We start from the raw sequence: 71564 nt of genomic DNA on the forward strand, positions 1-71564 counted from the left end.
GGAGATTTTGCAATATCTTTCCCTTGGAGTGGGGTGGGAATGGAGATTTTGCAGTATCCTTCCTCTGGAGTGGGGTGGGAATGGAGATTTGGCAATATCCTTCCCCTGGAGTGGGGCGGGAATGGAGATTTTGTGATATCCTTCCCCTGGAGTGGGGTGGGAATGGAGATTTTGCAGTATTGTTCCTCTGGAGTGGGGTGGGAATGGAGATTTTGCAGTATCCTTCCTCTGGAGTGGGGTGGGAATGGAGATTTGGCAATATCCTTCCCCTGGAGTGGGGCGGGAATGGAAATTTTGCAATATCCTTCCCCCTGGGGTGGGGTGGGAATGGAGATTTTGCAGTATTGTTCCTCTGGAGTGGGGTGGGAATGGAGATTTTGCAATATCCTTCCCCTGGAGTGGGGTGGGAATGGAGATTTTGCAGTATCCTTCCTCTGGAGTGGGGTGGGAATGGAGATTTTGCAGTATCCTTCCTCTGGAGTGGGGTGGGAATGGAGATTTTGCAGTATCCTTCTCCTGCCACACCCACCAAGCCATGCCACATCCACCACGCCACGCCCACAGAACCGGTAGTAAAAAAAAATTTGGATTTCACCACTGGTGGGTTGCCCCTGGTTCGGACCAGTTCGCAAGAACTGGTAGTAAAACCGGCGGGAGGCTCCGCCCACCAACCCGAATGTCATCAGGAAGTTTCTGCGCACAAGCAAAGCAAGCGTGCGTGCACGGTCCCATTGCAAACCTGTAGTAAAGGTAAGTAGAACCCACCAGTCGTAGGATTCAGCCGGTTTGCACCACTTTGGGAGAACCGGTTGTTAACTTTCTGAGCAATTTTGGTGAACTGGTTGTTGGAAGAAATCATTAAGGCAGAGAACCGGTCGTTAAATTATTTGAATCCCACTCTTGGATCATACCACTAAAATTTTAGAGCAAATGTCTCCACAACTTGGGTGTCCTCCTGGACACACGGCTGTCTTTAGAAGAGTATATGACGGGCGTGGCCAGGGGGGCTTTCTATCAGGTCCGCCTGATACGCCAGTTGCATCCCTTTCTGGATCGGGACTCCTTGTGCACGGTCACTCATGCCCTCGTCACGTCACACCTGGACTACTGCAACGCTCTCTACATGGGGCTCCCCTTGAGGAGCACCCGGAGGCTCCAGCTGGTGAAGAATGCGGCCGCGTGGGTGATTATGGGAGCAACGTGGCGCTCCCACGTAATACCTCTCCTGCGCGAGTTGCACTGGCTCCCGGTGGTCTTCCGGGTGCGCTTTAAGGTATTGGTTCTCATCTTTAAAGCGCTCCTTGGCTTAGGGCCCGGTTATTTACGAGACCGCCTTCTGCTACCGATAACCTCCCACCGGCCAATACTCTCTCACAGAGAGGGCCTCCTCAGGGTGCCGTCGGTCAGGCAATGTTGGCTGGCGGCCCCCAGGGGGAGAGCCTTCTCTGTGGGGGCACACGCCTTCTGGAACGAGCTACCTCCCGGAATACAACTGATCCCGGACCTCCGTACCTTCCGTAAGGCCCTGAAGACTTATTTATTCCACCAAGGCGGCCTAGCCTAATGGTTCTTAATTGGGATTTAAAATTTTATATACTTGGGGGTTTTAAATTGGGAGGCCGATTGATTTAATCTCTTTTAATTATCTTAACTTTTGTTAAAAAGTTAACAAAACTTTGTTGTATGTATTTTTAATTTTGGCTGATCACCGCCCTGAGTCCCTTCTGGGAGAAGGGCGGTATACAAATTAAATTAATAAATAAATAAACAAACAATACTAGTGCAAATTGCTCACCAGTTTGTGGTAGGATGTAGAAAAATTGAAGTGGTTTTATTGGGTTCCCGAGTTGAACTACTTTCTAATGATGCGCAAGACATTTTCTCTTGGATTGGACCAACCCTTAAGCTGCTAAACTCTGGGGTTGAGTTTTAAAAACTGGCGTTGGGCAGCCAGTACATTTAAATGAATAAATCGATCAATCATAAACATATTCAACCGGGCTTAAAAGCAGCAGAGCCTAATCGGTGGGGTCTTGGCGCTCTTCGAACTTGGTTCTTTTCTTGCAGCTGTTTCGTTTCGGGACCCAGCTTGGTAACACCATCAGGACTACGGTAGAAGGGAGTGGGGGTTAGCTCTCTGTTTATATGGAGCAGCTTGCTTTGACAGTGTTGGTGGAGTTGTGATTTTTCTCCTTCGCAATTCCTTGGTTAGAGTGTTGTTTTCTGCTTGTTTGTCTGGTGTTAATCCCTGCTTATCTGGCGGTTGGCTGCTGTTTGTTTGTTTCTTTAGTTTTATTTTATTTTATTTTATTTTGATTTATATGCCGCCCTTCTCCGGAGACTCTGGGCGGCTTACAACGCGTTAAGCAATAGCCTTCATACTTTTGTATATACCTGCTTAGTAGGGCTTTTGGGCCCCTCCCAAGCGGTGTTCTTTTTTATACAAAGTCAGCTTATTGCCCCCACAAATTGGGTCCTCAATTTACCTACCTTAAAAGGATGGAAGGCTGAGTCAACCTTGAGCCTGGCAGGATTCGAACTTACTTTAATTGCAGACAGCTGGTGTTAAATTACAGTGCTTTAGTCTGTAGAGCTATCCAGGCTATTTGGATTTATATACCGCCCGTCTCCCGAAGGACTCAGGGCGGTGAACAGCCAAAGATAAAACACGTACAATATAAAATTTAAAAAAACAATTTAAAAAATATTAAACAAATTTGGCCCATACCAATTAAAACACCCCCTTTTTTAAAATAGCAAATTAAAATTAAGCAGTTAAAAAGAGTTAGGCCAGCCCAGCCTGTTGGAATAAAAATGTCTTGAGGGCACGGCGGAAAGTGCGTAAATCCAGGATCCTCCGTATCTCCGGGGGGAGCTCGTTCCAAAGGGCAGGTGCCCCCACAGAGAAGGCTCTCCCCCGGGGCCCACCAGTCGACACTGTTTGACCGACGGCACCCTGAGGAGCCCCTCTCTGTGGGAGCGTACTGGCCGGTGGGAGGCTACCGGTGGCAGAAGGCGGTCTCGTAAGTACCCAGGTCCTGAGCTATGGAGCGCTCTAAAGGTGGTAACCAGGACCTTGAAGCGCACGCGGAAGACCACCGGGAGCCAGTGCAGCTCGCGCAGGAGAGATGTTACATGGGAACGCCACGTCGCTCCCATAACCACCCGCACGGCCACATTCTGGACCAGTTGGAGCCTCCGGGTGCTCCTCAAGGGAAGCCCCATGTAGAGAGCGTTGCAGTAGTCCAGGCGGGAGGTGACGAGGGCATGAGTGACCATGCGTAGGGACGCAACTGGCGAATTAGGCGAACCTGATAGAAAGTCCTCCCGGCCACAGCCGTCAGATGCTCTTCTAAAGACAGCTGTGCATCCAGGAGGACACCCAAGTTGCGAGCCCTTTCCGTGGGGGCCAATGACTCGCCCCCAATAGTCAGTGATGGCACCAACTGGCTATATCGGGACGCCGGAAACTACAGCCACTCGGTCTTGGATGGGTTGAGCCTGAGTCTGTTTCTCCCCATCCAGCTCCGCAAGGCCTCCAGGCACCGGGACATCACTTCAAGGGCATCATTGGGGTGGCCCGGAGTGGAGATGTACAGCTGAGTGTCATCAGCGTACATCTGGAGAGGATGTCTTCTGGTCCAGCCTAATCAGGGAACTACCAGGGTGAAAACTGCGTCCTGATCAACATTGTCAAGGCAACTATTATATATAAAGAGGGAGCAAACCTCGCTCCCTTCCAGCACTGATGATGTTCCCTAGTTGGGTCGTGAAACATCTGTAAGAAGACAACCAAGCTTAGAGAGCACCATTCTCCTCCTCCCCCTCTCCTCCTCCCCCTCCTCCTCTCCACAAACTCCCCCTCCCTTATAGCATTGATGATGTTGGGTCGTGAAACATCTGCAAGAAAATGACCAAGTTTAGAGAGCACTAAGGACCCCACAATCATTGCCTTCCTCCTCCTCCTCCTCCTCCTCCTCCTCCGCCTGCTCCTCCTCCTCCTCCTCCTCCTCTTCCGCCTCCTCCTCCTCCTCCTCCCCCGCCTCCTCCTTCTCCTCCTCTTCCGCCTCCTCCTCCTCTTCCTCTGCCTCCTCCTCCTCCGCCTCCTCCGCCTCCTCCTCCTCCTCCTCCGCCTGCTCCTCCTCCTCCTCCTCCTCCTCCTCTTCCGCCTCCTCCTCCTCCTCCTCCCCCCGCCTCCTCCTTCTCCTCCTCTTCCTCCTCCTCCTCCTCCTCCTCCTCCTCCTCCTCCTCCTCCGCCTCTTCCGCCTCCTCCTCCTCCTCCTCCCCCGCCTCCTCCTTCTCCTCCTCTTCCGCCTCCTCCTCCTCCTCCGCCTCCTCCTCCTCCTCCTCCTCCTCCTCCTCCGCCTCCTCCTCCTCCTCCTCCTCCTCCTCCTCCACTATCAGAACTTGGCACGTGGGAGAAACAGCTATCTGCAGAAGAGGTAAAGAAAGTTAAGATGGTGTCTACCCTATACCACAACCACGTTTCTATGATACGGTTATATCTAGGACCCCCTTTTGACTTTTCTTGAGATGCCCATGTCTGCCTTGAAAAATCCAAGCGATGGATCTCTTGCCCCCAAACTCTGGTTCTTAAAGCTGGACAAGAAATGCCAACGCTCTTCTCCAGCTTTGGCCCACCTGTTAATCCTAATCCAGAAGCCAAATTGAAACTAAGCAAGCTTGATCCCATCCAATCCAATCCATATTTGGTCACAGATCATGAAAAAAAAAACCAAATCGACCACTAAATTCTTTAAACTTCCTTGGAAAAAACCACGTGTCCTGTTCGGAGCTTCCCAGATACCCGTATTTCAGAGGTAGGCTTCAAAAAGTTTAGCAAGGGGTTCTCTGCCAGGTTGCTGGGTGGGCGTGGCCATGGTGGGCGTGGCTTAGTCGGCCTCCTGCACCACAATGGGGGAGGGGGCGAGGCGTTTTTGCCCTCCCCGGGCTCCGGAGGCTTTTTTTGAGTCTCCGGGAGGACGAAAACGGCCTCCCCAGGCTCCGGAGGCCCTCTGGAGGCCCTCATTTTTTTGCCCTTCCTGAGCCTCCGCGCACGTCCTGCACTTACCTGCATCCAAAACGGGCCGTGTGGGGGACTCCTGGGAGGGGAGGGGCTGGGTGGGCGGAGCCATCCAGAAGTGGGATTTGCATAGAATCTTAGCTAGAGGTTCTGCCGAACCCCTGCGAACCCCCACCAGCCCACCCCTGCCTTATTTACTCCCTTCCTCTCTCCCCCACCCCTACCCCCACCAAGAATTCAAATACAACCAACTTTCGGAGGGTGGGGGGGGGAACAGATCCCAACCTAGTTTCCTTCTCTGTGGTCTGTTGCTGCTGTCAATTCTTCGGCAGCTATTTTAAATTATATTCTCCCCCCCCTCAGAGTTGATACATCAGGAGATGAGATATATATAATATATATGGAGGAGGGGGAAAATGCCACCAGCATCCTTTCTGGTCTCCCTTGCCATGGAAATGTTTGGACCAATAGGATGAGCAGGAGGGAAAGTGATGCAACAAAGGGATAAAGAGCCAGGGTGGCCTAATGGCGAAGATGCTGGCCTAGGAACCAGGAGCCTGTGAGTTCTAGTCCCGCCTTCGGAGGAAAGCTGGCTGGATGATTTTGAGCCAATGACCAGGAGATGGTGAGTTCTAGTCCTGCATTAGGTATGACAGCTGGTTGAGTGACTTCTGATCAGTCACAGGAGAGTGGAGAGTTCTGGTCCTGCATTCGACATGAAAGACAGCTGAGCGACTTCTGGCCAATCACCGGGTGATTGTTCTGTCCCCGTCTCACACACGCACACAAACAGACAGCCGGGGGTTAAAGAAACTGGCAGACAACCAATTCTTCCGATAAGAAGCTTGGCAGCAACCCAATAGCTGCTTGCCAAGAACTTTTACTCAATAAACAAAATACACACAGTCAAGAATCGTCCATTTCGTAAAATAAATCCAAGGCCGATAATGTTGTTTCCAAAGATGCAATGTGACTCGATAGTAGTTAGTTCTGTCCATCACAGAGTCTGAATGGCCACCTCACCCCCTTTTATACCCTGTGGGGTGTGGTTCAGTGACTCAGCTTAATCTCTGGCACGCCTTTTTGTCTGTTGCGCGTGCTTATCTCTGCGACGCTGCCGAGGATCCAGCCAAGACTCATCTCCCTCATTACTGTCCACCTGTGGCTGCGTGGACGTGCTTGGCCCCGGCCCTATCTCTTGCCCTTCGGCGGACACCAAAGGCATTGCCAGAGAGGAGGGTCCTGGAGAGGGAGGCCTTGCCAACTCCTCTCCTTCACTCTCGGAGTCCTCTCTGTTACCTGAGCCACAACAGTGATTGGGAGTTCTAGTCCTGCCATATGTCTTCAAGTTGCCAAGGTTGAGAAACCCTGGACTGGAGCAATAATAACTAGTATTATCCTCACGCCCTTGAGACTTTCTATTAAAAGAGACCAAAGCAATCTATTCTTGATTTCTTTTTCCTGCAGATAATGGAATTTTTATGTATGGTAAAGGACTCCCTGGGGAGTTTAATCCGTGGGTTGTAGCCAGAGGTGGGTTTCAACAGGTTCTGACCAGTTCTGGAGAACCGGTAGCGGAAATTTTGAGTAGTTCGGAGAACCGATAAATACCACCTCTGACTGGCTCTGCCCCCATCTATCTGCCTCCCGAGTCCCAGATGATCGGGAGAAAATGGGGATTTCGCAGTAACCTTCCCTTGGAGTGGGGAGGGAATGGAGATTTTACAGTAACCTTCCCCTGGAGTGAGGTGGGAATGGAGATTTTACAGTATCCTTCCCCTGTCATGCCCACCAAGCCATGCCACGCCCACCAAGCCACACCCACAGAACCAGTAGTAAAAAAATTTGAAACCCATTTGACTGTAGTGTGCAGTATTGATCTCCAATTCAAGCCCATTGAGCCATTTCTGAAAATATTTCTGCGGTCCGATGGCGGCCATGTCTTCGCAGGACGCTGTTACCTTCCCACCAAAGTGGTACCTATTAACCTACTCACATTTTGCGTGCTTTCGAACAGCTAGGTTGCCAAGAGCTGGAGCGAGGATGGGAACTCGCCCGTCGCGTGGCGCTGGGGTCTCGAATCTGGGCTGCTGGTTTTCCAAATCTGGCAGGCGTGAGAAATTAATGTGATGGTTGGTTTCTCAACTATAAAGCTGAGCGGTCCAAAACGGACTTAGAAGCGGATGCAGCTAGATCTCTTGAGGGTTGATATCCCACCACCTTTCCTTGCCATCTTTATGGCACTCCCCAGATGAACAGAATGAATGAGCTGGAAGGGACTTTGGAGGGCTTCTAGTCCAGCCCCCTGCTCAAGCAGGAGAACCAATAGAATAGAATAGAATGGAATAGGATAGGATAGAATAGAATAGAATAGAATAGAAAATATGGAATGGAATGGAATGGAATGGAATGGAATGGAATGGAATGGAATGGAATGGAATAGAATAGAATAGAATAGAATAGAATAGAATAGAATAGAATAGAATAGAAAATATGGAATGGAATAGAGTGGAATAGCATAGAGTGGAGAGGAGTGGAATGGAATGGAATGGAATGGAATGGAATAGAATAGAATAGAATAGAATAGAATAGAATAGAATAGAATAGAATAGAATAGAATAGAATAGAATAGAATAGAATAGAATAGAAAATATGGAATGGAATAGAGTGGAATAGAATAGAGTGGAGTGGAATGGAATAGAATAGAATAGAATAGAATAGAATAGAATAGAATAGAATAGAATAGAATAGAATAGAATAGAATAATAGAATAGAATAGAATAGAAAATATGGAATGGAATAGAGTGGAATAGAATAGAGTGGAGTGGAGTGGAGTGGAGTGGAATGGAATGGAATGGAATGGAATGGAATGGAATGGAATAGAATAGAATAGAATAGAATAGAATAGAATAGAATAGAATAGAAAATATGGAATGGAATAGAAAAAAATGGAATGGAATAGAATAGAATAGAATAGAATAGAATAGAATAGAATAGAATAGAATAGAATAGAAAATATGGAATGGAATAGAATGGAATAGAACGGAATGGAATGGAAGAGAAGAGAAGAGAAGAGAAGAGAAGAGAAGAGAAGAGAAGAGAAGAGAAGAGAAGAGAAGAGAAGAGAAGAGAAGAGAAGAGAAGAGAAGAGAAGAGAAGAGAATTTTATTGGCTAAGTGTGATTGGACACACGAGGAATTTGTCTTTGGTGCATATGCTATTATTTCAGATAAGTGACTATCTAGTCTCTTCTTAAAAACCTCCAGTGATGGAGAGCCCACAACTTCTAGTGGCAAGCAGTTCCACTGGTTAATTGTCCTCCCTGTTAGGAAGTTTCTCCTTAATTCCAAGTTGCTTCTCTCCTTGATTAGTTTCCAACCATTGCTTCTCGTCCTGCCTTCAGGTGCTTTGGAGAATAATTTGACCCCCAACTCTTCTTTGGGGCAGCCCCTCAAATATTGAAATGCTACTATCATGTCACCCCTAATTCTTATTTTTTTTAGACTAGCCACACCCAAATCCTGCAGCCGTTTTTCCTATGTTTTAGTCTCCAGGCCTTTGATCCTCTTAGTTGCTCCTCTCTGCACTTCTTCCAAAGTCCCAACATCTTTTTTGTAATATGGCCACCAAAATTGGTTGCAATATTCCAGGTGTGGCCTTACTAAGGTTTTATCAAGCGGTACTAAGACTTTACGTGATCTTGATTCTATGCCTCTGTTTATATGCAACCTAGGATTGTATTAGCGTTTTTGGCTGCTGCCGCACACGGCTGGCTCAGATTCAATGGGACCGAAAGGAACTTGACGTCTGCATCTCAAACTTTCCTCCAAGAATGATGACCAAGACCACCAAACATCTCAGCAACCATTTATTGATTTTTAAAAAATCAAAAATCAAATATGCTTTCGCCAACAGGCCAGAGAGAAGGTTGTTTCAGTCCCTGCTTCAGGTCTGAGCCTCCATGGGACATTCTTGTTGTAAAGTATTTGGATTCCTCAGCTGTATCATCGATGGTTTTATCGGGGACCCTGAAAGTAAGAGATCGTTTTTTTTTAAATGAAGCGTGAAAAGAAAAAGAAAAATAGAAAAGTGGAATAGAGGTTGTCTTCCCCATGAAGTTAGTAAAAAAAAACCTGCAGAATTTCTCAGTCATCCAAGTCACGGTTGTCCCTAAGGTGCTTTTTCAGGAGGCAACTGGACTTTCTGTTTTCTTTTTTTTTTGAAGACGTTTCGCTTCTCCTCCAAGAAGCTTCTTCAACTCTGTTCTGTCCCCGTACCACACACGCACCCCCACAGATGGCCCAGAGTTAATAAGCCACACGACAAAACTCTTTGAAGATAAAGCTGGCAGCAATGCAGTGGCTAGCTGCCAAATCAGACTTTACTCACACAAAACAAAGATTAGACTGCCAGATAAAACAGGCAGAGTCTCAACAATACAAGGATTAATCCAAATGCAGTCCAATAAAGCAGGCAAAGTCCAGTAACGCAGAGATCATGGATTATTTCCAGTTTTTGCTTGTCACAAACTGAACCGGCCACCACACCCACATTTATACCCTGTGGGGTGTGGTCCAGTGACTCAGCTAATCTCTGGCACGCCTTCCCCTCTGCTGCGCACGCTTCTCCCTGCGCCTCTGCCGAGGGTCCAGCCAACACTTATCTCCTTCATCGCTGTCCACCTGTGGCTGCGGGGACGTGCTTGGCTCTGAGCCTATCTCTTGGCCTTCGGTGTCCTCTGGAGGCATTGCCAGAGAGGAGGGTCCTGGAGAGGGAGGCCTTGCCAACTCCTCTCCCTCACTCTCAGAGTCTGCATCTGTCGATAGCCCAGGCTCAGGCAACGGAGCCACAACAAACTCTGACTAGAATGGGAATGGAAGGATTGATGCTCCTTGCAGACAGCTGGTCATTTGCATCCTTTTTAGAGGGTCGTTGAGGCCACTTGGAGATTTACCTGTGTCCTCAGGGTCACCTGAGTGGTACAAATAGGTGTGGAGCCAACAGTGAAGGGACATAGGGCAGAAAACATCCTACAGCCAAGAAGGCTCCACGCCCATTTGCACTATTTGGGTGACCCACAGATAAGCCTCCAAGTGGCCTCAACGGCCCTCTCAAAGGATGCAAATGACCAGCTGTCTGCAAGGAGTATCAATCCTTCCCTTCCCCACCATCCAGTCAGAGCCGAAGAAGCTTCTTGGATGAGAAGCGAAACATCTTCAAAAGAAAAAAAATAAAAAAGTCAGTTGCCTCCTGAAAAAGCACTTTTGGGATTAATAAAAATTTAAAAAAAAAAACCTTGTTATTTGACAATCAGCCCCGTGCAATTTCAGGACATTTTTGCTCTAATGTGGAATTCAATTTTTTTAAAAAAATAATTTAACTATTATCTTGACTTGTGCAAATTCAGCTGTGCAAGTTGTGGGCGCTTGCTTAGATTCTTGGAACAAGAGCAAATATCTATTTCGATTGGTACTGGGCTCTTTGATTTCCTGAATGAGGCTATTGTTGTGGTTTTTTTTAAAGTTTGCACAAAACCAACCCAATGAGCTGGGATCGTCCTTATAGGAAAAGCATCAACCTGGATTAAATTTAGCAGGTCGGATGAATGCAGCTGCCAAAAAAGAACAGGATTTACATTCTGAAGCTGAGAATTCCTACTAAGCATTGCTACAAATGCGTTTGGTTAATTAGGATCATACAGGTTTTTTTAAAAAATAAGAGCTTGACGTTAACTATATATACTTCTGTATGGGTTGGGTTCTTTGCTATTAGATGTCAGGTTTCGAGGTCGTCTCAAATAAATTGCATTTCAAAAAAAGTCTTTGATGAAAAAAACTCCCATTTATTAAGCACGACATTCTACTCCGACTCCATCACAGCCAACACTGACTCCAAGACCCAAAACCCTCCCTTTCCATTCCCCACTCCCCTGCACTCATTGGCCATCTTCCAAGTCACTCTACCCCTAATCTACTGCTCCAGCTCAAAGGAATTTCCCCCCTCCCCTCCCATCTCCTAGGGGATATTATCTCCAGGGAAAATAAGTAGGTGAAAAGTCAAACGTCCCCTTTCCAGACGCCTCCGCTTCTCCTTCTTATGTCAGCACTAGAGTAAAATGCAGCTTGAAGTGCTGACATTAGAGTTGGAATATAGTGGAACTTCAGATAGTCCTCGACTTACAACAGTTCGTTTAGTGATTGTTCAAAGTTACAACGGCCCTGAAAACAGTGACTCGGTCATAATCCTTTTTTCACACTTATGACCGTTGCGTCATCCCCACAGTCAGGTGATCCAAAAATTCAAGAGGCTTGGCAACTGGCATGTACTTATGACGGTTGCAGTCTTCCGCGGGTCGCGCGATGACCTTTTTTGCGACCTTCGGACAAGCCAAGTCAATGGGGAAGCCAGATTCACTTAACAACCGTGTGTGACCCCTATAAGAACGGCGACGATTCACTTAACAAATGTAGCAAGAAAAGTCGTAAAATGGGGCAAAACTTAACAAATTTCTCACTTAACGACATGAACGTTGGGCTCAGTTGCAGCTGTAAGTCAAGGACCAGCTATTGCTGGATTCCGAAATTGCAACCTCAGGTTTCACTGATATGAATGGAGGCAAAAAAAATAATAATAATCAAATTTGCATATCGTGATGCACCTTTTTAAAGCAATTCTGATGGTGACACAGCTGGACTTCAGTTACTAATAAGGAGTTTCTCAATCATAGCAACTTTAAGATGTGTGGACTTCAACTCCCAGAATTCCCCAGTCAGCAAGGTCCACACATCTTAAACCAGAGGTCTTCAAACTTGGTAGCTTTAAGACTTGTGGACTTCAACTCCCAGAATTCTCCAGCCAGCATAGCATAGAATTCTGGGAGTTGAAGTCCACAAGTCTTAAAGCTATACTGGCTGCAGCATTCTGGGAGTTGGAAGTCCACAAGTCTTAAAGCTACCAAGATTGAAGACCTCTGTCTTAAACATTGCTATGGTAGAGAAATCCTGTACAGGTAGTCCTCAACTTACAACAATTCTACGACTTATGACCGTTTTTCATACTTACGACTGTTGTAGCATCCTTGTGGTCACAGGATCAAAATTCAGCCGGCTTGTTGCAGTATCCTGGGGGGTGGGGTGGGGATCACGTGATCCCCTTTTGTGACTCAATGGGAAAGCCAGATTCGCTTAACAACCGTGTTACTAACTTTACAACGGCAGGCCAGTTACTCACTTAACAACTGTGGCCAGAAAGGTTGTAAAATGAGGCCAAAAAACAAAAAAAATCACCTGACAAACCATCTTGATTTGCAAGTGGACATTTTGGGCTCAGTTGTGGTCCTAAGTCCTGAGCCCTTAGCCATTTGAAGATGTCTGGACTTCAACTCCCAGAATTCCCCAGCCAGCCACACAACTGGTTTAACCTGGGAATGGAGTTAACCCTTTCCTTGGTTTTGCTCGAGTTGTTGAATCATCTGAACAGGCTGGGTTGATGCTACTTGCTAACTAAAAAAGCCAACCATAACCTAATCTTAAAGGTAAAGGTTCCCCTCACACATATGTGCTAGTCGTTCCTGACTCTAGGGGGCGGTGCTCATCTCCGTTTCAAAGCCGAAGAGCCAGCGCTGTCCGAAGACGTCTCCGTGGTCATGTGGCCGGCATGACTCAACGCCAAAGGCGCACGGAACGCTGTTCCCTTCCCACCAAAGGTGGTTTCTATTTCTCTACTTGCATTTTTTACGTGCTTTCGAACTGCTAGGTTGGCAGAAGCTGGGACAGGTAACGGGAGCTCATCCCGTTATGCGGCACCAGGGATTCGAACCGCTGAATTGCTGACCTTTCGATCGACAAGCTCAGCGTCTTAGCCACCGAGCCACCGCATCCCACAAGCTAATCTTAGGGACCGTCTTTTCCCAGTTGCTCCTACTGATTTAGTTCAGTCAAATATGCTGGATATAGTGTGTCAATCAAGGGATTGAAAGCTTAGTGGCAACCAGGTCTTTTCTGCTGTGGCCCCTGCCTTCTGGAATATTCTCCCTTCAGATATGACGACCTGTGGGCCTTTAGATTATGAAGACTTGTGTGCCTGGGTCTGGGGTCCCAGCTATGTTAAGGCCCTCATTTCCTGGCTGTATTAACATCCATAGTAACAGAGCCGTGGTGGCACAGTGGTGAGGATGCAGTATTGCAGGCTAATTCTGCCGACTGCCAGCAGTTCGATCCTGACCGGTTCAAGGAGGACTCAGCCTTCTGTCCTTCTGTGGTCGGTAAAATGAGGAGCCAGATTGTTGGGGGGGGGGGGGGAAATATGCTGACTCTGTAAACCGCTTTGAGAAGGCTGGAAAGCACTGTGAAGCGGTATATGTTGCTTGGGAAGGAAGGAAGGAAGGAAGGAAGGAAGGAAGGAAGGAAGGAAAACAAGGAGAAGGGAGGGAGGGAGGCAGGCAGGCAGGCAGAGTGGTGCAGTTGTTACAATGCAGTGATGCAGATTATCTCTGCCGATTGCCAACAGTTTGATTCTGACTGGCTCAAGGTGGACTCAGCCTTCATCCTTCTGAGGTCAGTAAAATGAGATAAATCAGTTATTACTTGGGAAGGAAGGAAGGAAAACAGGAAGAAGGAAGGAAGGAAGGAAGGAAGGAAGGAAGGAAGGAAGGAAGGAAGGAAGGAAGGAAGGAAGGAAGGAAGGAAAGCAGGCAGGCATAGTGGTGCAGTTGTCACAATGCAGTGTTGCAAGTTATTTCTGCCCACTGCCAGCAGTTCGATTCTGACCGGCTCAAGGTTGACTCAACCTTCTGTCCTTCCGTGGTCAGTAAAATGAGGACCCAGATTGTTGGGGGCAATATGCTGACTCTATAAACCGCTTAGAGAGGGCTGGAAAGCACCGTGAAGCGGTATATAAATACTATGGCTATTTTCTTGGGTGCCGTAGATTTATTTTGTAATGTTTCAATTGTTTTTATGTTTTATGCTGTACACTGACGAAGTCACTTGTTGACCTGGGCAGCAATAAAAGTCAAATCAAGTAGAATCAAATCAAATCCAAAAATAAATGCAGGATTCCTTAGCACGAACGTTGCCAGTAGATTTTGCAGCTAATGATATCGTGTGAACGTATTTATTTATTCATATCCCGCCTTTATTATTTTTTTTTAATAAACAACTGGTTTATTGATGATTAGACCGAATCAATTATAGAAAGAAGAGTGTTATGTGGTAACCATAAAAGAGCTAAATTTATACCTTTATTTATAATTAATAAACATTAATTCCAACAATAATAAACATTATTATTCCAACAAGCAGGGCTGGCCTAAATAATAATAACATTTTACTATTTTAATGGGTTGTTTTTGTAGAGTTTTTTGGCCAATTTATTTATTTGGCCAAATTGTTAATAAATTAACAATTTATTAATTGTTTTAAATTGCTTTTAATTTTTATATTGTCATGGTTTTATTTTTGGCTATACACCGCCCTGAGTCCTTCAGGAGAAGGGCGGGTATAGAAATTCAAGCAAGCAAATAAATAAATAAATAAATAAATAAATAAATAAATAAATAAATAAATAAATAAATAAATAAATGAATGAATGAATGAATGAATGAATGAATAAATAAATAAATAAATAAATAAATAAATAAATAAATAAATAAATAAATAAATAAATAAAAAATGCTGTAAAGAAAACCAGAAACTTATTATTCTTTTCTATTGTTCTTTTACTGGTTTTTTTTTTGTGTCTTTAGTTGTCTCTTTGATTCCTCTTTTTTCCCTTTTTCTCACGTCAGCTTTTATGATTATATAAAATATAAAATATTTATACTATTTTATAGGTTTTTATATGGTTTTTTTAAAAAATTTCCTTTAATAAAATTTTTAACCACAAATGTGTGAACACAGCCCATAGTTTTCAAGATTAGCTGAAGGAAAGTCACTTCGGCTTCTATGGTTGAACCAGGGATCGGCAATCCGTGGCTCTGGAGCCGCATGTGGCTCTTTCATCCCTCTGCTGCGGCTCCCTGTCGCTGTTCAGCTCCACAATTGATAGGGCTTTCAGTTAGGACAGGTAGAGGAAAAAGGATGCTGTGCTAGGAGGAGACTCTATGGTGGAGGAACCGGACTTCCGGTTAAGTCTCCACCATAGAGGTGGAGATTGAACGGGGGGCTTCCGGTTAGGAACGGGAGGCTTCCGGTTAGGAGCTTTGTGGCTCTTTTAGTGTTTAAGGTTGCCGACCACCTGGTTGAATGTTCCTTTGAATCTTAAGGTGTATATTTAAGAATCCAACACAGAAAAAGATATTTTTACATTACGTTTATGAATATGAGAGGAGAGTGGGTTCCTTCCATGTGCGTCCAAAATCAGCCACCTGTTCATTCAGCAGTCTTTCTTTTTTTTTGTGTAGTGTGAAAATTGTTCCTCTCAATCAGTCTTTCTCAACTTTGGCAACTTGGAAGATGGATGGACTTCAACTCCCAGAATTCCCCAGGCAGCGTGCTGGATGGAAAAGCCTGGGAGTTTATTTGTTCATTCATTCATTCATTCATTCATTCATTCATTCATTCACTCACTCACTCACTCACTCACTCATCAATTTTTATAGCTGCCCAGCCGAACCAAGCGACTCACAATTCTAAAGTTGAAGTCCATCCATCTTCCAAGTTACCAAAGTTGGAAAAAAAAAATTGCCTGAGTTTACATTGTACACCCGGGCAGTGAGTAATGTTGTAGTAGCCCCTTCTAATCAATAAGTTATCCGCCATGATTGATTGACTGAAAAGAGTCAATCAATAAGAGCCTGTAGTACAGTGGACTAAAGCACTGTTATTAACATCTGCTGCTTGGAATTACTGCAAGTTCGAATCTCACCAGGTTCAAGGTCGACTCAGCCTTCCATCCTTTCAAAGGTGGGTAAAATGAGGACCCGGATTGTGGGGGCAATAAGCTGACTTTGTATAAAATATACAAAAGTATGAAGGCTATTGCTTAACGCATTGTAAGCCGCCCTGAGTCTCCGGAGAAGGGCGGCATATAAATTAAAGCAAAAAAAAGGGGGGGTGGAATTCAACTAGTAACTCTTGACATGCAGAATTTTTGCCGTTATCAGCTTTGCGAATACAGAATTAAAAGTTTGGTCTAGTGGTTAAAGCAGCAAGCTAGAAACCAAGTTATGGCAAGTTCTTGTACCGCCTTAAGTCATGAAAGGCAGCTGGATGACTTTGAGCCAATCACCAGGAGACTGTGAGTTCTAGTTCTGCTTTGGGCATGAACGACAACTGGATGACTTTGAGCCAATCACCAGGAGACTGTGAGTTCTAGTTCTGCCTTGGGCGTGAAAGGCAGCTGGATGACTTTGAGCCAATCACCAGGAGACTGTGAATTCTAGTTCTGCTTTGGGCATGAACGACAGCTGGATGACTTTGAGCCAATCACCAGGAGACTGTGAGTTCTAGTTCTGCTTTGGGCATGAATCACAGCTGGATGACTTTGAGCCAATCACCAGGAGACTGTGAATTCTAGTTCTGCTTTGGGCATGAACGACAACTGGATGACTTTGAGCCAATCACCAGGAGACTGTGAGTTCTAGTTCTGATTTGGGCATGAACGACAACTGGATGTCTTTGAGCCAATCACCAGGAGACTGTGAGTTCTAGTTCTGCCTTGGGCGTGAAAGGCAGCTGGATGACTTTGAGCCAATCACCAGGAGACTGTTGAGTTCTAGTTTTGCTTTGGGCATGAAAGACAGCTGGATGACTTTGAGTCAATCACCAGGAGACTGTGAATTCTAGTTCTGGCCTTGGGCGTGAAAGGCAGCTGGATGACTTTGAGCCAATCACCAGGAGACTGTGAATTCTAGTTCTGCCTTGGGCATGAAAGACGGCTGGATGACTTTGAGCCAATCCCCCCCCCCTCAGCCAAACTCACCTCACAAGTTGTTGTGTGGAAAAATAGGAGGAGGAAGGAGTATTGTGTATGTTTACCGCCTTGGGTTACTTACGAAGTAATAAAGGCAGGATAAAAATCTAATAAATAAATAAATGCAGCTCCCCCATCTCACCGTTAGAGACCCTTCTGGATCCGTCTCCCGGCGTTACGACCCCAGACGGTTAATGGAGTTGCGTCGTACCCCCGTTTCTTAACACAAATACTGCAAATGTGAGCACAGCAGGTGATTGTGGCGTTTATTTCAAGCTCTTTCTTTGCAACAGAGTCAAAAGAGGATGGAATATCTACAAAAGCCATCGGAAGGATTTTTAGCACATCTCGTTGAAAAAATGGGTGGAATATTCAGTGCAGTACGAGAACAAAATATACAGCGATGATGTAACCAGGGAAGCAACAAAAGGGGGAACAAAGAACATTGAGAAGCCAAGAAGCCAGATTTTATAGAAGGAATGCAAAGGAATTACAAGACAAGAATCTTTTTTTACAAAAAAAAAAGAGAGAGAGAGAGAGAGAGAGAAACCCAGTTGATTGACAGCCATCGTTTCCCACTGGTGCCCCAAACAGTTAACTCAAAACTAGAATTGGGGGAAACCTTCATTTCATTCACCACTGAATGCATTTCAACATTTTTGCAATCAGGAGTTGAAATAAAACTTGTCTTTTTGATACTGCCGTTCTCAATATGCTGCCTTGTTGAAAATGTGTTGTAACCGAGAAAAAATCTGTGGACGTTTATGAAATTAATGTACAAAAATGTGTTGAAGTCCATGATTTGGATATACTCTCCATCAATTCCCCGTCTCGGGAATTAATGGACCAGTCAGACAAAATGACAATAATTAAATAATGAGATATATATATATATTTGAGCCATAGGTAGCAATCGCGTACCCAATTGTGAGCAACGTTTTCTCTCTTTTTTTGTAATTTCTCCCCCCGCAAAACTGAACTTTTGCAAGATTTGCAAAAAAAATAAAAATAAAAATGAGCAGCAGCTAAACTTGCATAAATTTGTCTCCATTCAGTATTGCAACTCTGAATGGACTTTTGGGACTGGCACATCTGCAGGGCACCAATTTGGAAAGGAAGCTCTAAAGCAGTAGTTTTCAAATTTGGCCACTTTAAGAAACGTGGACTTCAACCTCCCAGAATTCCCCAGGCAGCATGCATGGGACTTTCATCCCCCAGCATCTCCTAGCCAGTTATGCCTGGCTGGAGGATTCTGGGAGTTGAAGTCCAACATGTCTTAAAATGGCCAAATTTGAGAAACACCAAAGAGAATAAACATTGGCATAGAACATAAAAAACCAGACACTTTATGCCCGGAGTTAAAAATAGACACTTGGGTGTTAACCAGCAAATTGAAAGCACTTGTAGATGACTTGCTGCTTCTTCTATATCCATAAGAAGGGGGAGGCGAAATCCTTTATATTTCATTACTGTCCAGATTTTACAGAGATCAAGAACTGTTTATATTTTATTTAACTCATTTTGATAGAATATTTTTACCCTCAGGATTGAACCGCGGGGTCCTTTGATGCTCTCTGAGCTATTTTCTTACAGACGTTTCATTACCCAGCTAAGTAACATCATCCGTGCTAAAAGGGAGTGGGGTTTATAAATGGAGAGCAAACCCTCATTCCCTTCTAGCACGGATGATGTTATCTATCTGGGTAATGAAACGTCTGCAAGAAATGAACCCAGCTCAGAGAATACCAAGAACTCCGCATATGAAGTAATAATAACTCCAAGTGGAGAGGTATTCATTTATTTATTTTTTACCCCTTCCACAATCTTGCGATTGATGGACAGCTGTTCCCTCACCTGAAAACTGTAAAAGTCTTTTCGGACAGGGATTTCTAGGCTGTTTCATTTACAAGGAAAATCCCTCCGGATCGTGTTGCAGTAGGGGAAGGCACCCACAAAACGTGCAGTGTGTTTTAAGGGGTGCGACCTGAGAATGCTTAAATATTTAAAACCCCCCCCCAAAAAAAAACCGCCCTATCCTAACCCAAAATCTAACCAACCACCATTTGGTACAGATCTTTATTTTCATATAAATAACCCAGTCGGGGGAATCCAGTGCAAATTTCCGACGGTGTCTGCCACAGCCATTTTCCTTTTTTTTTGCCAAATTCCTTTGCAAATCCCGGAATTTTCAGAAGAAAATATTTCGGTTTGGCTCTCCCGAATAGAAGCAGCGATGAAGGGTGCCATTACAGGAATGTGTTTGTGCATCACACAGCAAAATGAGAGTTGACCACGCGAAGAAGTTGCCTTTCACACACACATATATATAGGTAGTCCTCGATTTACAACAGTTCGTTTAGTGACCGTTCAGAGTTACATTCTGGACCAACCTTTTTTCCAAGGTGTCAATCAAGGACTTTCCCACCCTGATTTTTGCCACCTTCGCTCATGGCAAGTTGCAAATAAGCGTGATGGAGCAAACGAACAAATGTTTTTCTTTTTTGTTGTAGTTGTTGTAGCAGGACTTGAAAAGATTTTGCCGTTATTTCTATCGCAATTCAGGTAGTCCTTGACTTAAGAGTTCGTTTAGTGACTGTTTATAGTTACAACGGCACTGGAAAGACGTGAGTTACGACCGTGGTTCCCGCCTGCAACCGTTGCAGCGTTCGCACAGTCAGGTGATCAAAATTCAGGCAGCTGACTCGTATTTATGACGGTTCGCAGCGTCTCCCCCCCCATCCCCAGGGTCACACAGTCCCTTTTTGCGACCTTCTGACAAGCCAAGTCCATGAGGGAAGCCGGATTCACTTAACAACCGGTTAAGTGCGGTGATTCACTTAGCAACAGTGGCGAGAAAGGATGCAAAATAGGGCAAAGCTTACTTAACAACTGTCTCGCTTAACCACGGAAATTTGGGGCTCCCTTGCGGTCGTAAGTCGAGGACTACCTGTAGATATATATTTTTTTTTTCCCAACCTCCCTTTCCCCAAATGGGAAATTGCTGGATTAAATACAAGGGCACAACATACACCATCCTGGCGATAAAATAGGATATTTGCATTTTATATGCAGCAACCGTCATCATACCGGCAACATTATTATTATTATTTTTAAAGTCCAACTAAAAAAAAAACCTCGCCCTCCCACACCCCCATTTTCGGACATACACACAATTCTTGTCTAATCACTTCAACACTCTACATTTCTAGCACAACTAGGCGTAGAAATAACATTGTTAAAGAGAAATCGTGACACGTACTTTATAAGTGGAAAGCATTCCAGCACAAGCCGCAGCAGAGACATCACACACAGAAACGCTACAATTTTTTTGTTTTTTGTCGCATCCCTTTCAGGAATCAAGCCAACTGCAGTGGGCTACCCATGTAATCGTACAACTGCGCCCCCTCCCCTTTCCTCCCCGCCAAACCCCCCCTCCCAATCCCAGGTGCTCCCCCCCACCCTTTAAATAATGTCTCCTAGTCTGGGATTCTAGCAAAACAGTTATTTTTGCTTATTTCTCCAACGTCCCTATTCAATATTTCTACTTGCTTTTTGCACATCGTTGTTTGTTTGCTTTTTTAAAAAATAATCTCATGCTCTGGAAATAAATCCTTAAAATTAGTCACAAGGTCTTTTCTTACAATATCTCCCCTCCCTTGGAAATAATATCTGTGGAGCGTTAGCCTTTTCTTTCCTTCCCAATCTACTTTTCCTCTGGGGGGGGGTATAATTGCCAAATCGAATTGGCAATTTGGGGCCGTCACGGCTCTTTTTATTCTGCCCCCCAAAAAATCCGTTTCAAACTTAAAAAAAGAAAGAAAGAAAGAAAGAACCAGAAAAAGGTGGCAGCTTCTGCTTTGCAAAGGAGGAGATGGGAAAATACTTTTTCAGTTTACTTTTTGCGTTTATCTTTTTTTAAAAAAAATCTGAAATGGGCAATGGGAATGAACTGCCTAATATTTTTAAAAATCTAATTTTTTCCCCCAGTTTTAAGTAAAGTCAGGGTGGCATTTCACTTCGCAACTTTTCCCCCTCTCCAAAAGCGATAAAATAAATCTGTGCATGTTAAAATGACGATGCATACATCACTGATAATAGATGATTACGCAAATAATAAAGGTGGGGGAAAGTCAGGAGATTTTTTTAATAGTCTCTGCCCTGTCAGGATGGGCGACTTTAAAACTGCAATCTGCAGTTCTTGCAATATTTAGCTTTAGAGCAGGTAAGAATTTTTCTACAGGCGATCTGCCACATCTGGGCTGCTGAAAGCAGGCCGTGAGCGCCTTCACAAAATGGGGGCAGGAGAGATTTACCGACTGGCAACAAAACGGCAAGACGATGGGTACCATCCCTCAATTCTAGGCCAGTTTGCAAGAAGGGAAAGTTACGAGGCTTAATGTCAGCTTTCTATTTGATTTGTTTTCAATAAAAAGACTCTTATCCTGGATCACACGATGCCCAAGAGCAGAGAGAGGGATGGAAAATCAATATTTCCTCAGATCTAATGTCCTTTTTTTTTTGGAAAAACAAAAACAGCTGGGAAAATGGATCAATCAGGACAATTAAAAGGATCCTTTTTGATGGACCTATTCTTCTCAAAGGCATACGCATAAGAACCAAAAATAAAGGAATAACAGAACGGCGGAGTTGAAAGGGACCTCAAGAGGTTTTCTAGTCCAACCTCATGCTCAGGCATAAAAACCCTAAACCATTTCAGACAAACGTTGTCCAATCTGTTCTTAAAAAGCTTTTGGGATGCGGGTTTCGGGACCTCTGGAGAGTACCAGATACTTCCATCTGCTCTCACAAAATTGACCCAGCATTTAATTTGAAAAGTGTTACAGTTATACGGGGTCGGGCAGGAGAGTGTGAGGGGCAGGAGAAGGATTTGCACAAGCAAGCGTGTAACACGCAGATCGGGACGGCAAATGTTTGTTCAATTCATAGCCAAGAACTGGGGATCTGGTTTGTTCAAACCATTAGGGCAGTGTTTCTCAACCTTGGTGGCTTGAAGATGGGTGGACTTCAACTCCCAGAATCCCCCAGCCAGCAACGCGTTGCTGGCTGGGGGATTCTGGGAGTTGAAGTCCACCCATCTTCAAGCCACCAAGGTTGAGAAACACTGCATTAGGTGGAAAAAATATCATGAACTGGTTGATGAATGCTAGGGGCCAGTCACTCTGTTGCCCTTGCAGTCTTATTGATTTCTTGACTTCGATATTATTTATTGATTTTTCCAATCTCGTGAATGCAGGTCGCCCTCAGATTCACTTAGCCACCGTTCCAAGTTACCACGGCGCCGAAAAACGTCACTTACGACCGGTTTTTCTCACACTTTACAACTGGGGCAGCCTCCCTACAGTCACGTGATCAAAATATTGGCCACAGATTCATATTTGTGACGGTCGCCGTGTCCCGCGGTGCCAGGGGAGATCCCCTTTTGCGACCGTCGGACAAGCCAAGTCAAGTCAAAAGAGCCTGGTGGCACAGCAGACTAATAGCCTGTTATTATCATCCATCTGCCTGCAATTACTGCTAGTTCGAATCTCCCCAGGCTCAAGGTTGGCTCAGCCTTCCATCCTTTCTAAGGTAGGTAAATTGAGGACCCAGATTGTGGGGGCAATAAGCTGACTTTGTATAAATATACAAAAGTATGAAGGCTATTGCTTAACGCATTGTAAGCCGCCCTGAGTCTCCGGAGAAGGGCGGCATATAAATCAAATTAAAAAAAAAGCGGGGAAGCCTAGATTCACTTAACAGCCACGGGACTAGCTTAACCACTGCAGCGGTTCGCTTAACAACCGTGGCATAAAAAAAGATCGTAAAATGGAGCAAAACTCAGCAAATGTTTCGCTCAACAACAGAAATTTTGGGCTCGGGGGTGGGCCGTATGTTGAGGACTGCCTGTATTTCTTATTTTGTGTGGTAGATTATTATATTGGGTATGGTACTGTCAAGCAAACAGTCTGCACCATACTATTTCAAATAATAATAATAATAATAAATAATATTAATATTAAATATTAATAATAAAACTTGGCAGCTTTAAGACTTGTGGACTTCAACTCCCAGAATTCTCCAGCCAGCATAGCTGGCTGGAGAATTCTGGGAGCTGAAGTCCACAAAGCTGCCAAGTTTTGGATGGAATAATGGATGATGGCTAAGGATTGTCTTTCAGCAACCTGCAGGGTTAGTTACTCCAACCTTGGGGAGGCTGTTATGTTTTTAAGAGAGTTTGGAAATACCCCGTTTTGCTTGCTTTCGAAAAACACCTTCTACCCCCCCAGCCCCGATCCTTCCTGCCTATAACAACCTAACCAGCTTCATGAGTTTTAGAAGCAAAGATGCCACCCACGTTTCTTAATTTTAAGGTGAAGACACCTCTAGCTCTGCTCCCACCTTTCTGCTAAAATCCTCGTGCATGTTTAGAGAAGTGCGCTATCCCCTCCTCGCACGTTTAAAGGAGATTTTTAATCTCCTTAAAAATCCAACACGGAATGAGCTTCTAATACAGTCAGAGCATAAGCTGATTAGAAGTCTCTAATTAATTTTGTGGGAAGGAAGGAAGGAAGGGAAGGAAGGAAGGAAGGGAAGGAAGGAAGAAGGGAAGAGAGTGTGGAGAAGAGAGGAAGGGGAGGGGGGAAGGAGGGAAGGAAGAAAGGGAAGGGAAGGAAGGAAGAAGAAAGGAGAGGGAAAGGAAGGGAGAGAGAGAGTGAGAGAGGAAAGGAAGGAGGGGAGGGAAGAAGGGAAGAGAGTATGGAGAAGAGCGGGTGGGGAAGGGAGGGGAGGAGAGGAGAGGAGAGGAGAAGAAAGGAAGGGAAGGAAGAAGAAAGGAAGAATGTGTAGAAGGAAGGAAGGAAGGAGGAAGGAGAGAGGAAAGGAAGGAGGGGCAGGAAGAAGGGAAGAGAGTGTGGAGAAGAGAGGAAGAGGAGCGGGGAAGGAAGGAAGGAGGGGACAGGAAAGGAGAAGGAAGGAAGGGAAGGAAGGAAGGAAGGAAGAAGAGTGTGGAGAGGAAGGAAGGGAGGAAGGGAAGAAGGAGAAATAAACAGAGAGAGACAGGAAAAAGCAGCAAGTAAACTGCAGCGAATCACTCTTTAGCTTCGGCCAACTTATTGTTAATTTCTTTACTTTTCTCCTTGTCCTCGGCCGTGGCTGTTCTGCTGGGTGTCTCTGCACTCTTCTTCTTCGATGCCCTGCTGGATGCCATCTGCTTATCTTTGGGCTTTTTCACAGATTTATGGCTTGGGGTCGTCTTTTTTGGCTTAGAAGGCTGAGGGCTGGGCTTCTCCACCTGGTCGGAACCAACGAGATCCATCAGGGTGAAGGACATACACGACAAGACACAGGGGAAGGGAGGGAAGGTGGAGGAAAAGAGAATTGAGAGAGAGAATTGCCACGTTAAGCTCCAACGAAAGTGCCCGGAGGAGAACAAGAAAACTTCAGGGGGTTATCCAGACAGCCCCATGCCCAAGAAGATGGTGAAATGCTTCGGTGCCCAAAAAGGGTGGGTTTTTTTTTTTTTTGGAGAACACAAAAACATTACCTTGCCTGCAACTCTTTAAAACAGCTGCATCCTTCCCGCCCTCCCCTCCCCAGGTTCACCCGTCTGCCTTCTTTGGCTGCACTAGAAGAAGACGCAGCTGCTTTAAAGAGTTTCAGAGAGCAGTTAACTTTGGGCTTGTAAAGTAAGTGCCTTTCTCAATTTCGATCCAGAAAAAAAAAAAAACATGAAATACTAGAAAATACGCCTAGCTCGGGTTTTACATTTTGATTTGGCTTAATTCAGTGGTGGGATTCAGCAGGTTCAGGCCCGGTTCGTGCGAACCGGCTGTTAAATTGCTGGCTGGCCCCTCCCCTCACCACCCCTTCCAGGAGTCCCCATGTGCCCCATTTTGGCTCCCAGTTAAGTGCAGAGAGATCTACTAGGCCCAAAATGGGGCACGGGGGATGCGGCATGGTCCCCCCGTGGCCAGTTTTTGCTCCCAGGAGGCTGCAGGGAGGCTTACTAGGCCCAAAATGGGGTACCAAGGGGGGAGGCAGCATGTTCCCCCCCCCCACAGCCCGTTTTTGCTCCCGGGAAGTGCAGGCCATTTTTTGGGCTGTTTTCAGGGCTGTTTTCCAGCTGTTTTCTCGCTGTTTTGGGGACTGTTTTCAGGCCATTTTCCGGCTGTTTTTTGGCCTGTTTTCAGGCCATTTTCCGGCTGTTTTTTGGCCTGTTTTCAGGCCATTTTCCAGCTGTTTTTTGGCCTGTTTTCAGGCCATTTTCCGGCTGTTTTTTGGCCTGTTTTCAGGCCATTTTCCAGCTGTTTTTTGGCCTGTTTTCAGGCCAAAAAACGGCCTGAAAGCAGGCCAAAAAACAGACATGAGCATGCGCCAACTTTGGGTTTCCAGCACTCCGGCACGCACAGATGCACGCATATTCCGATTTGGGCACTCGGTGCCGAAAAGATTCACCATCACTGTTCTAGCCCAACAGGGAAACTCTAAAGCAGAGCCTAACCCAAAACCCAAAGCCTTGGGAATAACCTTAAGAGGTCATTTAGTCCAACCTCCTGCTCAGGGCATCTTGGGCAAATGGCCAACCGGAGGATCCACACAATGGCACCTAAAATTTTTATTCCACCATCACGGACTGCCCTCTTGATTCTGTTGACTGACAACCAATGTGTTTCGGGTGCCTAGCTTCCTAGGCCTTCTTTTTGAGGGTCAAAATGAAAACCAGAGTCTGCCCCAAAAGCAAAGTTGTTATTTTTACCCTTAAAACTACCCCCCCCAAAAAAAGAAAGAAATCGGTCAGATTTGGGGGATGTTTATAACTTTGTTGAGAAATTGGGGGTTAAAAATTGGAGATGGGACATTGATCTGCAATTTCTAATTTTAAAACCACAGTAAATCCCCCAAAGTGAAGTGATGCAGACTAGGGGTGAAATCCAGCAGGTTCTGGAGAACCGGCAGCAGAAATTTTGAGTAGTTCAGGCAACCTGCAAATACCACCTCTGGCTGGCCCCCGAGTGAGGTGGGTGTTAGGAAATGGCTATTGCCTAACTGATTGGGTTGGCAATATATATAAACCATCAATGCATGTTTGCAGTCAAAATATAATGTATATCTTTAAGACTGTAATGTTGTATTGCATCATACTGTATTCTGATTGGCTACCTCTGTAGCCAATGTACTTAAGAGGAAGCTTGAATCATGGCTTATTGTTCTTAATACATTATTATTGCTACCTCTGCTCCTCTCTGCCTGTTCTCTCTGCATGATCATTGCTACTTGTTGTTTTTCTACTGTTTTACTGATTGTTTTACTGCTGTACTTGTTCTTGTTTGCAACTCTAAAAAGAACTGTTTTATTGCATATGACTACAATAACTGGTAAGAAGACTTTGTTCTTGGAATATCCCTGGATTGACAAATTAACTATCTTTATCTGTGTATGACCTGGATTGTTTATTGGATTTTGCTTTGCTTTTTCCTAAAAGTAAAAGAATATCACAACTCAGTGTGTCTGTACTGACAGTGCTTGTTCACAATCATTCTCAACTGTTTCTCATTTGCACACCCTTGCTACTCAAGGGTTACTCTGAGCATATTCCTTAATAGTGGGAATGGAGATTTTGCAGTATCCTTCCCCTGCCATGCCTACTAAGTCATACCACGCCCACCAAGCCACACCCACAGAACCGGTAATAAAAAAATATTGGATTTCACCACTGATGCAGACCAAATGGGGTTATTTTGCTACGGAACTGCAAACATGCAATCTCGGGGTGCTAGGCTATTTAAATGGGGTGCCACGGTGTGGGTGGATGTCACATGTGGTCCATGGATTGAATGCTTCCTCCTGCTTTAAAACTCACTCACTGGAACATTATTGTAGATTGGTGTTTCTCAACGTAGGCGACATCTGATTCCTTCGGGAGAAGGGCGGTATATAAATATAAATAATAATAATAATAATAATAATAATAATAATAATAATAATAATAATTTATTTTATTTTATTTATTTTATTTTTGAATCAAATATCAAACATCAAATACAAATATTAAAACACAGTTAAAAAATATATATAGATTTGGCCCCATTAATTAAAACGATAAACAAAACAAAACAATTAAAAAACCCTTAAAAAGAAATTAAGCCAGCCCGGCTTGTTGAAAAAAGAAAGTTTTAAGGGCACGGCAGAAGGCACTGAGGTCATGGATTCTCCTTATCTCTTAAATAATAATATCTCTTAAATAATAATAATTATTTAAGGTGGGTGAACTACAATTCCCAGAATTCTCCAGCAAGCATGGTTCGCTGAAGAATTCTGAGGGTTAAAGTCCACCCATCTTAAAGATGCCTACAGTAGTGGCCAAAATTGTGGAAACCTTTTCGGAAAAGTGTATTTTTGAAGTTTGATGGCTAATAACACCACTTTTTTGGGGGGGGGAGTTTCAAGATAATCGTATTCCACTGCTGGAAAGGCCTGGGAATAGCCCAGACCTTAACCCAATGGAAAATCTATGGAGCTGACTCAAGAAACTTGTTAGTCAGAAGTGACCCAGCAATAAAATCCAAGATGGATTAAATTATCTTTCCATTGATATATCATTGATCCATTGATATATCAATGATCCATTGATCCATTGATCCATTGAGGATCCAAGACCTCGGTGCCTTCCGCCGTGCCCTTAAAACTTTCTTTTTTCAGCAAGCCGGGCTGGCTTAACATATTTTTTAAAATATTTTTTAATTTTTAATTGGTTTGTTATCTTAAATTGGGGCCAAATATATATCCTTTTAATTGTTTTTAATGTTTGTATTGTATGTTTTTATCTGGCTGTACACCGCCCTGAGTCCCTCGGGAGAAAGTGCGGTATATAAATTCGAGATAAAAATAAATAAATAAATAAAAAATAAATATATAATTTTATGGTACTACTACTACTCCCAAAAAAAAAAAAGTGGTGTTATTAGCTAGTTTTAAAAAATACACTTTTCCCAAAAATTTTCCACAATTTTGGCCACTACTGTAGGTGGAAAATATAGCTGTTGTACAAAACTGTCCATTCTAAACGTGTTTTTCATCCCTATGGGAGAGTATAAAATCACACTTTAGCATACTTAACTTTAGCCCAAATGCTCAGTTGCAAAGAACAGGATTGGGTTCCCTTGCAAACGGATTTTGAACTGGATTCCCCACTAATGTTTAGCAGATTTAGATTGAGCGCAAACTGTGAAAATGGAATCTTTCAGGCACAGGGAAAAAAATCGGAAGCTGTTCCAGCATAATTATTATTTTTTTCCCCCAGTTTTAAACCAGGAAAATCTGTGTCCTATTCTTCTCCTTTCTGGAGAAAGTGCATACGGATAATTCCTTCCTTTTCCGCCCCCTCTGCAGGGTGGCGGTGAGGAGGTGAGGCAAACAATTTCTATAGATAATTTCTCCTCAGCCTGACCTGTTAAAATTCTCTCCCCTTTTCATAGAGCAGAGATTGGAGAGAAAGGGATTGGAAGAGAGTAAGCAGGCACACCACGGGGAATCCACTGAGTGGCTTGTATCGTGTGCTTGGCAGCACATTGCTTTTGATGTATATTTATTTATTTATTTCATTTTATTTCTATACCGCCCTTCTCCTGCGGGACTCAGGGCGGTGTACAGCCAAGATAAAACATTGCATATAAAATTTAAAAACAATTTAAAAAAACAATTAAATAATTTCGGCCCAAGATTTAAAAACAACCCAATTAAAATCGAATTCAATTAAAACTGAGAGGATGGGATCAAGCCAGCCCGGCTAGATGGAATAAGTGTGTTTTCATCCACATATTGTGCTTCCTCTCTTGCAATCCCTTTTTCTCCAATCTTCCGCTCTGCAATGTGGGAGAATGAGGCGGCGGGGGAAAAGCTCAGGCACAGGACAAGGTATATTAACTATTAATAATTATTTATTGGTAATCGTGTCTCAGGGATGCTGTGAAGGTCATAAATGCAGGCCTTGGTCATAAAGTTATTATTTTTTTCCCAGCACCATTTGAACAATTGCTGAACAAGGCAGTAAGTAAAGCAAAGTCTTCCTATATATTCATGTGTATTTTAGGAGAGATGAGAATGGCTGAGGGAGATAATCAGGCAGATGAAAAAAATATGCTAGATAAATAATCTCGTTCCGTTTTCCTAATCTGCAAAAAGATCACTTAGTTTTGAGTCCTTTATATTTCAGATTCCAGTTCCCCAATCTTTCAGCAGCAGCATTCACAGGCAGGGCCATGTGAACACACATCAAAAGCAGTGTGCTGGTTACGGCAGCCACAAGCACACCATGCAAACAGCCCAGCATGTTCCCATGGTAGCCTTCCTACTATCTTGTGATCCCTTTCTCTCCAATCGCTCCATTCTATGAGGAGGGGAAAGCGGGGGGAAAATCCACGTGGTGTACCTACTTACTCTCTTGCGATCCCTTTCTCTCCAATCACTCCATTCTATGAGGAGGGGAAAGCGGGGGGAAATCCACGTGGTGTACCTACTTACTCTCTTGCGATCCCTTTCTCTCCAATCACTCCATTCTATGAGGAGGGGAAAGGGGAGGGAAAATCCACATGGTGTACCTACTTACTCTCTTGTGATCCCTTTCTCTCCAATCACTCCATTCTATGAGGAGGGGAAAGCAGAGGGAAATCCACGTGGTGTACCTACTTACTCTCTTGCGATCCCTTTCTCTCCAATCACTCCATTCTATGAGGAGGGGAAAGCGGGGGGAAATCCACGTGGTGTACCTACTTACTCTCTTGCGATCCCTTTCTCTCCAATCACTCCATTCTATGACGAGGGGAAAGGGGGGGGAAATCCACATGGTGTACCTACTTACTCTCTTGCGATCCCTTTCCCTCCAATCACTCCATTCTATAAGGAGGGGAAAGGGGGGGGAATCCACGTGGTGTACATACTTACTCTCTTGCGATTCCTTTCTCTCCAATCACTCCATTCTATAAGGAGGGTAAAGGGGGGGGAATCCACGTGGTGTACCTTCTTACTCTTGTGATCCCTTTCCCTCCAATCACTCCATTCTATAAGGAGGGGAAAGGGGAGGGAAAATCCACGTGGTGTACCTACTTACTCTCTTGCGATCCCTTTCTCTCCAATCACTCCATTCTATGAGGAGGGGAAGGGGGGGAAATCCACGTGGTGTATCTACTTACTCTCTTGTGATCCCTTTCTCTCCAGTTTATAAGGAGAGGAGAGGGAAAAAAAACTACTTCGCGGTGTCACAATGCTTGCCTTGCTCCTTTCGGATGTGTGCTGTGACGCTACATGCCCAAAGGAGCAGCACCTGCACATGGGTCGGAAAACAAGCTATGATCTCCTGCGGATGGTTGAATGTCGATGATGGTTATCTGGCCCTCCCCGCCCCCATCCTTACCTTTGGAGATTCTTGCAGCGGCTCTTTATAGAGGGTGCGTATCCTTCGGCGTTCCATGTATTTGTTATCTGGTGGGCCGGGCTTTGCTCCTTCGGCAGTGAATTGGGAACTGTAGCTTGTTTGGTGAAACATTTTCTCATCTGGAGGCTCGTATTGGGACTTGGCCTTGATAGCTCTCACCGGCCTGATGTCCGTCCACGGTCGAAATTCATTTCTGGAAGGAGCAGAAAAGTAGAAAAAGAACAGGAAAATAATAACCTCCACCACAATATAAGTGTTGTGACTCCGACCCCCGAGCCTGTCCTAACAGAGGGAGAGGACTCAGAAGGTGAAGGAGAGGATTTGGCAAGGCCTCCCTCTCCAGGACCCCCCTCTCTGGCAATGTCTCAGGTTTCCTCCGAAGGCCAAGAGATATGTCAGGAGCAAGGCACTTCGGAGCAGCCGCAGATAGAGAGCGAGGGGGATGAGTTTTGGCAGGATCCCAGACAGCGTCGGAAGGATAAGCGCGCGCAGACGAGAAAGAGGCGTGGGCAGGCCAGAGATTGACCTTGTGACGGACAAATTGAAAAGCTCAGAAGTCATATCGTGTTTCTAGAACCCTGTTAGAATCTCTTTTTGGATTTCTTCAGACTGGACTTTGACAATTTTTTGCTTTGAGGAATTATATATCGGTATATCGGACTGAGGAAAAAAACCTTCCCTTAGTGAGCAAAATCTCTTGGCAGGCAGTTCATGGTTCGCTGCCAAGACTGTTATCTTAAAGGAACTCCTGACTGTTTGATTCATGTTCCCATGGTGGCGTTCTTACTCTCTTGCGATCCCTTTCTCTCCAATCACTCCATTCTATGAGGAGGGGAAAGGGGGGGAATCCACATGGTGTACCTCCTTACTCTCTTGCGATCCCTTTCTCTCCAATCACTCCATTCTATGAGGAGGATAAAGGGAGGGGGGAATCCACGTGGTGTACCTACTTACTCTCTTGTGATCCCTTTCTCTCCAATCACTCCATTTTATGAGGAGGGGAAAGGGGGGGAATCCACATGGTGGCCTTCTTACTCTCTTGCGATCCCTTTCTCTCCAATCACTCCATTCTATGAGGAGGGGAAAGGGGGGGAATCCACATGGTGTACCTACTTACTCTCTTGCGATCCCTTTCTCTCCAATCACTCCATTCTATGAGGAGGATAAAGGGAGGGGGGAATCCACGTGGTGTACCTACTTACTCTCTTGTGATCCCTTTCTCTCCAATCACTCCATTCTATGAGGAGGATAAAAGGGGGGGGGAATCCACGTGGTGTACCTACTTACTCTCTTGTGATCCCTTTCTCTCCAATCACTCCATTTTATGAGGAGGGGAAAGGGGGGGAATCCACATGGTGGCCTTCTTACTCTCTTGCGATCCCTTTCTCTCCAATCACTCCATTCTATGAGGAGGGGAAAGGGGGGGAATCCACATGGTGTACCTACTTACTCTCTTGCGATCCCTTTCTCTCCAATCACTCCATTCTATGAGGAGGATAAAGGGAGGGGGGAATCCACGTGGTGTACCTACTTACTCTCTTGCGATCCCTTTCTCTCCAATCACTCCATTCTATGAGGAGGATAAAGGGAGGGGGGAATCCACGTGGTGTACCTACTTACTCTCTTGTGATCCCTTTCTCTCCAATCACTCCATTTTATGAGGAGGGGAAAGGGGGGGAATCCACATGGTGGCCTTCTTACTCTCTTGCGATCCCTTTCTCTCCAATCACTCCATTCTATGAGGAGGGGAAAGGGGGGGAATCCACATGGTGTACCTACTTACTCTCTTGCGATCCCTTTCTCTCCAATCACTCCATTCTATGAGGAGGATAAAGGGAGGGGGGAATCCACGTGGTGTACCTACTTACTCTCTTGCGATCCCTTTCTCTCCAATCACTCCATTCTATGAGGAGGATAAAGGGAGGGGGGAATCCACGTGGTGTACCTACTTACTCTCTTGTGATCCCTTTCTCTCCAATCACTCCATTCTATGAGGAGGATAAAGGGGGGGGGGAATCCACGTGGTGTACCTACTTACTCTCTTGTGATCCCTTTCTCTCCAATCACTCCATTCTATGAGGAGGATAAAAGGGGGGGGGAAATCCACGTGGTGTACCTACTTACTCTCTTGTGATCCCTTTCTCTCCAATCACTCCATTCTATGAGGAGGGGAAAGGGGGGGGAACCCCACATGGTGTAAGGTCTCCTGTTTGAGCAGGGAGTTGGACTAGAAGACCTCCAAGGTCCCTTCAAGCCCTAGGATTCTATGATGCAACCTGGAACTAAGGAGAAATTTCTTGACAGTTAGAACAATTAATCGGTGGAACAACTTGCCACCAGAAGTTGTGGGTGCTCCATCACTGGAGATTTTTAAGAAGAGACTGGACAGCCACTTGTCTGAAATGGCATAGGGTTTACTCCTGGAGTAGGGGGTTGGACTAGAAGACCTCCAAGGTCCCTTTTCCAACTACGTTATTCTGTTATTCTATTCTCCAAAGCACCTGAAGGCAGGACAAGAAGCAATGGATGGAAACTCATCAAGGATAGAAGCAACTGAGAACTAAGGAGAAATTTCCTATCAGTTAGAACAATTAACCAGTGGAACAGCTTGCCACCAGAAGTTGGTGGTGCTCCAAGAGATTGGAGAAAAGAAGAAGAAGATGAAGATGAAGATGATGAAGAAGAAGAAGAAGAAGAAGAAGGAGAAGGAGAAGGAGAAGGAGAAGGAGAAGGAGAAGGAGAAGGAGAAGGAGAAGGAGAAGGAGAAGGAGAAGGAGAAGGAGAAGGAGAAGAAGAAGAAGAAGAAGAAGAAGAAGAAGAAGAAGAAGAAGAAGAAGAAGAAGAAGAAGAAGAAGAAGAAGAAGAGATTGGATAGCCATTTCTCCAATACGGTATAGCATTTCCTGCCTGAGCACGGAGTTGGACTAGAAGACTGCCAATATAAGTCCTTTCAGCCTTATATTTATATTATTCTAGGAGATAGGCAGCAGATAAATGTAATAAATGATTTTAAAAATTTCAACGGTATAGGGTTTCCTGCCTGAGCAGGGGGTTGGACTAGAAGACCTCTAAGTTCCCTTCCAACTGTGCTATTCTGTTAAAAATATGCCTATTCATCCACTGGGAGACTGGGCTCCTCTGTCTTCACATGCGTAAGTAATCCGAGCATGCCTGTTCAATGAGAGAAGAGCTTGAACCAATTCAGAAATACAGAAGACCTTCTCGGAGGGATAATTTGCTATGTCTCTGAACTGGAAAAAATGAATGGTTTAATTATGCTGGGCTTTCCGTGCCCTTCTGATTGGAACGCATCTTGCAGAAAAGCAAAAAATAAAAATAGATGAACAGAGTGGGAAGGGACCTTGTGGGTCATCTAGTCCAACCCTCTGCCCAAGCAGGAGACTCTGCATCATTTCTGACAGATGGCAGTCCAGTCTCTTCTTGAAAGCTTCCAGTGATGAAGTTCCCACAACTTCTGAAGGCAACTTCTGTTCTGTTGGTTGATTGTTCTCACTGTCAGAAAATTCCTCCTTATTTCCAGGTTGACGCTCAACCTCGAACTCTCCTCTATCGTCCCGTCCAGTTTCAAACATTGCTCTTTAAAGGAGGCTACTTTGAACCTGGAACCAGTTCAAAGATCAGAGACAAGGGTGAGCTGCAGATTAGAAACTAAGCCGAGTACTTTCAGCTAGGAGAAAAACAGGAGTTGTCCCGTTAGAAGGAGAGATAATAAAAGAAAAATTTTAGAATGTTCAGAAATGAACAGGTTAACATTAAGAATAAAAGATAAAGTGGAATCGGTATACTTCAAGACATGGGGACGTTTTTATGATTGGTTAGAAAAGGAATATGAATAAAAATAAATGAAAGAGAAGACAAAACAGAAAGAGAAATCCAGATGATACCCGAGTAAATGAAAAAGGGGGAAGGAAGGGGAAAATGAAAAAAGAGGTACTATATAAATGTACGTTAAGGAGGATATATGTGTAACCAGCAAAATAGAAAAGAAATTTAAAGGAAAACGTGGTGTAAATATAAGATCTGGGTTGGTCGAATACCATCTTGATAAAATATTGATATCAACTTGCAAAGCTTTCAAGTTGCCATGAGCAGGAGGGAGGGAGAACTGATAAGAGCTGATTGATTTCCCTAACTGAAGTGCATTCCATACATTCTTCCTGACCGCAATCAGTAGGAGGGTGTTGGATTTCACAGCCAGCCAAAGTGGTTAATTGGAGAATGTGATTTATGACATGGCCAGAGAGGAGGGGAGAGACAGGGTCATAGGGGAAGGTAAATCTACGTGGGATTAGTTCTAACTGCATCCGAATATTGCCGAAATGGTGCTCCTAATAATGACTGTATTTCTTTTGAAGTTCGGCTCGTGGCTCATGAATTAATTAGGGCATCTTTCAGAAACTTCACAATTGAATTGAAATGGACACAACAACGGAGAGGGAAGGAAGAGAGGAGTAGAGGGACAGGTAGGAAGGAGAGAGGAGAAGGGAGGAAAAGAGAGAGAGAGAAGAAAGGGAAAAGGAGAGGAAGAAAGGGAGGGGAAATAAGAATAGGAGAGAGGGTTAGAAAGAGAGGAAGAGGGGAGGAGTGGGGGAAAGGAAGGGGAAGGAGAGGAGGGGAAGGAGAGGAGGAAAGTAGAAAAGAATAGAAGAAGGGAGGGAAGGGTAAGAGGAGAGAAAGAGAGGAATGGTTGTTGTGGAAGAAGGGAGATATGGAATGGTAGAAGAGCAACTCCGAATATATTTTAAAATTTTAGGATGAAGAATGAACCAATATGGAAACCAAAAGATAATATGTGTGATCAGAATGGTTAAAGAGATTGTACATTTATATATGTTATATATGTATTTTTAATATTCAAAGTTTAAATTTGTTTTAAATTGATTGGGTTTTAAATTTGTCTGGGCCAAACTATTTAATTTGATTTAATCTCTGCTTTTTAAATTTTGTATGTATGCATTTTATTGTTGGCTGTTCACCGTCCTGAGTCCTTCGGGAGTAGGGTGGCATATAAATCAAATAAAAGTAAAGTAAAGTTTTATGAGAAATTAAAATAAAAAACTTTTCTAAAAGAAAAGAAAAACAGGAGTTGTGAAAGAACGGGATGTTCCTACAAATATAACTTTCACAATTCTGAGTCTATGTAAGACGCAGAATTACGGATTGATGGGATGGATTCCCCTTTTACTCCAGAATTCCAGGAGTGGAAAGGGAGCAAGGACAGAGCAGAATTTCACACAAAGAGAGAATGCTCAAACTCTTGCGTGGCTCCTGGTTATCTAACCACAATTTTTGTTTTTCAAGAAGCAAAAAAAATAAAACATAAAAATAAAAATCCAACTTCTGCTGTTTTCACCGTGTTTCTCAATTTTTCAGAGGTGTGGACTTCGATTCCCAGAAATTCCCCCAGCCAGTTGTAGAACCAAGTGATCCGAATGAAATATTCCATGCAGTTATTTGGTTTCCCCAGATTTCTGATGATATATTTTTGATCGAGATACATGGGATGATTCTGCAAATCTAAGCAGGGGGGGTCAAATGTTTTTAATTTGGTCGGGAGGCCACTAGGAGATCTCCCAGCTGTAGCTTTGGTAGGGGAGATGTCTGCTTTGGAAAACGGGTCTGTTTTGCTGAGAATGATTAAATGTGAGAATCGCTTGGAACACAGTCCTTGACTTACGACAACCACTGAGCCCAAAATGTCTGTTGCTAAGCGAGATATTGGTGAGTTTTGCCCCGTTTTACAACTGCTCTTGCCACAGTTGTTAAATGAAATCACTGCAGTTGTTAAATGAGTCACACGGGTGTGTGCCCAAACCCATAATTTAATGCACTCCGCCCCCCCGCATGACCCCCGACCCCTGCGCTCCCCCCACTTTTGGCACGTGATGGCCCGGTGGGCCCGGTAGGCCCGTTTTTTACCCTCCCCAGGCTCCAGAGCCTTTCTAAGAGCCTGGGGAGGACGAAAATGGCCTTCCACACACCCCCGGAGATCCTCCGGAGGCCGGAAACGGCCCATTTCCTGACTTCCAGTGGACCCGGAAGGCCCAAAAACCAGCTGGCCGACGCACTCATATGTGCCGGAGCTGAACTAGGGCAATGCTCGCGTGCCCACCAATATGGCTGCCATCAGTTCGCCATCACGACCCTATATCATTCCAGTCAAATGGCTGTCCAATCTCTTCTTAAAAAAACTCCAGGGATGGAGCACCCCCAACTTCTGGTGGCAAGCTGTTCCGCTGATTAATTGTTCCCCCTGTCAGGAAGCTTCTCCTTAATTCCAGGTTGACTTCTCCGGGGATCTTTTACCATAGCCCTAGATATTTTACTGCCTCAAATCAAATCAAATGTATTAGTCAAAGACCAGAGACCAAAACAAATCAAAAGCCTCAAGGAATATCCGGTTAAAAATTCAGGAATAAAATAATACATAACAGATAAAAAAAATCTATTATAAAATCACAATTTGATTTGATGCTACCCCAAATAAGATCTTAGCAGATACACCAAGTTGACTCAATTTATTATTTACTGTTTATATATATATATATATATATATGTATGTATGTATGTATGTATGTATGTATGTATGTATGTATATGTATATGTATATGTATATGTATATGTATATGTATATGTATATGTATATGTATATGTATATGTATATGAAATCTTAATCTGTTCACCGCCCTGAGTCCTTCGGGAGAAGGGCGGTATAGAAATTCAATAAATAAATAAATAAATAAATAAATAAATAAATAAATAAATAAATAAATAAATAAATAAATAAATAAATAAATGAGACAGCTAACTTGCAATCACACAAACCTAGAAAATCTTCTAAATTCAGTGGGGGGTTTTTTTTGGCTTCCCCAACCAGGGGAAAAAAAGAGCCCTGTGACTTAAATCTTGAAAATTTCTCCCACTTTAGAAGCACCCTTTGAATTTTAATCTTGGGTTTTACATCTGACCGAGTCGCCTCCATTAATTCTCCTCCTCCCATTTACCAACATCATTTTTTGCAGCTCCATTGCATCAGGCGACAACTCCCCTGTGTTTTGCATTGTTCGACGCAAAAGCTTCAAACATTGTTTTTCCTTCTCGCCCCACCCAGACGGGCTCCGGTTTCTAGCATGAACATGTCTCTCTTTATGAATTCTTCTACAGGTGGCCCTCGACGTACGACCATCACTGAGTTTGGGATTGTGGTCCTTAAGTGAGTCACATGACCTCCGCCTGATTTGATCACCTTTTTTTGCCGAGGTCGTTAAGCGAATGCCACAGTCATTAAGCAAATAGGGTGGCCCTTAAATGAATCCATTTTCCCAACAGGGGAAATGTTTTGGTTTTGTTTATTCATTTATTTATTTATGCTATCCAGCAGGTGTTTTGTTTTATTTTATATTTATTCTTATATCCAGCAGGTGTATTTATTTGTTTGTTTGTTTCTTATACCCAGCAGATAAATAAATAAATAAAAAAATAAAAAACCACCAACAATTAGCTTAATTTTTACCCGTGCACCCTGGAGTGGGCGGGGTCTTCATTACGGCTTATTTTAGGGGTAGGGTTTATATTGGGCACACATGTAAAAATCAAGCTAGGACTTACTTTAAGGGTAGGTCGTATTTTCTGGGAGACACGGTAGCTATGTTATTCAACATAGTGGGAACTTTTAAACCCGCTAGTCAACCGTGGGAACTTTTAAAAGATGTGGACTTCAATTCCCAGAATTCCCCAGCCCATGCATTGGCTGGGGAATTCTGGGAGTTGAAGTCCCCAGGTCTTCAAAGTTGAGAAATACAGCCAGAGTTAAATTGGGAAGGGCGATTCCACTAAATCACAAAGGACAAATTCAACTGACCCCAAGTGTAAGGAGAAGCCCACCCAGTTTAAGCGGGACTTCTTGCCACTTAACATAAAATCCCGTAATGCTTCTTCATTCCGGTTACATAGAAGAATGTCGACTTTTGGAGTTGTTCTCTTTCCCTCTCCTTTTCGGAGGGGCGTCAAAGTCATTTCTGAATCAAAACGTCTGGCCCTGTTTGAAGGGGCTACAGATATATACCAGGATTGCTGGATTTCACATGACCCATATCTGGTTACAGAGTCTATTTATCTATCTATCTATCTATCTATCTATCTATCTATCTATCTATCTATCTATCCATCCACTTATCATCTATCTATCCATCCATCCATCATCCATCCATCTTCTACCTATCATCCATCTAATTATCTATCTATCTATCTATCTATCTATCTATCTATCTATCTATCTATCTATCATCTACCTACCTACCCATCCACCTATCATCTATCTATCCATCCATCATCCATCCATCTTCTACCAATCATCCATCCATCCATCATCTATCTATCTTCTACCTATCATCCATCTATCTAATTATCTATCTATCTATCTATCTATCTATCTATCTATCTATCTATCATCTATCTACCTACCTACCCATCCACCTATCATCTATCCATCCATCCATCCATCCATCATCTATCCATCCATCCATCCATCTTCTACCTATCATCTGTCTATCTATCTATCCATCTATCTATCTTTCTTCTATCATCCATCCATCCATTCATCCATCTACTCATCTATTTATCATCTATCTATCCCTATCTATCCATCCATCCATCCATCCATCATCTATCTACCTTTCTACCTTTCTACCTATCCACCTATCATCTATCTATCCATCCATCCATTTATCTTCTACCTATCATCCATCCATCTATCTTTCATCTATCTATCTTCTACCTATCATCCATCCATCCATCCATCCATCCATCCATCCATCCATCCATCCAACATCTACCTACCTACCTATCATCCATCTATTTCTGTCTATATATCTGTCTCTTTCTATCATCACTTATCATCTCTGTCTGTCTTTCCCTACCTTCTTATCTACCTATCTATTCTAATTTGTATCTAATTTTTCTAACTTTTACAAATAACTCTAGGAGGCAAACCTATCCAATCAAATCCTCTCCTCCTATTTTCCCCACAACAACAAACCTGTGAGGTGGACTCGTCTGAGAGAGAGGGACTGGCCCGAAGACCCCCAGCAAAGGGCCATTTTCCTCCCTTTGCAAATTTTATCCAAACCGTCTCCATTTAGATTTCTGGATGCCAATTTCCAGTCGCCCGAGACACAAGTGGCCTTGTGTTCCAAGCCCAGGATTTCCTGCCCTGAAGTCCGACAGCAAAAATAAAATTCTCAAGTAAACTTTTTAACTTCACTCCTGGTTATCAAGCAGCTTTGCGAAGGCCTTGCAACTAGCAGGTTCCTCCAGGTGGTATAGGAAATAATTCTGAAATTACAGCCAGAACGCAATCGCACCTCCTGAATGGATCTCCTTAAACAACTATAGCCAAGTCATCCACTTAATCTGCAGAGCTATCTCCATGGAAATACATATATTGCATGACGGAATTCCACGGCAACCTAATCCTCACCTTTTCCTAAAAAGCAGCATCCAGACATCTCGGGGTTGTTGAAGTTGAGAAACACTGGATTGAATTACTGGTTTTAGGCAGGGCTGGGCTGCTGAGGGTTCGGGAGAACCTCTAGCTAAGATTCTGTGCAGTTCGGAGGAACCCCCAATTCCCACTCCTGGCTGGCCCCGCCCATCCCGCCCCGCCCACCCCAGGAGTCCCCATGCGGCCCGTTTTGGATGCAGCTAAGTGCAGGGCGGGCATGGAGGCTTGGGAAGGGTGAAAAACAGACCTACTGGAAGTTCAGGAAGGCCGGAAACAGGCTCATTTCCTGCCTCCAGAGGGCCTCCGGAGCCTGGGGAGTTGTTTTCACCCTCCTGGAAGCTTGAGAAAAGCCTCCGGAGCCTGGGGAGGGCAAAAATGCCCCTCCCCCGGCCATGGTGCAGGAGGCCGGCTAGGTCACACCCACCATGGCCACGCCCACCCAGCAACTAGGCATTTGCTAAAATTTTTGATGCCCACCCCTGGTTTTAGGCATTCTAAATTAACATTCATTCTCACAACAGGTTCCATAACCATCGATTTACACGACTGAAGCTAGTGAAAGAACTTAGAAAGCCCCCATCGGAAATTCGGTTGGTTTAATTCTTGTTTATATTGTACTTCACCTGGGGTCTAAGTGGGCTGGGTCGTATAATGGGATTCTAAAACCAACCCCCCCCCCCCAAAAAAATAAAAATAAAGATTGTGGGTTTAATTAGGCAAGGAGTGGCTTAAGTTGACTTGGTACACTTAACAATTACCGCTTCTCTCCTAAACCAGCCGTCATAATTTTTGTTTTTATTGTGAATGGAACTCAGTAGCAGGATTAAAAGGTGTGAAGAATCTGGGATGAACATATTAACAATTTGAAAAATTTCATATTCAGCGCTGCAAAAAAAGGCGAAGATTTCTAACGGCTGAATTTGGAAAACCCAACCACATTTTTATGGAAATTTTGCTCGCGACGGTCATCGTACATGGGTATAGGCATATTTATTTATGTGTTTGTTTATTTATATTTTTGTCATGTTTACATAGCGTATATTGGTGGGGTTAATCCTTTGGGAGCTGTATGCAGCGAAATTTCATTTTAATGAACATTTAAAGTGACAATAGAGTTATTCTAAGTCTAGTGTCAACTTGCAAAGCTTTCAAGTTGCCATGAGCAGGAGGGAGGGAGAACTGATAGAGATGATTGATTTCCCTAACTTAAGTGCATTCCATACATTCTTCCGGACCACAATCAGAAGGAGGGTGTTGGATTTCACAGCCAGCCAAAGTGGTTAATTGGAGAATGTGATTTATGACACGGCCAGAGAGGAGGGGAGAGACAGGGTCATAGGGGAAGGTAAATCTACGTGGGATTAGTTCTAACTGCATCCGAATATTGCCGAAATGGTGCTCCTAATAAACGACTGTATTTCTTTTGAAGTTCGGCTCATGGCTCATGAATTAATTAGGACATCTTTCGGAAACTTCACATCTAGGTCTAGTGAAAAATCTTTTTCAACAGGTCAACTTAAAAAAGTTTTTCAAGTCACTCCGACTTGTTTAAAATTGGAAAAATTGCTGTGTGGGGGGGGGGAGGGGGGTTTGGGAGTCACATTTGAAATTGTCTTCCTTGCTTGCTGAATATGATTCAAATCAAATCAGCAGCCAGCGTAAAAAAAAAAAATAATGGAAAGGGATGCACGTTTTAATATCTGTTAAGAAATCTTGCAATTCTGCAAAAGCACAGAAGGTTGCTGGATTACAGCAGTCAAAAAAACATTCCAATCTCCTTTTTCAATATATATACCTGTTTCCCCGCCCATAAAGTCATCCCAGGTAAACTAAATTCACACCAAATATCTTAACAGGTTTCCATGCTGGGTTCTTCAGGAAATCCACACTTCTTCAGCCCAAGTAGCTAAACCACTGTGGCCTCATGAGAATTTGAAGGCGAGTTGACACCTGCCTATCACCCCTGGACAATTAAACTTAAGGTTCAAGTAGTCCTCGACTTATGACCAAAATGGAGCCCTGTCCGTTTCTGTCGCTAAGCGAAACGTTTGTTAAATGAGTCCGGCCCCCACTGTACCATCTTTCTCGCCGCCGTTGCTAAGTTGAATCGCTGGCAGTTGTGGAGTGAGCCAACTCGGTTGTTAAGTGAATCTGGCTTCCTCACAGGACTATGGCTTTGTCAGACGGTCGCTAAAGGGGATCGCGTGACACACACACACACACACACGGGGGACACTGCCGCCATCGTGAATACGAGTCAGTTGGCCAAGCGTCTGAATTTTAATCACGTGACCATGGGGACGGTCACAAAGTGTGACCATAACTATATTTTCAGTGCCGTTGTAACTTTAAATGGTCAGTAAACAAAATGGTTTCTATGGAGATTCTCTATCATCGGTGCTTTTTTTTTCCAAGAGGCGACTGGATTTTCTGGGTTTTTTTTCTTTTGAAGAGGTTTCGCTTCTCATCCCAGAAGCTTCTTCAGCTCTGACTGGATGGTGGGGAATGGAAGGATTGATACTCCTTGCAGACAGCTGGTCATTTGCTTTCATTGAGCGTCGTTGAGGCCACTTGGAGCTCCACAACACAGCTCCTTTCAGCACTCCCAAGGCCTCACACCCATTTACACCACTCAGGTGACCCTGAGGTAAACCTCCAAGTGGCCTCAACGACCCTCTAAAACAGTGTTTCTCAACCTTGGTAGCTTGAAGATGGGTGGACTTCAACTCCCAGAATCCCCCAGCCAGCAGCAACTCCCAGAATCCCCCAGCCACCCATCTTCAAGCTTCCAAGGTTGAGAAACACTGCTCTAAAAGGATGCAAACGACCAGCTGTCTGCAAGGAGTATCAACCCTTCCATCCTTGACCATCCAGTCAGAGCTGAAGAAGCTTCTCGGGTGAGAAGTGAAACGTCTTCAAAAAAAATTTGTTAGGTGTGTTGGACCTGGTCTTTGAGTGTTAAGTGAATTTCGTTGTATACTGTATATACACGTACAATGACAATAAAGTTATTATTATTATTATTTAAGAGCCTTGATAGTACAGGGGTTTAGTGCACCCTGTTATTAACACAGCTGCCTGCAATTTCTGCTGGTTCGAATCTCCAAGGCTCAAGGTTGACTCAGCCTTCCATCCTTTCTAAGGTAGGTGAAATGAGGACCCAGTTTATGGGGGCAATTAGCTGACTTTGTATAAAATATACAAAAGTATGAAGGCTATTGCTTAACGCATTGTAAGCCGCCCTGAGTCTCCGGAGAAGGGTGGCATATAAATCAAATTAAAAAAAAAAAAAAAAAAAAAGCCCAAAGTCCAATTGCCTCTTGGAAAAAAAAACACCTTTGTGGTTGTAAGTCCAGGACCACCTACCTACATGTATGTATGTATGTATGTATGTATGTATGTATGTATGTATATATATATATATATATATATATATATATATATATATGTGTGGGTCTTTGGTTATTCGGGTTTTTTCCCATGTAAAATTGGAGGTGTCTTCTTCACACACATTGCTCCTAGAAGCACGAAGCCGAGAACACCAGCCTGAAGATGACAAATGAGACTTCGTCGAAACGTTGCCAAGACACCTCCAATTTTACGCGGGAGAAAACCCGAATAACCAAAAACCTACATACAAACACCCGCGAAAACCTCAGAAAACAAATATATATATATATATATAATTTGATTTATATGCCGCCCTTCTCCGGAGACTCAGGGTGGCTTACAATGCGTTAAGCAATAGCCTTCATCCTTTTGTATATTTATACAAAGTCAGCTTATTGCCCCCCACAAACTGGGTCCTCATTTCACCTACCTTAGAAAGGATGGAAGGCTGAGTCAACCTTGAGCCTGGCGAGATTCGTACTTACAGTAATAGCAGACAGCTGGTGTTAATCACAATGCTTTTAGTCTGCTGAGCTACCAGGCCCGTTTATGGGGTCTCAGGTCCCAGATCTGTAAACAGAGATGGTTTTCTTCCATAGGGGGGGGAAACCCAAGCCATCCCTTGACCTCCCGCCATGCAATTTTGGAGGCCTCACCTGTAACAGGAGGTAGACACCCTGGCCGTAACTTCCTCCTTGATCTGCCGGTTGAGGGCATCGACCACCGCTCGTCCTTTCCCGCCTTCCTGGGTCCCCGAAGGTCCCGGCTGCTGGTGGGGAGGCCGAGCTTGGTCTTCAGGTTGTTGGGCTTTCTTTTTGGTCTTGGTTGCCCTTTCTTCTGGGGCGGGCTTGGCCGCCACGGCCTCCTCCTTCTTTTGCTCTGACCGGTCATAACCTATCTGAGATTTACTTCGTCTCTCCCAGCTGCTGGACCTTGGTTCCTTGGTTCCTTTGTCCAGCTCTACGGCTGGGATGGCCATCTGTTTGGGGATCCACGGGTGGTCTCCACGCTTGGGGATGGGCCAAGGACGGAAGTCCTTCTGGTACTGGCTCTGGTTTGCAAAGGGCTGGTCCGAAGGCTGGAACTCGTTTTTGGGCTTGCAGCTCGGCTCCGGCCCCTGGACTTTCCACGCTTTGAAATCTTCTCGCATCACCGAGTCCGCCATGGGTGTTTCTTTGGGCGCGCGAGAAGAAGGACCCGGCGGGGCAGCCGGCCCATGGTCCACAGCCGAGGCGGGCCTGGCGTGGGCATGGTAGTCGCTGCTGAGGCCAGCCGGCTGGATGTCGATAGCCGAGGGCAAGGGGCGCGCTGGCTGCTGCTGCTGCTGCTGGAAAACCACCTGAGTGGCGGGCAGCTCGGTGGCTTCGGAGTACTTGGTGAAGACCAAAGGCACGGCGATGTCGGCTTTGTCCAGCTGGTTCCAGAAACGGGCAATGCAACACGCCCGGCTGATGCACGGCCACGCCATCTCGGCCGTGGGGTCCTGCCCTCGCTCCCCCGCCACGGTCCAAGCCTTCGCTCCCCCACCCCTCTTCTAAAGACAGACAATGAATGAAGACCCCCTCCCCGTCCCCCCCTGCTCTCCAAAGACCCCCACCAACCCCCCCACTCCAGACTCCAAAGACCCCTAAACCGGGCAAGCCCAAACCCCCTCCTCTTTTCTTTCTTTCTTTCGTTCGTTCGTTCTTTCTTTCGTTCTTTCTTTCTTTCTTTCGTTCTTTCTTTCTTTCCCAAGATCCAACGCCCCCCCCCTCCCCAAATCAAGCCTTGGGAAGATGCTGCAGAAAGGCAAAAAAAGCCAACCCCCCCCAAAAAAGGACCCCCTCCTCAAATTAATGGGGATGCTAACCCTCCATCAGGGATAAGGGAGGGAAGGAGGGAGGGAGGGAGGGGCAGGCAAGCAAGTCAGAGACCCCCTCCCCTCTCGAAACCCTGCAAGGGAGAGAGAAGCAAGGCAAAGGGGGAGAGCTCGAGGCCTCTCTAGGTAGCCCACCCACCCAAATCTACCAAGCGCAGCCCCAGCGAGTCCTAAGCCAGTCTGGGCGGCGGCGGGAGGGGGGGGGCTGCGGCAGTGAAAGCGGCCCCACCCAGCCAGGATGCTGAAGGGGAGGGGGGAGCGCCGCCAGTGCGCAGGCGCAAGAGGGGAGGAGGTGAATTTGCAACCCTTTTTTAACCCTTTCCTTGCCCGGCCGGCTGGAAGGATGCTCTCCGCGCCGGCTGAGGATGCTGAGCCCGGGTAGTTCCCGGCTGGGGGGACGGGACTTTTTGCAAGGCGGCGATTCCTTAGTGTGGGGAGCGGCTCTGCTGAGGGTCAAGCCGAGACCGGCTCCTTTCTCACCCCCCCCCCACCCGCGGTCCCCGGGGAAGGAAAAAAAAAAAAAAAAAAGGAGGGGTGGGTCGGTCCACTCAGAAAGATGGGGGGGGGTGATGCTGCAGATCGGATCGTACCATTCCAGTTGGCGGGGTTGGGTGGGGAAGGAAGGAAGGCTGGCCGCGGACCGTGACACTTTGCATCTGCACTTGGGGGGGGGGGGCATAGAGAAAGAGAGAGAGATGGGGTGTACCATTTTGGATGGCTGGGGGGGGGTGGGAGGGAGGAAGGAAGGGCTCTGCCTTCTCGCTCAAGGCGCTAGTCCCTCTTGCGCTACAGGGTTAAGGATGGTTTAAAAAAAAAAGAGAGACCAAGGGATGTTCGATATGGGGGTGTGATTGTGAGATTGTGTGTGTGTAGCCCTCGGTCAATCCAGTTGGGCATAATTTTGCTGCTCTTCCTAGCTGATTCTGCAGCCTCACTGTTGCCGAGTCACGACTGCATGCAACTTCCATCCAATCGCAGCCAGGATCACAACATTTCTATTATTTGGGGGTTTTTTTCCCCCTGACTTTAGGTAATGGGACAGGACAAAGGAAAAAAAAGGGGAGGAAAGAAAAAGAAAAGACAATGTGAAATCTATCTGTCGCTCTTGTCACTCTCTATCATCTATCCATATCTTTCTACTTGTTCCCATTTATCATCTATCATCCATCCATCCATCCCTCTATCATCTTTCTACTAGTATATAGCTATTCATATCTTTCTACTTATTCCTATCTATCTATCCATCCATTCATCCGTCATCTATCTATCATCCATCCATCTCTTGTCTATCTATCCATCATCCATCCATCCAGCTACATTTATTTATCATCTATCATCCATCCATCCATCCCTTTATCATCTTTCTACTAGTATATAGCTATTCATATTTTTCTACTTATTCCTATCTATCTATCCATCCATCCATTTATCATCTATCATCCATCCATCCGTCTATATCTTTTTATCATCATCCATCCATCTTCTGTCTATAATCTATCATCCATCTATCTATATCTGTTTATCATCTATCATCCATCCATCCCTTTATCATCTTTCTACTAGTATATATCTATTCATATCTTTCTACTTATTTCTATCTATCCATGTTTATCATCTATCTATCATCCATCCATCCATCCATCTATATCTGTTTATCATCTACCTACCTACCTATCATCCATCCATGTTTATCATCTATCATCCATCCATCCATCTCTTGTCTATATCTATCTACCTATTATCCATCCATCCATCTAGCTATCTATTGTCTAGATCTATCATCCATCCATCCATCCATTTATCTATCTATCTTCTGTCTATATCTATTTATCATCCACCCATCCGTCATCCACCCATCTATCCATCCATGTATCTATCATCCACCCATCTATATCTATCATCTGTCTTTCTACTTGTATATATCTATTCATATCTATTTGTCGATCCATATCTGTTTTTCTGTCTATCTACCTCTCTATCATAGATCTATATGTCTATGGAGTTGTATGCAAAAGTTTCAGAAAACGATGCTCCTGTTTTTGTTATAATTGTCCATGCCAGGCTGGCTGGGGAATTCTGGGAGTTGAAGTCCAGCCAAGTCCACCTTGGCACCTTCTCCAAGGTGGAGAAAACTGCGCTAATATCTCCCTTACTTAGGACATCTTTAGACTTCTGTTTTTTTCCCCACCTTGTTGTTGATGGATAAACTTTATAGTAAATTTATCTCCATGACATGAATCCAGAATCAAACTAAGCCATGTTTTGTGAACTAAACCAGCATGCCTTGGATTTGCCCCATGCAATACATAACCTCTGATCCAGAAGCCAAAACGCCAGTTTTCACACAATACGCCCCTTTAAACCTCACAAACGACCTTGTGGCTCTGGGTGAAGGAAGGTTTTTTTTTCCAGCTTCTTTCATGCACAAAATGTAGGCTTCTCGTAGTTGCAATTCTCCGACCTCCTCCCTGCTCCCAGCTATATTCGCACAACAAACGTAACCCATTCACACGACAGACCAAATTTGATGGAGACGGGTGGTTGAAAAATATGAAATATAAATGAACAAACTTGCGTTATTATTATTTTTTAAATTTGGATTTATTTTTGCTTTGTTTCCCAGCGAGGGCTTGGTGTGAATGCAGCCTCTTTCCTTCACTGTGATCAAAGAAGCAATGCATGAACTCACAATCAGGTTAACCATGCTATGTCAGGATTCTAACCCACATTCTGCATTTAGAAGGGCATTAAAATTTCATGCAAGAAGTTGGTTGCGGCAGCCACATTAATTTTTCTACTATCCTCTCTTTTGGCCAATTTCAGAGCCGAGGGACTGATATTTTTTTCCCCAAGTTTACTGCACATTCACACCATTGTCAGTTCCGTGGAATTAAACCTTCCGTTTTCAAGCAGAATCTTTACATTTTCCGCAGTTCCCTTCGCTGTCGTGTACATTATTTTTCTGAATAATGCTGGACAGCACCTCCGATACCACTCCATGTTTCTGTTCAGTACTAGAAAACTTTGGACAGATCCCCCCCAGTAACAGATGTAGTTTAAATAAACAATAGAGCTTGAGACTTTACAGTTGAATCAATTTGTTGCTTTCTGGCTGTCTTCGTATTCTACAGTCTTCAAAATTTCTTAGTGGTCTCCCTTCCAATTAGTTTTGTACGCTAAGCAGGTCAACCAGGGACTGACGTTCTTCTTGTAAACTGGCGTTTCTCAACCTCGACCGCTTTTAAGCTGTGTGGACCTCAGCTCCCAGAATTCCCCAGCCAACATGCTGGCGTGGGAATTCTGGGAGTTGAAGTCCATCCGTGCTGGCTGAGGAATTGTGGAAGTTGTAGTTCACACATATGAAAGTTGCCAAGGTTGAGAATATTTATTCACTTATTTATTTATTCATTCATGTATTTATTTATTGAATTAAGATGCCTTAAATACTGCTCTAAACCACTCTCAAATACAAATGCAAAAGAGCAAGAGTTTGTTTTGTGCTTTTAATAGGCTGTACACCGCCCTGAGTCCTTCGGGAGAAGGGCGGTATAGAAATAAAATTATTCTTATTATTCTTATTCAATAAGGAGAAAAGGAATGAATTAATCCATGCTGCCGACATATTCATTTAGAAACCTGACAGGGAGATTATCTTCTTTGATATACGGGTGTTATTTAAAATAACTACCGTTATATTTGTGTGTGTGTGTATGTGTGTGTGTGTGTAGATAGATTAGATAGATAGATAGATAAGATAGATGGATATTATATATATATATTTCTTTTTTCATAGGCTTTTATGTGCATATTCTCTCTAGCCAGGTTTTACCTATGTAAACTTAGTTGTTGTAAGAACAACTAAGTTTACAGAGGTAAAACCTGGCTAGAGAGAATATGCATATATATAGATAGATAGATAGATAGATAGATAGATAGATAGATAGAGAGATAGAGAGAGATAGAGAGAGAGAGAGAGAGGATTTTGAGCTGGGATTTTAGCCAGGATTTTAAGATTTTAAGCATTTTAACAAACAGACTTTTAATGATGCAGGAAAACACCTGAGATTTTAACTTTTTACATATATATATAATACATAGATAGTGACATAGACAGACAGACAGACAGACAGATAGATTGATTAGATAGACATAGATAGGTAGATAGATAGATAGACAAGACAGACAGATAGACAGAGACATAGATAGACAGATAGATTAGATAGAGACATATTGATAGATGAGAGAGATTAGATAGAGAGATAGATAGAGACATAGATAAATAGATTAGATAGAGACATAGATAGAGGATAGATTAGATAAAGATAGAGAGAAAGAGATAGATAGATATAGATTAGATAGAGACGTAGGTAGGTAGGTAGGTAGATAGATACATAGACAGATTAGATAGATAGATAGATAGATAGATAGATAGATAGATAGATAGATAGATAGATAGATAGATAGATAGATAAGAGAGAGAGAGAGAGAGACAGACAGACAGACAGACAGACAGAGACATAGACAGATTGGAGAGAGAGAGAGAGAGAGAGGGAGGGAGAGAGAGAGAGAGAGAGAGAGAGAGAGAGAGAGATTAGATAGATAGACATAAGTAGGTAGGTAGATAGACCTAAACAGATAGAGACATAGATAGGCAAGACAGATAGACAGACAGACAGACAGTCATAGAGACAGAGAGATAGATATAATAGAGATAGATAGATAGATAGATAGATAGATAGATAGATAGATAGATATAGACATATATAAATCCGTCTATATTATTATATTATATATAAAAATAAAATACTTTAAAACAAAGTTTCCAACTTTAAGAGCTGATGGCTTGTGTCTAGAGCTGCGAAAACCTCTATTCCTGAATGTGGAAACGTATGTAGCCATATTAAAAATTTATGTTTCTTTCTTTCTCTGGGTAGACAAAGAGACACACTGAGAATATGCTACTCTCTTAACAAAGGAGAAGCTATTATAAATGACAGGGAGGGATGCAATCCTGCAACACAAGAGACGCGCGCACACAGAGACTTCTAGAAAAAAAAACACCACTTCTTTTCTCTAGGTCTAGATAGATGGAGAAATGTGAAATATAAACAAACAAATTTGAGTTATTTTTTTTATTTTTGGTTTTATTTTGCTTTGTTTCCAGCATGGGCTTTGTGTGAATGTTAAGTTTCTGTGGCTTTTTATTTTACTGTGTATTTTCTGGAGTGGGTAGTTCTTTTTTGGGGGAGCTCAATGTTATGGACTGAGCCCCCCCAAAAGCCTTAGTAAGACCAGACTTAGAGTCCTGCATCCCATTTTGGTCACCACACTATAAAAAAGATGTGGAGACTTTAGAAAGAGTGCAGAGAAGAGCAACCAGGATGATGAGGGGACTGGAGGCTAAAACATACAATGAACGGTTGCAGGAACTGGGCATGGTTGGTCTAGTGAAGAGAAGAGAAGGACCAGGGGAGACATTATAGCATCTTCCAATATTTGAGGGTCTGACACAGAGAGGAGGAAGGGGGTCAAGCTATTTTCCAAAGCCCCCAAAGGCCAGACAAGGAACAATGGATGGAAACTGATCAAGGAGATTTTCAACCTGGAAATAAGGAGACGTTTTCTGACAGGGAGAACAATCAACCCATGGAACAGAAGTTGCCTTCAGAAGTTGTGGGAGCTTCATCACTGGAGGCTTTCAAGAAGAGACTGGACTGCCATTTGTCAGAAACGGTGTAGGATTTTCTGCTTGGACGAGGGGTTGGACTAGATGACCTACAAGGTCCCTTCCAACTCTGTTCATCTGTATCTGGATTCTCCCCTTATCTTTTCAATTATAAGCCCCCTTTTAAAAGGTTATTATCCTAAATTCCAATCAACTAATGGCGGCCTAGCCTTCAGTGCGTGGCTGCCAACAAGTATGGACTCTGTGCTGAAATGCTCACTGCCAGGAGTGGAGTGTGAGAGTGTGTGTCTCCTTTGTGTGACGGAGCCTGCATTGTGATGTCAACCGTGAGGCATCTTCTGACAGTTGGTTTCAGCCTCTGCTGTGGTTAGTGCTGGGCTGTGTGAGGGCGGCCATTTCTCTCGTGGGAATTGAGGATCCATTCGGTGAGTAGTCAAAACTTAGATGGTTTCTCTGATCTCCACAATAAACAAGCATCTCATCGGGAATCCCGTCACCCGGTGGTGACGGGAGCGACGTGGCATTCTCATGTAACGCCTCTCCTGCGCGAGCTGCACTGGCTCCCGGTGGTTTTCCGAGTGCACTTCAAGATTTTGGTTACCACCTTTAGAGCGTTCCATGGCTTAGGACCGGGGTACTTACGAGACCGCCTTCTGCCACCAGTAGCCTCTCACCGACCAGTACGCTCCCATAGAGAGGGGCTCCTCCGGGTGCCGTCGGCCAAACAATGTCAACTGGCGGCCCCCAGGGGGAGAGCCTTCTCTGTGGGGGCACCTGCCATCTGGAACAAGCTCCCCCCGGAGATACGGAGGATCCCGGATCTGCGTACCTTCCGTCGCGCGCTCAAGACGTTCTTATTTCATCAAGCTGGCCTGGCCTAAATCTTCTCCCCTTTTTAAATGGGAATTTTAAATTTGGTTTTAAATTATTGGGGTTTTAAATTTGTTCAGCCAAATTATTTGTTTTATTTCTATTTTAAATTTTGTATTTATATGTTTTATTCTATGGCTGTTCACCGCCCTGAGTCCTTCGGGAGTAGGGCGGTATACAAATTCAATAAAATCAAATCAAAATCAAATCTTGGATGATGCAGTGGCCCGATTCCGAAGAATATATCGATTTGGCGTCTTTTAGTCAGCATTAAACCGCTTAGAGTAAACCGCTTAGAGAGGGCTGGAGAGCACTGTGAAGCGGTATATAAGTCTAAGGGCTATTGATATTTGATGCTGGCTTATTACTCTCCCTTTGCTTGTTCCTCGGCAGAGAACTCACAGGAACGGAGCTGAATTTCAGCCCTTTCGCCAACACCATGAAGAAAACTGCAGAGACCCTTCCGACGTCCATCCAGGAGAGCTTAAAGAAGGAGATCGGTACCCTAAAAGAGAGAGTGGCCAACCGTGAGGCTGAAAACCAGAAGATCATGATGGAAATTGAGGGCATTAAGAAGGAGAACAAGAACTTGGAAGAGAGAATCGATTGCTTGACAAGCATGGTGAAGGTCTTGGAAAAGGAAGAGAAAGAACTTCGGGAGCTGCTCCGAGAACGGGAAGACACGCGGGCGGCTCTGGAGGCCCAAAACCAGACGTTGGCCGAGACCAACAAGGTCCTCCTCTCCGAAATCCAGGCGGTCTCCCACGACCTCATCCGGTTTCAGGATTACCGAGCTAGTCGAGACCAGAACATGTCGCGTATGAAGCAAGTCTTGGAGCAAATCGTGGGGTACTTCGGACAGTTGGAAGGGGCGATCGAAACGGCCGAGCTGCGCTACGCGGACCAGAAGAAGCAGTCTGCCGAGCTGAGGAGCACCATGGATCAACTCCAGAAGATCTGCGACGTGCAGGAGAACGAGATCCTGTGCCTGGAAGAGCAGTTGGAGCCGTTCTCCTTCGAGGACGCGGAGACGGATCTCTGCTGCTGGGAGGGTCCCTCCCTGCTGTTAGAGATGGTGCAGGCCAAGCTGAATATAGACCCCCAAGCGATAAGGGAGACCCTCTTTTTGGTCTTATCCAAAGGGGCCTGGGTGCTGGTGGGCCTAGTCATCGGCCTGGTGTTTTCAAAAATGATGCTCTGCCTGATGGAGACTTGGTGCTTCAGAAGACGACGCTGAAGTTTACGTCTTTCTCGGACATCCTGTCCTCGTATCACGCCCGGAAGATGAGAAATTTGATTGTCTTTTTGAGCCAGAGTCCCGGAGAACAATGTCGAAAGCTAGTCACTAAAGGAAAAAAGGGAGCTCCGTTTCTACCTGCGGGAATTGTTAGGCATTTCTGTCATTCAAATAAATGCACAGGTGTGGAGTAGGTGGTACCTGGCTCAGTGGTAGTAACTGGGAGAGGGATCTTGGGAGTCCTTGGAGACAATCACTTCAACAGGAGGCAGCAGTGTGGGGCAGCCGCCAAAAAAGCCAACACTGTTCTCGGCTGCATTAACAGAGGGATAGAATCGAGATCAAGTGGAGTGTTAATATCGATTTATCATGCCTTGTTAAGGCCACACTTGGAGTTCTGCATCCAGTTTTGGTCACCGCGACGATATAAAAAGATGTTGAGACTCCAGAAAGTGCAGAGAAGAGCAACGAAGGTGATTAGGGGAACATTGGACTATTGTAACGCTCTCTACATAGGGCTCCCCTTGAGGAGCACCTGGAGGCTCCAACTGGCGCAGAGTGCGGCCGCGCGGGTGGTGATGGGAGCGACGTGGAGTTCCCATGTAACACCTCTCCTGCGCGAGCTGCACTGGCTCCCGGTGGTCTTCCGAGTGCGCTTCAAGGTTCTGGTTATCACCTTTAAAGCGCTCCATGGCTTAGGACCTGGTTATCTACGGGACCGCCTGCTACCACCAATAGCCTCCCACCGCCAGTACGCTCCCATAGAGAGGGGCTCCTCCGGGTGCCGTCAGCCAAACAATGCCGACTGGCGGCCCCTAGGGGGAGAGCCTTCTCTGTGGGGGCACCTACGATCTGGAACGAGCTCCCCCCGGAGATACGGAGGATCCCGGATCTGCGCACCTTCCGTCGCGCGCTTAAGACTTTTTTATTTCATCAAGTTGGCCTGGCCTAAATCTTCTCCCCTTTTTAAATCTAAATTTTAATTTGTTTTTAAATTATGGGGTATCTTAAATTTGTCTCAGCCAAATTATTTAATTCGTTTTTATTCTATTCTAAATTTTTGCATTTATGTGTTTTATCCTGTGGCTGTTCACCGCCCTGAGTCCTTCGGGAGAAGGGCGGTATAGAAATTTAAATAAATAAATAAATAGATAAATATTGTGACCAAAAAATTAGGTAATTAACAGAATAATAGAGTTGGAAGGGGCATTGGGGTTTTTTGAGTAGAACCCTCTGCTTAAGCAGGAGACTCCATATCATTCTGGGCAAATGGTTGTCCAGTCTCTTCTTGAAGCCTCCAGTGTTGGAGCACCCAGAACTTCTGGTGGCAAGCAGTTCCACTGATTAGTTGTTCTCACTGTCCGGAAATTGCTCTTTAGTTCCAGGTTGCTTCTCTCCTTGATTAGTTTCCATCCATTACTTCTTGTCCTGCCTTCAGGTGCTTTGGAAAATAGCTTGACTCAACACCGTGAATAATTCTGTAGATCTCCATTAAGTCCCTGCAAATTTGCCAACCTTCTAGATTTTTTTTTTCCAAAAGCCCAAATATTGCAACCTTTACAGATAGGGAAGCAGTTGCAGCCCCTGAACCAGTAACAGAGCTGGAAGGGACCTGGGAGATCATCTAGTCCAACCCCCTGCCCACACAGGAGACCTATACCATTTCAGACAAATGTGACTGCAATTTCTTCTTAAAAGCCTCCGGTGTTGGGAGCATTCACAACTTCTGGTGGCAAGTAGTTCCACTGGTTAATTGTCCTCACTGTTGGGAAGTTTCTCCTTAATTCCAGGTTGCTTCTCTCCTTGACGAGTTGCCATCCGTTGTTGCTTGCCTTGCCTTCAGGTGGTTTGGAAAACAAAACCTCTTCGTTGTGGCAGCTGAAACGCACACACACACACACACACAATGCAAATTAATTCAAGTTACGACAAACCAACTTTTATTTGTGGAAAAGCCGTTGCTAGGTTTGCAACTGAACTGACTCGACCGGTTGTCTGAATAGAACCCCTGGGGACTGCACCCAAGCCCTAACATGGTTGGTTTAATTATGCAAGCATCGCTATATGAATTCAGCCACTGCAGTTTTAAATGAGGATTTATGTTTTTAATTAAAGGGCACCAGACGGAACACGTGGCTGATTCCGGGGATGAAATTGTAGCAAAAATAAATTAAGGCTTAACATCCTCGCAACCGATGAACAGCAGCTAACGCTCTAGAAAATATCCGGAAATATTTATCTCAAGGCTCTGGAACTTTTTCCCAGACGGTAGGCAGTTGCCTAGGAAACAGCAAAAGCTTTTCCTTTTTTGATTTTTGACGTTCTCTAGCAGGCTCCTGAGCGTGACTCCCCTGCTTTTGGCATGCGATGGCATGGTGGGCCCAGTAGGCCCGTGTTTTGCTCTCCCCAGGCTCCAGAGCCTTTCTAGGAGCCTGGGAAGGGCGAAAACGGCCTTTCTCACACACACACACACGGACGGGCCGTTTCTGGCCTCTGGAGGGCCTCTAGGGGGTGGGGAAGGCAGTTTTCACCCTCCCCAGGCTCCTAGAAAGGCTCTGATGTCAGCACTTCAAGCTGCATTTACTCTAGTGCTGACATAAGAAGGAGAAGCGGAGGTGTCTGGAAAGGGACGTTTGACTTTTCACCTACTTATTTTCCCTGGAGATAATATCCCCTAGGAGATGGGAGGGGAGGGGGGAAATTCCTTTGAGCTGGAGCAGTGGATTAGGGGTAGAGTGACTTGGAAGATGGCCAATGAGTGCAGGCGAGTGGGGAACGGAAAGGGAGGGTTTTGGGTCTGGAAGTCAGTGTTGGCTACGATGAGCCAGGATTTAGAATGTCGTGCTCAATAAATGGGAGTTTTTATCAAAGACTTTGTTTGAAATGCAATTTATTTGAGACCACCTCAAATATAAATATAAAAACGGGCCTTCCCCCCCATCCACCCTGGAGGCCCTCCAGAGGCCAGAAACAACCTGCTTCCTGACTTCCGGTGGGCCCAGAAGGCCCAAAAGTCAGCTGGCTGGCGTGCACATGTGTGATGGAGCTGAGGTCGCGTGCCCACCGATATGGCTCTGCCTGCCACTGGTCCCTTCCGACTCTTGTTATTCTCTTCTGTTCTCCAAAACAGAAGAGAAGAGCCTGGATAGCTCAGCAGACTAATGCATTGTAATTTAACTCCAGCTGTCTGCGATTAGTAAGTTCGAATCTCCCCAGGCTCAAGGTTGACTCAGCCTTCCATCCTTTCTAAGGTAGGTAAATTGAGGACCCAGTTTGTGGGGGCAATAAGCTGACTTTGTATAAATATACAAAAGAATGAAGGCTATTGCTTAACGCATTGTAAGCCGCCCTGAGTCTCCGGAGAAGGGCGGCATATAAATCAAATTAAAAACAAACAAACAAAACAACAACAACAACAACAACAAAAACAGCAGAGAGCAAGAAGCAACGGATGGAAACTCACCAAGGAGAGAAGCAACCTAGAACTAAGGAGGGATTTTCTCCTAGTGAGAAAAATTAATCAGTGGAACAACTTGCCACCAGAAGTTGTGGGTGCTCCAACATTGGAGGTTTTAAAGAAGAGATTGGACAACCATTTGTCTGAAGTGGTGTAAGGCAGGGGTATCAAACTCGTAGCATCACGGTGGGGTCACATGATGTTTCGGGACTTTCCCCCCCCCCTTTGCTAAACTGGGTGGGGGGCCAGCTCTGCTGCCTGAGGAACTCTAGGAGTTGAAGTCCACAAGTCTTAAAGTTGCCAAGGTTGGAGACCCCTGCTATACGGTGTTGCTGTTTGGGCCGCTGTCAGACTACGATGCTATCTCAAAATTAAATGAATTTCCAAACTGCCAATCTTTAAGGAAATCTTTAATTGAGCACAGCCACCGGATCATGACTCCGCCCGAACAAGACTGACCTTTTGCCCCCCCAATCCCTCCCTTTCCGATCCCCTGCTTCTCTGCTTCTCATTGGCTATCTTCCAAGTCATTCTTCAGACTTCTTTTCTCGTCATTTCCCAGGAATGTCCCCCTCCCTCCTCATTTCCACGACAAGCTGACTTCAAAGGGATTTAGCAGGCAAAAGTTTCAGAGTTTATCTCTCGCTCTCCTCTGCTCTCTATGCCAGCGTTGAAACGCTGACAGCCGCATTGTGAGTCTTGGGAGTACGTACACACATTTTTGCAATCCGCAATTCAATGCAGAGACAATTTTGGCCCTTCCTGAGTGACCAGCGCATTAAACAACCTGCACCAACTTCCTCCCTGTATCTGAAGCGGAAAAATGATGGGTCTTTTACCCTTTTGGAGAAAAAAAATATATTATTTTTCTTCCTTGACTTTGACGTGCCACCTAGCAAGTTCCCCATCCTTCCCCCTCTCTCCCAATCCTCAGTCCTCCGGCTGTGCGTCTACAGGTGGTCCTCAACTTATGACCACAATGGAGCCCACAATTTCGGTTGCTGAGCGAGATTCAGGTGACCGTGGAGATGCTACAAAGGTTGTTAAGTGTGAAAAATGATCCCAAGTCACTTTTTTTTCCAATGCCCTTGTAACTTTGGACGGTCACTAAATGAACTGTTGTTAATTCGAGGACTACCTGTACAGGTAGTCCTTGAGTTATGACCACAATAGAGCCCAAAATTTCTGTGGGCTAAGCGAGACATTTGCCAAGGGAATTTTGCCCCATTTTGCAATCTTTCTTGCCACTGTTGTTAAGTGAACCACTGCAGTCGTTAAGTTTGCAACACTGTTGCTAAGTAAATCTGGCTTCCTCGTTGACTTTACTTGTTTGAAGGTTGTCAAAGGGGGATCACCTGACCCCGGGACATGCGACTGTCATAAATACGAGTCAGTTGCCAAGCGTCTGGAGTTTGATCACATGCCCATTGGGATTCTGCAATGGTCGTAAGTGTGAAAAACGGTCGTAAGTCACTTTTTTCAGTGCCGTTGTAACTTGGAACGGTTGGTAAATGAACTATTGTTAAGTCGGGGACTATCTTTGTCTAGTGGAGGTTTGATTGTGTGGCTACCATTTCGATTTTTCACACACAACACACAACGCCACTTCCTGACATCATCAGTAGTCAATAAACAATGCAAGTTTCCAACTGCAATTTTGGATTGCAATATACAGGTAGTCCTCGACTTACGACCACACTTGAGACCCAAATATCTGTTAAGTGAATTTCACCTCATTTTACGACCTTTCTCGCCACTGTCGTCAAGTGAATTATTCCAGTTGTTAGGTTAATAACACGGTTGTTGTGGACCGCCAGCAGCCTGCGGAGCTGGCAGCGGAGTCGGACAGTGAGGAGGCTGGGGAGGACCATGGGCCAGTCCTGGAGTCTGGGGGAGGCCCGGACGAGGGCTCTGCGTCGGAGGCAGAGATGGGGCCAGGACCATCGGGGAGTGACGCGCAGACTCCGGAGCCTCCAGAGTTGGACAGCAGAGAGGCAGAGGAACAGGAGGAGCCTGTTCCTAGTGCACGCATGAGAAGAGCTGCCAGAAGGCAAGAGCAGCTAAAGCAAAAGGGACGACTCAGGAGTAAGGCCAGGAGATGATTGGCTCCTCCCATAAGGCTTAAAAGACCAGCAACGGCTCTTGGCCTCTTTGCCGGAAAACAACCGTTGAGAGAATTGCTTCTTGTTTGGCTGTAGTTATTTCTTCGGTTCCTGAACTGTTGCCAAGAAAAGCCTTTGGCAGGTTGCCCAATTATCCCAAGGTCAGAGATAAACTGAAGAATGGCGTTTTGAGGACTTTGCTTTCATTTCCTTTGGAATACGCTGAGAATGAGTTAATTCTCAGCCGTTTTTAATAAAATCTGTTTGTTTTTTTGGGAACTGTTTGCATTTAATATCAACTACGTGGGCCTGGGTCACAACATTAAGCGAATCCGGCTTTCGCCATTGACTTTGCTTATCAGAAGGTCGCCAGAAAGTGTGGCCCCGGGGCCGCTGCAACCGTCATCCATACGAGTCCGGTTGCCAATTCTGATCGCGTGACTGCAACAGTCAAGCGTGCAAACTGGTCCTGTCCCTTTCCCCTCCCCCCCGCCCCCGGTGCTGCTGTAACTTCCAACGGTCACTAAACGAATGGTTGTAAGTCGAGGACTGCCTAGTAAATTGTCCCAATCGTTTTCAGCCTCCCGCCTGCGTGCCTCCTCTGACGTGGATGCTCTACACAAGCTGCTTAGGTGAAACCTTTCCCCCTCCAACCCCCCCCCCCGAAATACACACAAATGAAGACACCGCACAATGTGAGGGTTTTTCACAACATACATTTTTAAATAAAGTCGGCTAGCAATCGCTGTCCCAAGGAAAGGAGTTGAGGAGTTGTGGGGGGAGTTGGGGGTTATGGGGAGGGTCCTTCTCTGCTGAACCTGGCCAGCATCTCAGCTCGTGGTGCAGCCGGGGGGGGGGGTGAGGGAGAGTCCCCATGCCAATGGCTCACCTGCCTCTGACTTATGGGCCGGTTCCCGCTGCCCACGGCGGGCAGGAAAAGGATCACAAAAAAAGGGGGACAAACTTTACAAAATAATTATAATTATAACAATAATAATAATAATAAAGAAACCCAGCCCAGCTTCAGTTTCCAGAGAGGCTCCAGGCCGCCCACACAAAGTTTTTTTTTTTTTTTTGCTTTAGGAGTTTCGACAAAAGGAGCCCAGACTCAGCTGACTCTTCCTTCTTGTGCTGAGGAAGCCCCCTCCCCTTGCCCCCCCCGGGGAGTCACGTAGACCCCCCCCCCGGATCTTGCCCACTGCCCTCCCCTCCCTCCGTCAGTTAATCCGTAGCTTCCCTTCCCGGTGGTCAATGGGAGTGACGACCTCGTTGGCGTAGCCGTTTTCCGAACACAAGGAGAATCCGTCCGTCGCCTCGAGGCCGCTGTTGATTTCTGAAAAGGTGGGAAAAGTGGCATCAATCAACAAGCAGGAGGAAATAGGCGAGTCCAAAATCAAAACAGGAGGGAAAAGTGTGGGATGCTGGGATTATAGGGATCAGTACTGGCGGTTCTGCACCGACACCAGAGAGGGCAAGGAGCAAGAACGGCAGACGGATTTCAAGTGTAGCTACCGTAGTCCTCAATTTAGAGGGAGGGAGGGAGGGAGGGAGGAGAGGGGAAGAGAGAAGAGTAAGGGGAGAAGGAGAAGGAAGAGAGGGAAAGGGAGAAGGAGAAGAAGGAGAGGAGAGGAAAGGGAGAAGGAAAGGAGAGGGAGGGGAGGCAAGGTAGGAGAGGGGAGGTTAGGGAGGGGGAGAAAAGGAGAAGGGGAGGAGAGGAGGGGAGGGAGAAAGAAAGAAAGGGGACGGGAGGAAAGGGAGGAGAGGGGAAGGGAGGGAAGGGGAGGGAGGAGAGGAGAGGGAGGGGAGGAAAGGGAGGAGAGGAGAGGGAGAAGAAGATGAAAGGGAGAAGGAGGGGAGAAGAGGGAGAAGGAGAGGGAGGGAAGGGAAAGGGAGAGACAGGTGAAAAGGAGAAGGAAGAGAGGGAAAGGGAGAAGGAGAAGAAGGAGAGGAGAGGAAAGGGAGAAGGAAAGGAGAGGGAGGGGAGGCAAGGTAGGAGAAGGGAGGTTAGGGAGGGGGAGAAAAGGAGAAGGGGAGGAGGGGAGGGAGAAAGAAAGGGGACGGGAGGAAAGGGAGGAGAGGGGAAGGGAGGGAAGGGGAGGGAGAAGGAGAGGAGAGGGAGGGGAGGAAAGGGCGGAGAGGAGAGGGAGAAGGAGATGAAAGGGAGAAGGAGGGGGAGGGGAGGAGAGGGAGGAGAAGGGGAGTCAGGGAAGGGAGAAGGAGAGGAGATGAAAGGGAGAAGGAGAAGAGGGAGGGGAGGAAAGGGAGGAGAGGGGAAGGGAGGGAAGGGGAGAGAGAAGGAGATGAAAGGGAGAAGGAGAAGAGGGAGGGGAGGAGAGGGAGAAGGAGAGGGAGGGAAGGGAAAGGGAGAGAAAGGTGAAAAGGAGAAGGAGGGGAGGGAAAGGGGGAAGGAGAAGAAGGAGAGGAGAGAGGAGGGGAGGAAAGAGAGGAGGGGAAGGGAGGAGGAGAGGAAATGGAGAAGGAGTAGATGGAGAGGAGAGGGAGGGGAGGGAAAAGGAGGAGAAGGGGAGGGAAAGGGAGAAGGAGAGGCTCCCATTTCAAAGTCCCAGCAGCCCAGCCACCTGAAGGACCTTCAGGGCCGGGATGGGTTCCAAGCCGAGAGCGAGACCCCCTGATCCAAAGCCCCTTTATCGGGAACCACCGGGACTTTCCCTGCGTGCCCAAGGCCTCTCCCTCAGGCGTGCCAACACAGCCACACGAGGTTGTGGGAACCCCTCTGAGATCCGTCCGCCCCTTTTGCTCCCGCCTCCCAGAGGAAGAGCGAAGTGGACGGCCGCTCCGATCCAGATCAAAGGTGCAACACCGGAATCGGGGAAGGAACCGGGATGGAGGAAAAGCGTGAAGGTTAGTGCCAACTTCCCCAAGTGATAAAAGCAAGCCACGATGCTCCCTGGCCCCTTCCTGTTGCCCCCCCCCCTCCGTCACCGTGCTGCTGTGGTTAATGCCAGCCTTTGAAAGCTCACTTACGCTCCAGGCTGAAGGAAACCCCCAAGTCTGGGAGCCTGGCGCCCTCTAGAGGCTAGAACCTGCAAGACATTGTTCAAAGCACAAGTTGGCTGATGAAAAGGAGAATCTTTTTAGCTCGGGGTTGATGTTTGAGGGGGTTCTCGGTGCTCTCCTGAGGTTTGGGGGGTTTCCTTGCCGACGTTTCATTACCCGACTTAAGACTAGTTTAGCACTGATGATGTTCCCTAGTTGGGTAATGAAACGTCTGCAAGAAACTGAGCCTGAGTGGCGTAGGAGGCTAATGCCTCCTAGTAAGGAAGCATTTAACATCCAGCTGCCTGCAATTACTGCAAGTTCGAATCTCCCCAGGCTCAAGGTTGACTCAGCCTTCCATCCTTTCTAAGGTAGGTAAATTGAGGACCCGGTTTGTGGGGGCAATAAGCTGACTTTGTATAAATATACGAAAGTACGAAGGCTATTGCTTAATGCATTGTAAGCCGCCCTGAGTCTCCGGAGAAGGGTGGCATATAAATCAAAATAAAATAAAATAAAAAAATAAACAACCAACTTCAGTGATCGCCAAGGACCTCGCAATTTGGCTGTTTCTCACGGTTTCTTTTCTGGGAAAACCCCACACCCAGGATTCGAATACAGCGCCGTCAAAACAACCGACAGGTGAATTGCATTAAGAGGAATTTGTTTTTTTTTGCTTCGCTTTTATTGATTGGGGAAATCATTTCTTAATCCGCTCGTCCCTACGAGATGTTAGGCAGTGGAACGGGATGCCACCTGAACTGGCGAGTTTTTCTGGAGTTGAAGTTTTCCGAGTGGGGAGGGGAAGGTCATCTCTCCAGGATGTCAGTTCCTTTTTGAACAAGGGGCTGGACTAGATGACCTCTTAGGTCCCTTCGGATCTACTGTGATCTACAGCTGGCTAGAGACAGAGGACAGTTAGAGCCCAACTTGGATGGGGAGTGGGAGGCTGAATTGGAATTCCCTCCCCCCCCCCAGAAATCTTAATTTAGAAAATTACTTTTTCCTAAATTAAAATTTTAATTTTCTTAATGAAGAAAATATTCCTTATTGAGAAGGGCCCCCAGAGGCCATCTAGTCCAACCCCCCCCTGCCCAATACAGAAATGCCAGTTAAAGCATCCAGACAGGCAGCTGTTCACCAAAATATACACCGTAGATAAGCTCACTTTCTCTCTTTGGCCGACTTCTTTATGAAATTATAATCGGCATTTTTTTTTTTTTAGAAGCAATAAAGTTCAACTCTATTGTTGGAAAAACTGTGCATTTTTTTCTCCTCCCCCCCAAAACATTCCTTTTGAATTTTCCCTAAACTCAAAATGCCAAAATTAAAACAAACCCTTGTTTCTCCTGCCAGCCGTCATCCTCTTTCTAAAAAGTGCCTTCGTTTATAAAATAAAATAAAAACAAATTACAGGTGGTCATTGACTTACGACCACAATGGGGGGTCTGGGAAATGTGTCGTTAAGTGATGCAGTTGTTAAGCGAGACATGACTTGTGATCTTCCCCTTCAGGCATCCCCGCTGATTTTGCTTGTCTGGGAAGATCCCCAAGGGAGGTTAATGTGACCCCAGGTTGTTGTGATAATATTTGATGGTTGCCAAATTGTGACAAAATCACAAGCCTGTGTCTGCAGGGAAACTGCGGCAGTCGTTCAGTGTGAAGACTGGATGTAAGTCTCATTTTTTTTCAGGGCTGCCTTAACTGAACGGTCGTTAAGCGAGGACCACCTGTAATTTTAAAAAGCACGCTTGTCGCGCAAGCAGTTCACTAAACCTGACAAGCAGGGTGGATAAAAACCAATGATTTTTTAAAAAGAAAAATCAAAAAAATCGGATTTTTTTGATTTAAATCAGATTTTTTTTATTTAAATCGGATTTTTTTGATTTTTATCGAATTTATTTTAATAAAAAACTTTGGGGGTAAAAATCTATCGTAAGATAGTTTTCTATTTAAGATACATGAATAATTGAGTTTATTCAGCCTGAAATGGAGCTTAGTTATGTAGCAGGAGGCTGTATATTGTGCAACACTGGGACTATCGGTGAGGCAACAGCGGGTCAAAGGAGTAGCAGAGATGACAGTCGCTCTTTAAAAATTATGATTTAAATCGAGTTGGTTTAAATCAAGCCTTTTTACCAGTGATTTAGATCATGATTTAAATCGACTCGATTTAAATCAAATCCACCCTGCCGACAAGTAAACACGGAAACACACGGAATTAAACGACACCCCAAAAAAAAAAAATCAGGTTGCAAAAGCGCCCTCAGCTCTTACCTGAAAATATGAGTTTTTCCTTCATGATGTTGACTTCGCGGCTGGATCGCCGGACGGCAGCGCTGAGCATGATCTGCTCCGGGTTGTAGGTGCGAATGCTACCGAAGCGCCACCTGGGAGCAGAAGCGGAAAACGGAAAGGTTCTCGTTTGAAGAGGATCTTACTGGATCGGGGAATGGCAGGTCTGCCCAAGGAGCGACCCACCGCACCTGTGTTCCTTTTTTTTTTTTTTAACACCGCACACCACACAAATGGCCAACTGCCGTCTTGACTGTTTTGAGCCTTTGTGGACAGCTCTGGGAAGCCTGCCCTCTGCCCCCTTCTCGATTGGCAAGCAACGCCTCTCTGCCCCTTGCAAGGAAGGGGCAAAGGTTTTAAAACCAGGAGCCGGTTTTCCAAGCTAGGAAAACAAGGCTGGGCTGCTGGCGGTTCGGGCGAACCTCTAGCTAAGATTCTGTGCAGTTTGGAGAACTCCCAAATCCCACTCCTGGCTGGCCCCGCCCACCCTGCCCCTCCCCTCCCAAGAGTCCCCACGCGGCCCGTTTTGGATGCAGGTAAGTGCAGGGTGCGCGTGGAGGGCGGAAAACGGGCCTACCAGAAGTTCAGGACAGCCTCTGGAGCCTGGGGAGGCCGTTTTCGTCCTCCCGGAGGCTCAAGAAAAGCCTCCGGAGCCCAGGGAGGGCAAAAACGCCCCCCTCCCACTGTGGTGCAGGAGGATAGGTAGGCCACACCCACCATGGCCACACTCACCCAGCAAAAGGAGCCTTGGTAGTACAGTGGTCTAAGGCACCCTGTTATTAAGATCAGCTGCCTGCAATTACTGCAGGTTCGAATCTCTCCAGGCTCAAGGTTGACTCAGCCTTCCATCCTTTCTAAGGTAGGTAAATTGAGGACCCAGTTTGTGGGGGCAATAAGCTGACTTTGTATAAATATACAAAAGGATGAAGGCTATTGCTTAACGCATTGTAAGCCGCCCTGAGTCTCCGGAGAAGGGCGGCATATAAATCAAATTAAAAAAAAAACAAAAAACGGGCAGAGAACTCCTTGCTAAAAAATTTTCTGCTATGCCTTGTTCTAGAACAGGGAATCTAAACTCCCAGAATTCTCCCAGTCTCCAAACTTGGCCACTATAAGATTTGTGACTTCAACTCCCAGAATTCCCCAGTTTTCAAACTTGGCCACTTTAAGACTTGTGGACTCTAGGCCAATCACCAGGAGACCGTGAGTTCTAGTCTTGCCTTAGGCATGAAACCTGGCTGGGTGACTTTGAGCCAGTCCCTCTCTCTCCCTTCAACCCGCCTCATAGGGTGGTTGTTGCGGGGGGGGGGGGTGAAAAGGAGGAGGAAGGAGTGTTGGATATGTTTGCTGCTTTGAGTCGCTTGGTAATAAAGGCGGGATATAAATCTAATATGTAAATAAAATAAACAACATTACTGCTAATCCTGCCTTTCAAATACTACTGTGATTAAGATATTGCATTCTACTGCAATGCCACTACTCAGAATAAATATTATCCTGCTGTGATGGGCAGCCATATTCTTTTTTTTTGTTTGAATAAAATAAATGTTTGAAATGCTTCAGGTTGGAAAAAACTCAAGTTCCAATCTACCCTGAGCCTTGCATACTCCCAATCTCCCAATCCCAGCCTACCTTGCAGGGTTTGCAATAGGGTAAAACTGGGGGAGGAAGTGTTATGTTTGCTGTTCCGAGTTCAGGAGAAAGGACAGGACAGAATAATTGTCTGGGTAAATGATGATTTAAAGCTGATCAGGTAATTGCCCCTTTAAGACCAAGGATGAGTCAGCAGGGTTATTGCCCCTTTAAGAAGCTGTCTATATAAGGGAGGCCATTAGAGGGCGTGTCTCTCTCTCTCTTCTTGTGTTCTATCTGCATTGTTTATCTATCTATCTATCTATCTATCTATCTATCTATCTATCTATCTATCTATCAAATTTCTATACCGCCCTACTCCCGAAGGACTCAGGGCGGTGAACAGCCAAGATAAAATACAGATAATATAAACATTTTTTTTTATTATTTTTTTTATTTTGATTTATATGCCGCCCTTCTCCGGAGACTCAGGGTGGCTTACAGTGCGTTAAGCAATAGCCTTCATACTTTTGTATATTTATACAAAGTCCATTAAAATTATTAAATTGTAGTTGTATTATTATTAATTGTATTATTATTATTGTATTATTAAATTGTAATTAAATTGTAGTTCTCTGTGTAGAGAGTTGAAGATTGCTTGCTTGCCTGGTATGTGCCTACCACATGTATGTCTGTATATAGAAGTCTTGTATATAAACACTGTTTGTAATGACAAAACCACTGTGTCCCAGTGGTGAGATCCAATTTTTTTTTACTACTGGTTCTGTGGGCATGGCTTGGTTGGTGCAGCAGGGGAAGGATACTGCAAAATCTCCATTCCCACCCCACTCCAGGGGAAGGATACTACAAAATCCCCATTCCCTCCCCACTCCTGCGGTAAGGATATTGCAAAATCTCCAGTCCCACCCCACTCCGGGGTCAGCCAAAGGTGGTATTTGCCGGTTCTCCGAACGGCTCAAAAGTTCTGCTACCGGTTCTCCAGAACCTGTCCGAACCTGCTGGATTTCACCCCTGCTGTGTCCTGTATTTTGCTCCTAGGTTGTCTCAAAATAGCAGTCACGCTATAAACACTCTGACAATAATGAATAAAAGGCCAGGGATCCCAAAACTCTCCTTGCCCCCGAGGGCCCTAAAGATGAGACACCCACACCACAAAGAAATCAATAAATAAAAACATGCAGGAAAACCTAACACAAAACACAAGAGATGCCGCATACACAAAGGGGGACTTGTGGGTGATGCAATCACGTAACACACAGTTGGTGGGCCAAAAATCCAGATTTAAAGAGGAAAAAACGTGGTTTGAAGTGTACAAGGCGCCCCATGGGCATCAGGGATCACCTGGCTGCCTTCGCACAACGGTGGCCACTTTTAAGGTGTCGCTGGTGAGTTGGGGGGATACATGCAGGCGCCCCCTCCAAATATTCCCCGTCCCCCTCAAATCTGGCTCATTGATACACAGAGCCTATCTGACTTATCTGGGTTACTTATTAAATCGATCCATGTTACCCATCTTGTATGGGTAGTCCTCGATTTACAACAGTTTTGTTTAGTGACCGTTCCAGGTTGCAACGGCACTGAAAAAAGTGACTTGTGACCAGTTTTTGCAGGTATGACTGTTGCAGCCTCTCAATGGTCACATGATCAAACTTCAGAGGCTTGACAACTGGCATGTATTTATGACGGTTGCAATGTCCCGGGATCATGTGATCCCCATTTAAAACTTTCAGACAAGCAAAGTCAATGGGGAAGCCAAGATACACTTAACAACAAGGGGCAAGAAAGGTTGTAAAATGGAGCAAAACTCTCTGAACAACTGTCTTGCTTAGCAATAAAAGTTTTGGGCTCAATTGTGGTTGTAAGTCGAGGACTACGGTTTATCAACCGTGCCCTCTTTGGGGCTACCTTGGGCCCCAAGTGAACACCGATGTCCTATTAGCCTGCATCAAAAGTTTTGATAATAGAATAGGGAAAACAGGACTGTTGTTTCACCATATAACTGTCCCTCTCTCATTAAAAAAACCCTCCCTTTTAATCCCTTATTTCGGGGTAGAATCAGGGCGAATGATGGATTCTAAACTCCATTAGGACTTTAAAATCGGAAGTAATCCCAAAATTAAGAACTGTGGTATGAAAGTTATAATTCTCCCTTCCACCCCAATGTTGCTGGACTGTGGCTTTGATTACACCTCCTCTGCGGTGAAGAAAAACAAGCAAATAACATCCCCCCCCCCAAAAAAATAAGTCACTGCTCTTTGAAACTGAGAGGGAGAGCTGCTTTTCTACTGACGCCAAGCCCTCCATGCCACTTAAAAGACCATCACTGTAAAATACCCTAGCTCAAAATTCTCTCCGCCCTTCTGTTTATCAACCCTGCCCTCTTTGGCAAAGTCAAAAAAAAAAAAAAGAAAAGAAAAGAAGAAGAGCTGATTTTTGCAAAGATGAAGAAAAGAGAGAAGTGATGCCAGGAACATGGAGAAAGCACAGATGTCCACAGAGGCAGCCTGGATGAGACGGGAGGAAGATGATGGTCTGGGCATATATCTCCCCACCTAACCTTCGGCCTTGGGAAAAAAAAAATAAGGAGGGAGTCAAGATTTCAAGCCACAGTGTGATTACAACCAGTCCGTGTAAAGAAAGGGCAAAAATTGTAGAACAAAAAAATCTCTTATGACATTATAGGTAGTCCTCAACTTATTCGTTTAGCCACTGTTCACATTTACAACTGTAAAAAGTGAGTTGTAATTGGTCTTCACATTTAGGACCGGTGCAGCATCCCCATCGTCAGCTGCCGTGATTTGCTTAACAACTGTGGCAAAGAAGGTCATAAAATATGATGCGACTCACTTAGCAGCCACCTTGTTAAGCAATGGAGCTTCTGGTCCTAAACCGAGGACTACTTGTATGTGTATTTTGTTGTGGATGGCTGCAGTCGAGCGTTATCTTCCTCACTCAGCAAAATCCGGTGTCTTGGAGGGATGCACCGATCTTAGGCTGCTCCTGGATCCAGAAATTCCATCAGCTCAGAAAAAGGCCAATAATTTCAGGGCAGCAAAGGCCCCTGATCCACAGATGGGCAGCATACAAATTTACTAAATAAATAAATAATCATATTTTTTTAAATTCTACTCCTATCCGATCTTAGCCATTAAAGCCTGCTGGTTGACTTAGGGCCAATCACCAGGAGACGGTGAGTTCTAGTCCTGCCTTAGCCATGAAAAAATGACTGGGTGACTTTGGGCCAATCACTAGGAGATGGTGAGTTCTAGTCCCGCCTTAGCCATGAAAGTCGGCTGGGTGACTTAGGGCCAATCACCAGGAGACGGTGAGTTCTAGTCCTGCCTTAGCCATGAAAAAATGATTGGGTGACTTTGGGCCAATCACTAAGAGACGGTGAGTTCTAGTCCCGCCTTAGGCATGAAAATCGGCTGGGTGACTTTGGGCCAATCACCAGGAGACGGTGAGTTCTAGTCCTGCCTTAGCCATGAAAAAGATGACTGGGTGACTTTGGGCCAATCACCAGGAGAAAGTGAGTTCTAGTCCTGCCTTAGGCATGAAAAAATGACTGGGTGACTTTGAGCCAATCACCAGGAGAAAGTGAGTTCTAGTCCTGCCATAGGCATGAAAGTCAGCATGGTGATTTTGGGGCAGCCTCTCTCTCTTTCTCTCTCAGTCCAACCTACCTCACAGGGTTGTTGTTGCAGGGAAACTAGGAAGAGCAAAGGCGCACTGGATATGCTTGCTGCCTTGAGTTCTTTGCAAAAATAATGAAGGCAGGATATAAGTAAAATAATAAAATCAAAAATAAAATTAATTGCCCCGAGCGAAATGAAATTGAACGCATTCAGTCAATTGCCTTTTGTTTTCTGGCTGAAGTTGCAAATCTTGGCGAATCAAGAACGAAGGCTGAGGGATCAACCACACGGGATAGATCCAGGAGATACCAAGTTGTGGCCCATCTTTGCATGTCGTGTCTCCGAAAGCGAGGTTCACCTTTGCAGCATCAAGATTGAAGCTGTCCTGGGACTATTGGGTTAGGGTTGCCCTCTCCTCCCGGAATTAACTCTTTGCAAGCAGAAAACCTTAGAAAACGAGGATCCTATAGAAGCCTTCCCAAGCCCTCCAGTCTCTCTCTTATTTTTTTTAACATTCCCTCTGACTTGTGGTAGAGATTTGCTTCAAAGCGCCCCAATAAATATACGAGACAGCGAGCCCCACTTCCCAAATGTGACCCTGGGAAGTCTTAACCAACCAAGTGGATGCCAGTGGTGGAGAGCTGGTGGGGATGATGGGGCTTGGTGTCCAACCTTAACTGGAGGGCAGCAGCTCTGAAAAAAGCTGTGTGAGATGGACTAAAGAGTTCAACTCGGTGGAAAGCAGAGACCTGATTGCTTCTGCTGCGTGCAGAAAATGCAAATCTTTATGCAATATATAGAAATAGAAATAGAATAACAGAGTTGGAAGGGACCTTGGAGGTCTTCTAGTCCAACCCCCTGCCCAGGCAGGAAACCCTACACCACTTCAGACAAATGGTTATCCAACATCTTCTTAAAAATTTCCAGTGTTGGAGCATTCAACATATATATGTATATATATATGTATGTGTGTGTGTGTGTGTGTGTGTGTGTGTGTGTATATATATATATATATATATATATATGTAGGTCTTTGGTTATTCGGGTTTTCTCCCGCGTAAAATTGGAGGTTTCTTGGCAACGTTTCGACGAAGTCTCATTCGTCATCTTCAGGCTGGTGTTTTCAGCTTCGTGCTTCTAGGAGCAATGTGAGATCGCAGCTGTTTCTTCCTTTTAACTGCTAGTTAAACTGCTAGAAGACCTCCAAGGTCCCTTCCAACTCTGTTATTCTATTTCTATTTCTATATATTGGATAAAGATTTGCATTTTCTGCACGCAGCAGAAGCAATCAGATCTCTGCTTTCCTTTTAACCCACTGGCAGTTAAAAGGAAGAAACAGCTGCGATCACACACATTGCTCCTAGAAGCACGAAGTCGAAAACACCAGCCTGAAGATGACGAATGAGACTTCGTTGAAACGTCGCCAAGACACTTCCAATTTTATGCAGGAGAAAACCCATATATATATATATATATATATATATATATATATATATATATATATATATATATATATATATATATATATATATATATATATATGTTTCTTTTCTTTTCGTAGGTCTTTTTGTGTATTTCTCTTTAGCCAGGTTCTTCCTACATAAACCAAGATTTTTCTGCAGCCCTAGTACAGTGAAATCCCAATCCACTAGTTTCTAGGCTTTTTTTCTCCAGCAGCCAGCAAGCTCCCTGCTGCCCACTGGGAGACTAAGGAGACTAAGATAGATCTATTTCATCTTATAAACCTTCCCGCAACGCTCACAGGGAAGCTAAGGGGTGGGTAGGAAAACCCAAACTAGAGATGAAGGTGAAATGAGGGAGGAGGTCCCAACAATTACCTGATTAAGTGATAGCTGTAAAGATGCCGAAATGCAGCAGCAGAAAAGAGGGAGAAGAAAGAGGAAAGGACATGCAGAGAAATGTCAGAGCAGTAAGAAAATAACCCAGAAATTCCAACGGGCACCCCCACCCCTATTGGCATTTTCAAGACGGACACCCTAAAGACACCCCAGGACTTTGGAAAGGGTGATTAAAAACTCCTTCTCCCCCCCCCCCCGTTCTCTTTATTCCCATTGGGATTGGCTATTTCTGCCATGAATAAAGATCTGTAAATGAAGATTTTTTGGGGGGTGGGGTCCTTGGTGCTCTCTGGGATCTCTTGTTTTCTTGCAGACTTTTCATGACCCAACTAAGTAACATCATCCATGCCAGAAGAGAATAGAGTTTCCTCTCTGTTTATAAACAAGTGGCTTGCTTGCAGAAAGCAAACCCTGCTCCCTTCTAGCACCACTGGGGCCTGGTGGCTCAGCAGACTGATAGCATTGTGATTAACACCAGCTGTCTGCAATTACTGTAAGTTCGAATCTCAGCCTTCCGTCCTTTCTAAGGTAGGTGAAATGAGGACCCAGTTTGAGGGGGCCATAAGCTGACTTTGTATAAAATATACAAAAGTATGAAGGCTATTGCTTAACGCATTGTAAGCCGCTCTGAGTCTCCGGAGAAAGGCGGCATATAAATAATTTTTTTTTAAAAAATAGCACTGATGATGTTACCTAT

The 71564-nt window shown here is 45.0% G+C and overlaps 2 protein-coding genes across 5 annotated transcripts in view; both read right to left on the minus strand.

Moving 5' to 3' along the window:
- Window positions 1–8962: 8962 nt before the first annotated feature.
- Window positions 8963–44746, minus strand: MAP6 (microtubule associated protein 6). The gene is made up of 4 exons (XM_070944089.1): window positions 43935–44746; window positions 30345–30558; window positions 24065–24227; window positions 8963–9051 (listed from the first exon to the last, which is right to left on the minus strand). Exons 1-4 carry the CDS (start codon window positions 44744–44746, stop codon window positions 8969–8971), a joined length of 1272 nt encoding a protein of 423 aa, XP_070800190.1. The 3' UTR covers window positions 8963–8968.
- Window positions 44747–59701: 14955 nt separating this feature from the next.
- Window positions 59702–71564, minus strand: part of LOC139316332 (glycerophosphodiester phosphodiesterase domain-containing protein 5-like) — a 139669-nt gene continuing 127806 nt past the window's right edge. For 2 of the 4 annotated variants that reach the window (XM_070942998.1, XM_070943000.1), the window contains exons 15-17: window positions 70847–70861; window positions 63763–63875; window positions 59702–59821 (exon numbers count right to left, since the gene is read on the minus strand). In XM_070942998.1, coding sequence (XP_070799099.1) covers window positions 59706–59821; window positions 63763–63875; window positions 70847–70861 — 244 coding nt within the window. In that variant the 3' untranslated portion in view covers window positions 59702–59705. Of the gene's footprint in view, window positions 59822–61473; window positions 61533–63762; window positions 63876–70846; window positions 70862–71564 lie in introns of all 4 variants that reach the window. The other 2 variants (XM_070943002.1, XM_070943001.1) reach the window with 2 other exon arrangements.

This window comes from Pituophis catenifer, unplaced genomic scaffold, assembly GCF_029215685.1.
Source record: "Pituophis catenifer annectens isolate HBS135680 unplaced genomic scaffold, rPitCat1.0.hap2 SCAF_4, whole genome shotgun sequence".
NCBI classification, from domain to species: Eukaryota; Metazoa; Chordata; class Lepidosauria; order Squamata; family Colubridae; genus Pituophis; species Pituophis catenifer.

Excerpts from the sequence above, each read along its gene's own strand:
- MAP6 (XM_070944089.1), bottom strand. The coding sequence starts at position 44,746 with ATGGCGTGGCCGTGCATCAGCCGGGCGTGTTGCATTGCCCGTTTCTGG. Across the intron at positions 24,228-30,344 it reads CGCTGCAAGAATCTCCAAAG|GTGGAGAAGCCCAGCCCTCA; the intron begins GTAAGGATGGGG and ends GGTTCCGACCAG. Across the intron at positions 9,052-24,064 it reads GGCCGAGGACAAGGAGAAAA|GGTCCCCGATAAAACCATCG; the intron begins GTAAAGAAATTA and ends TCTTACTTTCAG.